Raw genomic sequence first — 56821 nt, forward strand, 5'->3', positions numbered from 1 at the left:
TTTCTCGCAGTGGAAAATGCTGGGAAGTATCAAGTATGGTGCAATTTCTATACATTTTGACTATCAACTTTCATTTAGTCATGCTCCACTATCCTCTTTCTTCAATTTTGTAGTTGTACATCCTTATCGTTTGTTGTGACTGGGGAAGAATTTTTTTTTACTCTTCTAAGTTAATGATTTATAATTTAAATTGATTTATGTCATTATAGAGCATTTGCGTGTTGCACAGAAAGTTTGGGGTTTCACTCCTACTGAGTGCAGGTATTAACTGGAGGTTCTCTGACTGCGCGCATCCTCTTTACTTCCTCCTTAAGAGAAACATGTATGGTTTGTTCGCATTTTTTAGGCAAAAAAACCCCACCTTAACCCTGCCTTGTGCGGGATAATGGGAGTATCCTTTACCTTTTACCTTTATACTTATAATAATCAGTACACAGATACTGAATATGTAAGATGTAATGTAGTGGAAGTCCAAGTTCTTTTTGGTGGTTAACTCGTTGTCAATAAGTAGCAAGGTTTACCGATTGAATGGTTGCAACTACTATGAGATGGAGATGTTGTTTTTGAATCCGTTAAATTTTAATCATGAAAAATGATGTTATATTTACCTATTTATATTATATTTTTCAAATTAAATTTCTTAATAAAAAAAGAGTTGCAATCTGCACATAATTATATAATTAATAAATTTTAAAATTTTATCAACTTAAGTTGTTGACCGAGTAGAAGCAGACAATATTGCAATATTGCATGCATGCATGCATGATTAACAGCCACTTGCTTGAGGGCGCAGCAAAATGTGTGAGGTCTAAAATGAAGATTACAATTGATCACAAGTACCCATGTCGGTAAACATAGTGAAGAATTCAGTTGAACTTCAACTAGAAATTTAATGAAAAAATAAAAATTAATATCTCTAAATAATTTGAAGGTTTTTGGAGATAAGACAGTTTTATTACTCCAAGAAAAACACTGAAATTTAGATATTTTTGGACATTATAACCAGAGTGATCAAAGAAGTGTCGTCTGTAGAGCTTACACTTAAAAATCGCCCACATTTTCAACCTTTAGGTAAAATAAATTCCTTAATCCTTAATTATTAAACGTATAACTCATTTTGTTAAAGTAGTTTTATTTAATTATATTACTTTTATAATAGAATATATATAATAAATTCGACAAGAATAAGAAGAACTTGGTACATACTAAATTAATTAGTATGCATCATTCTTAACATCATATGAGTTTGGGTTGATAGACTTGATACAATGAAGACCAAAAAATAAAAAGTGTAGCACAATAGATTATTGGGTACTAAATTTATATATTAGATTTTACCCAAATAATAATGGGCGTTTGACAATTAATCCTAGTCATTGATCTTAGCTAATTTACTTAGCCTCTTTAACCCATTTAGATTAGCTAATTTTGTTAGTTTTTAAGTCAACTAAGTCTATTAATATCAATGACGATATTTATTGCAATTAGTTCTTATTAACTGTTATATGTTTATTGGAGAGAAAGTAAGTAAAAAGTAAAATTTTTATTGTATAAGTCAACAATTAATAAAATATAATTCAATGTCATTAAATGACTTTCATTTAGGATAAAGTTTGAAAGATTCGGTGGTACGTATGCAATCTTACCTTTGTTAACGGTAAGACTAACAACAACATTGTTTAGGATTTACCCTTAGTAGACAAATTCACATAAATAAGAAGTACACATGATTTAATTCGAAGTACACATGATTTAATGAATTATTTTACTTTAGTTCAATTATAATTAAAAACCAAAAAAATTATAAATCTTTGACTCAATCGAAAGAAAAAACATTACTCTATTAATAAAATAATAAAAAGTAAATAACACTCCCAATCTCCTTAAATCCCACACAAGAGGTCACCTAAAATCATTCTCATATCATTCTCATAAAGAATGGTATGGGATCGACACAATATAATATTATTATAAAACATAAAACCCATTTTATATTTAAAATTTTAAACAATCCACCTTCTTACATTAGACAATAATACAAATTAGAATATAATTGTTCGAATCTAAGCATACAAAGGAAGATTTGCCTGTGTTGGCATATTAATTGTTCTGTCTTCCACGATCCAATACTTAATAATAAAATCATATGAATATTAAGAATATAAATTATTAAGTTTAAATAATACTATAAAAGATTAGCACATTTATAGATTAGGGATTAATCTATTAAGAAAGAAGAAATGGGTGTACATATTTTGGAAAACTTGTTGAAAATAGGCAAACTTAAACTATTATTAGTATAATAAATACAGTAAATTTAAATTTATTATTTAAAATTTATAGAATAAGAGATATTACAGAATATTATATTTAGCCTGAAGATAACTATAAAAATGTACTTTTATAATGCAATTTATAAGATAATCAGAAAAGAATAAAAAAATTTTAAATAAGTGATTGCACATTTTTATATAATTCTTTTAATATTCTTTCTCCTCTTACTTTGTGCATATCATGTTTCTTACACATAGGAACTAGCAAATTTCCTATTATTTTCTACATGGTACCAGAGCCAGAATTATAAAATAATATATCTAAATTTTAATAATGGCGTCGTCAAGTAACACATTTCAGGTGCCCTTTCCAAAATTATCAAATGCAGAATTTTACAACGACTGGATAGTTCATATGAGAGTATTCTTTCGTGCCCACGAATTATGTGATATTGTTGAACATGAATTTAAAGATGTCAAGGACTCTACAGCATTTGAGGCTTTGACAAAAGAGGAGAAAGATTCATTACTTGAAAAAAGAAAAAAAAGATCAAAAGGCATTGTGCTTTATATTTTCTCCTATTGTAACAAACAATATATTTCAAAAAATTTCTTTAGCGAAAACTGAACATACTGCGTGGGACATTCTGCAGAATTCCTACAAAGAAGATGAAAGAGTTACACAAATACGTTTGCAAATGTTACGTGGCCAATTTGAAAATTTAGATATGAATGAAGATGAAACGATTAGAACCTATTTTGATCGGGTCCAATACATTGTTAATCAGTTATGAGCTAATGGTGAAAATATTAATGACCAACGTGTAGTTGAAAAAATTACACGATCATCAAATTCTAAGTTTGATAATGTTGTTCCAGCTATTGAAGAATGGAATGACATGTCTCAAATGTCCTTAGAAAGATTAATGAGTTCGTTGTCATCACACGAACAACGAATGAAATATCGCAACAATAATATTAATTCTAATTCTGAGCATGCTCTACAAAGTAGAGCACATATTACTACTCGATGTGGATATAACAATGGTCGCGGTCGAGGAAGAGGAGGAACTTATTTTTCCTCTAATAAAGAGAAAAATGAAGAAGGTAGTTCTTCAGGAATTCGTTGAAAGGCATTTAATAATCGGGATAAGTCTAAAGTACAATGCTATAAATGCGAACGATTTGGACATTTGGCATCAAAATGTCGATCCAAGTCGCAACGTCATCTAGATGAGCAAGCTAATGTTGCTGAAGCAAAGCAACCATTAGTTCTTACATGCAAGCAAGGAGCGAATACTGAAGCAAACAATATTTGGTATCTTGACACTGCTTGTAGTAACCATATGACAGGTCAAAAATATATCTTTAGCTTCTTAGATGAATCTGTTCAAGGACAAGTTAATTTTGGGAATCAAACAAAGGTTCTTGTGAAAGGTAAAGGTGATATTAGTATTCATTCTATGGATGGTACTAATGTTACCATTGTTGATGTATTTTATGTACCTGATTTACATTGGAACTTATTAAGTTTGGGTCAGCTATCTGAGAAAGGACACAAGATTGTATTGGAAGATGGAGTTTGCGAGATCAAAGGCAAAAATGATAAGACTATTGTAAGGGTGAAAATGACAAAGAATCGCATGTTTCCTTTGTCTATTCATACTAAATATTTGATGAACTTGCAAGCTATGATTAAGGATAACAACTGGATATGGCATCTTTGTTTCGGTCATTTAAATTTTAAAGGTTTAAAATTATTAACCCAAAAACAAATTGTGACAGGGCTACCAGATATAGAAGCTCCTAGTAATTTTGTGAAGGTTGTATACTAGAAAAAACATCAGAGAGATTCATTCCTGATTAGAAATTCAAGGCGTACAAAACTGTCATTAAAATTAGTTCACACTGATATATGTGGACCGGTTGAGGTAGAATCTATTGGTCACAAAAGGTATTTTGTACTTTTTGTGAATGATTATACAAGAAAAATATGGATATATTTTCTTAGAGAAAAATCAGAAGCATTCAACAAGTTCAAAGAATTCAAAGCTCTTGTTGAAAAGCAACGTGGATATCATTTAAAAACATTAAGATCAGACAGAGGAGGAGAATTCACGTCTAATGAATTCAATGACTATTGCAAGCAAGAAGGAATTAGGCGTGAGTTAACTACAAGCTATACTCCACGGCAAAATGGTATAGCAGAATGGAAAAATCGAACAATATTTGAGATGGCGAGAAGCATGTTAAAGGCAAGCATTTACCAAAGCCATATTGGGTTGAGGCTGTTGCTTGTTTTGTTTATTTATTAGATAGGTGTCCAACAAAGAGCGTTCGTGGAAGGACACCAGAAGAAGCTTAGATAGGTAACAAACCAGGTGTCTCTCATTTTTGAGTATTTGGGTGCATTGCATATGGTCATATACCTGATAAGAAGAGGAAAAAATTAGACGATAAAAGTAAAAAATGTATCTTCATTGGATACAGTAATGTTACAAAAGGTTACAAGTTATATAATCCGGATAGAAAAGAAGTAGTACTAAGCAGGGATGTCCACTTCACTGAAGATGAAGAATGGCAATGGGACAAGGCGGCTGATACAAATACTAATGTCAGTGTGAATGAAACAAATTACAATGATACTCCTAAACGTGTTACCACAAAGCCATTTTCGTCGACATCATCATCACCATAAGTGAATTCTACTTCAAGAATGGTAGAAGAAAGATTAAATGGGCGACCTCAGAGAAATCGAGTATTACGAACTCATTTGCGCGATTTTGTGATTACTAGGGATGATGATGGAAGTAATAATGATGCAAATGATGATATAGCAAATTTTTGCTTATTTGCCGATTGTGATATCGTCTCATTTGATGATGCAATAATAAATAAAAAGTGGGTCCAAGAAATAAAGGAGGAGATTCATTCCATTGAGAAAAATAATACTTGAGAACTAACTAGTTTACCTCCTCGAAAAAAGGCAATTGGTGTGAAATGGGTTTATAAGACTAAGTATAAACCTGACGGTGAGCTAGATCGCTATAAAGCAAGGTTAGCGGTCAAAGGCTTCAAGAAAAAACCCGAGATTGATTACTTCGAAGTTTTTGCACCTGTTTCAAGAATGGAAACAATTAGAATGATTTTGTCTATCGCTGCACAAAACAAGTGGAATATTCATCAAATGGATGTTAAATCAGCATTTTTAAATGGTATACTTAAAGAGGAAGTATATATTGAACAACCACTTGGTTTTATTAAGAAAGGAAGCAAGAATAATGTTTATCGTCTTAAGAAAGCATTGTATGGGCTAAAACAAGCTCTCCCGTGCATGGTATTCTCGCATTGATACATATTTATTAGAAGACGGTTTTTATAAATGCCCATATGAGCACATATTGTATGTGAAGTTGAAAGACAATGGTAACATTTTGATCTTGTGTTTATATGTTGATGATTTAATATTCACTGAGAATAGTAAGAAAATGTTTATAGAATTCAAGGAAGCAATGGAACAAAACTTTGAGATGACAGATTTGGGTTTAATGTCATACTTTCTTGGTATTGATTTCTTGGTATTGAAGTACACCAAGACAAAGAAGGTATATTTGTGTCGCAACAAAAATATGCCATTGATATTTTGAAAAAAATTTAAAATGGATACAACAGCTCCAATAAGCACTCTAGTAGTAAAAAAGGTAGAAATGAAAAAGGAAGGTAGTGGAGAACTAGTGAATCCAACGTTTTTCAAAATTATTGTGGATAGTCTAAGATATTTGACTTCTACAAGACCTGATATTGTTTATGGAGTTGGATTGATTAGTCGCTACATGGAAAATCCTTATCAATCACATTTGCAAGCAGCAAAGAGGATTCTTCATTATGTGAATGGTACTCGAAATCATGGAATATTGTATTCTCCTGCAAAGAAATATGATTTGGTAGGATATACCGATAGTGATTGGGCAAGTGATGTCGAGACACGCAAAAGTAACTTTGGATATGTTTTCTATTTAGGAAATGGAATTATATCATGGTCATCTAAGAAACAACATGTCGTAGCCCTTTCAACTGCAGAAGCCGAATACATTGCAGCTGCACAAGCTTCTTGTCAAGTAGTATGGTTAAGAATAATGTTAGAAGATCTTAATCATCATCCAAACTTACCAACTATTATAATGTGCGATAAAAAGTCAGCTATAGCACTAGCAAAAAATCATGTTTTTCATAGTCGGAGTAAGCACATTGATATTCGTTACCACTACGTAAGAGAATTTGTAAAGAAGAACGAAATTGAACTTCAGTTTTATAAATCTGAAGAACAAGTAGCAGATATATTTTCAAAACCCCTAAAAGCCGAGTTATTCGAAAATTTCAAGTCTATGCTTGAAATCGCAAGTTATAGCAATCATAATTGAGAATGTTTCAAGTTTGAAGAGGAGTGTTGAAAATAGGCAAACTTGAACTATTATTAGTATAATACATATAGTAAATGTATATGTACCATTTAAAGTTTATAGAATAAGAGAAATTACAAGACATTATATTTAGCCTCAAGATAACTATAAAAGTGTATTTTTGTAATGCAATTATAAGATAATCAGAAAAGAATAAAAGTTTTTTTAAATAAGTGATTGCACATTTTTATATAATTTTCTCCTCTTACTTTGTACATATCATATTTCTTACGTATAGAAATTAAAAAATTTCCAATTATATTCTACAAAAGTGCCAAGATTCCACCATCAATCTTTTAATGGGAATAATGGGAATGGAGAAGCATTTTCTCCCATTCCTGTGATCTTGACCAAGACTCTCCTGCCATTCTTTGTTCCTCTTTTTTAATTATTTCTGTATTTTATTTATTTTATACTACAAATGTATTATATTAAATTACCAAACTTCTGCAATCCCAACAAAATTTCATGGCACATGGTATGTTTTTATTTTGATTATTTTTATTAATATCAAGAATTAATATAAAAATACCCATTATAATTAATAATTATATAATACTTAGAGTAGAATACACTAAGGCACCAATGCCATTCCTATTTCCACAACATTCCCAAAAGAAAAAAAGAAATTCAAAAGAAAATTTTTTTTTGCTTGAGGGGTTTTTTTTATTAGACAAGCTTACATAAATTGGAGACATTTTTGCAGGTGAGAATATAATAAGGGAGTGGCACCGAAAAATGTCATTCATATTTCCACTTTTGGTATATATATTACTAGTATTTTCACTTTATATATGCTAAATTTGTTGGGTCTATATTTAATTATTATAGAGTATATATAATATATATATACTTTATATATGCTAAATTTGTTGGGTCTATATTTAATTATTATAGAGTATATATAATATATATACTTTAATTTGATTGACTTTAATTTGATTCAATTAAAAATTAAATGAAATTGCATTTATAGCCTCTCTCTACTCTCTTTTCTCTCCCTTCAAATTAACCCTCATTTCTTTATGAATATTGAGGTTATCGTCAAGCTTTTATTATACTCCCCCTTTCATCTTAAATGTCTTATTTTTTTATTACTCCCTCCGTTCCTATGATAATACACCCAATTTATTTTAAGTAATATTTAGTGGAAAGTGAAATTTATTTGTAGAATAAGACAAAAAATCAAGCGGATGATAGAAATAAGTGGTTAAGATGAAAGCGAAAATAAGTTTATGCATGAATTTAAAGAAATAAAGTGGGATCATTGCCAAAAACAAAGGGTGCAAAATGAGTAGGATAAACTAAAATTGAAAAAGATACAAATTGAGAGGGACAGAGAGAGTATAACTCAAGTGACCTTAAATATCTTATTTCAATTTTAAATATGTTAATGCTACCAAATTATCCTAATTAAACTTAACTTTTTCACACTTTTACACTAATTAATCCTACTTTACCCCTATAATTAATTTTAAACATTACTATTTCTCTTTCACATGTGGTCCCACTTGAGCATCAAAAAATGGTGAAAAGATAAATATAACATTTTGAATGAATAGAAGATATTATAAAATGATACATATCCTAATTATCGAGTTTGGATCATTGTCATTCAACAACACTAATAATTCAAATCACAATGTCACAGAATAATTAACTTTTATTTATGAGTATTTGGGTGGTTTAAACATTTTTTTAAGGAATCAACTCAATAAAAAATTTAAGTTGGTGGTTAAGGTTTTATGATATGTTAAATACTTTAATACACCTCTTCACATGAGAGCCTTTAGGGCTAAAATTGTGAATGCAACACATATCTTCCTCATACTTAACACTGAATATTCCACTTCAAATAAGAGATATTGAAATTTGAACTAATGACCTCTTATTAGGATGCCTCTAATACCATATCAAGGAGCTAACTCATAAATCAAAAGTCTAAGATGATTGTTGAGACTCTAGAATAAATTATATTTTATCGGTCTTTCTTTATTAGTAATAACATTATTAAATATGCTTAATTACATATATATGACGTCAAACAACATCCTATCCCAATACTCAACAATTCCTGCATTCTAGGGGACCATACATACAGAAATAATGTAATATATCACAAAAAATGCAATAATAAAACAAAGGAATTCACCTATTTCTTTAATTTTTCCTGTTTCTCAAAATTTTCTCATTTGTTGTATTTCAACTGAGACTAAAAAAATTGCTGTCTAAGGGAAAACGCCAAAGGGGGAAATAATGACCAAGAAAGGTCTGTCATTTTCATGGAAATTTTAAAATTTGCAAATATATATATATATATATATATATATATATATATATATATATATATATATATATATATATATATATATATATATATATAAGTAATATTATTATGAGTTGGTCAAAGAGTGAGTTTAATGAGTAAAACTATACTGGTATATATACATGTTGATGTTGTCTGTCCAAAAACCTTATTCTGTGCTGCAATATATACAGTAACCAGGAAATGAATGCAATGAATCCCCTTTCTTCTTTGTAGTCATCATGCAACCCACAGTGCATGGACAGAGTAAGAGATAATGACTGTAAATTTATGGAACACGGCTTATTGTGGAGTAAAAATACACGATAATTTTTAAGGCAGTTATATTTATTTTATATTTTTTATTGATATATATTGTGGTTAAACTAGGTAAACTAACTAATATTTGAGGCTTATTAATTTGAATATGGGAATTTGTGTGATTAGGGAGTTTGTATATGCCCAAAATTGTTTCTAGATAGATACATAATCAACTCAACCAAGACCGTAAGAGTATGACTGAGGCTTCATGATATCTTATCTACTCTAAGATGAGAGTCCTTTGGATTTAAAGGGTGGATCGAAACAACACATACCTTTTATACCTACGCTAAATATTTCACTTTAAATAAGAAGTGATTGAAATTCGAACATGTAATCTCTTGTTAAGATGACTCTACTACGATGTCAAGAGATCAACTCAATCAAAACTTCAATAGCTGAAGCTGATGGTTGATATTCCAACTATCTTATATAATCTTAGAATTTTATATATATATATTTTTTTGAAATGATTGGAATTTTATATTTATGGACTATTTGTTTGAAAAGTCATTGTTTAAATTGTTGATGAGGTGTTGAAATTCAAGGTAATTTGTAGTAGTTAGCTTATTAAAAAAAGTATGCGCATTTGAATCATTTTTTAATTGATACAAATGAAAGAACATATGTTATTATTGTAAAATAATTTATGTACTTTGTTATTGTTAGTGTTAATATCTTATTAGACATTGGTCAAGTCATGTACTCTTGTATACTACTTCTATTAATATTTGATTTCAGTCCATGGTCAGAAGACCAAAAGTTCAAAAGATCTAACTATTAATAATATTAAATAAATTATTTTAGTGCTGATATATATTCTATCAACAAACCCTTACAAAACAGATCTTTACAAGTGATTATATAATCTCAAACCAGTTTGTGTACTTTTGATGATAATTATTTTTTTGGCCAATAGCGTATTCTAATTCCTCTGCTTCTTTTTCAGATTTTTTTGAATAGATAGTCTTGTTGATTGTAATTTTCATATTTGTTGTCTTTCATACCTTTGCAAATCCTAATGATAGTTTCTATGATTAGAATATGTTGGATATAATGACCTGATTCAAGTTTATAAAATTGGTTTCGTTCACTCATTCACTTATATTCTCTCTTTGTCTCTCTATTTGGGCGTGTATCTCGAGCTGAGGGACTCCTTGGCCACATCCTCTTTAATGGGTATAGGTTATTTTCTTCTTTTCCTCTTCAAAGTCTAATCATAATTTCGATGAGTAGGATATACTGGATACGGATGAATGATATGAGCTTGATCATGAGCAAAATGTACTATACAGTATGATGCTGAATATATACCATTTAAGATTAAACATTAATAAATGGACACAATCAATACAATAACACAAACAAAAGTATAATGATGTTAAATATTGTAAATAATTAAGTTTCCTGCTTTAAATTGTACTCAAAATCAAAATTAATTCTCTGTTGAATCTTGTTGACACTTTTCATCACATCATTGCTCCTTTAAGAGGCCCCCTTCCATTAATTCTCAAACTTAACGACTATTTTTGACAAAGAAAAATTATGATATATTAAAATATGCATTCAGGCTTTCGTTAGAAAGAATACTAAGTAATTTAGATTTACAAAATCAACTAAAACTCTTAACTATACTGATTATGTTAGCTAACTAGTTAAGTCATACTTCTAAATTTTTGTAGAACACATTGTCATACTTAATATTAAAATATTTTAACTTTATAATTATGATAAAACTGAACCATAGGAGAGAGGATTGAAACAAAATTTTTCATTAGCACCATGCATGTATTCCATCTTAGTATCATATCATCATCATCCTACCCAATGTATTTCGCTCATAGAAAAACTATTGACATGGTTTGAGAAGAAAAAGACGGCGATAACTCATACTCATAAAGGAGAGCGCGATCAAAGAAGTCCCCCGCTCATACAAAATTTTTCATTAGCACCATGTATTCCATCTTACTACCATATCATCATCATCATCTTACTACCATATTAACTATCATATTTCTACATCAATAATGCACATGATTGCAATAAGAATCAATAAAATAAAACTTGAAATACAAAATAAAATCAAAATAACAAAATAGGTGCTAACTAAAAATATTCAGAATGTATTATGAAGTATTCTGCTACAATAATTTTCATTTTATACTTACTCCCTAATAATCCCTAATTATCTAACAATCATAAGTAATACACAATTCTTTTTTTTTTTTTTTTTCCTCTTTTGAGGGAAGAAAAGTGGGAGGTGGGGATGGACCCAAGAGATGTATGGTATATGTTAATCCCAAACCAAATGGCCCATTTGTGTCAGGAGGGGGTTTCTTACTTGTTGTGAAGAAGGAATTAAAAGGAGCAATTGTCCTACAAGTATTGGGATTCTAGCTAATGCAATTGATTTTTATGATTATAGAGTTTACACCAACTTTATCTAATGCCCATATTTTCCTTATATATTTTCTATTTATAATTATCCTATTTTATGTTATTTATTAAAATTCGACAATTTCATCAAATTTTATCCACAAATTCAATCTTTCTTATCATCTTACCTACACACATTTTTCATCTAGTTTACTTTTATCTTTTCTTTTTTCATTTACTTCTATCTTTTCTTTTTTCATTTACTTCCTACAAAATTATATAGTGTTTAACAAATAACTGATTGCTGTTAGGTGATAGCTAATTATAGTTACTGATTTTATTAATTGGTTTGACCAATTAATTTTATTAACAACAGTTTATTCATAATAAAAAACTGTGACAGCAAGATAATGAGAAAAAAAAAAAGCATTTATGAATGTTAGAAAATGCAGAGAATTTTAACTACAAGATCCATAAAACAATAAGCGTAAGAAATTTTAAGGAAAAAAGCACAAACCATAAATAAAGCTATTCTGATTGGACAAAGGTATATCTATCTATCAATTCTTCTGCCAAAAAAGATGTATTGCAGTTGTAGAGCATAATATGATTATTATTATCTATTCTACTCTCTGTCCTATTAGAATTGCATTAAAAAAAATTAATAATAAAATAAGTAGAAAAATTAGATTGCATAGGTAATATAAAAGAATTAAGATATATGATCTATTTCTAAATAAAAAAACAATATAAAATAGATAAAATAATTTATAATAAAAATAATGTAAATCAAGTAGCACGAGGAGTATATGTCTATGGTATAAAGAGGTACATAAAATATATCAGTGTGTAATAAAATAGTGTTATCAAAGCTTTAATTTCTAACCCCATATGGTGGTGTCTCAACAGTTATGTTGACTCTGAAATTCTTCTTTGTTAAGCTCTTGTTGTTCAAGATAGGAAAAAAGGTTCCATTAGGAAATCTCAAAAAATGGAGGTGCCCAGACATAATAACTTAATATTTTTCTGACTTAGTAATCAAATTTAATTTGATTTGACTTTAAATAAATTTAAAATAATGTAAAAATAAATGTGAACATGTGTAACATTTAATTTTAAACTGACTCAAACCACGTGACTTGAAATCGACTCAATAATCTGAATGAACATCTCTACTTGAAGATAAGAGTGAGATTCACCAACTTGTCAGTAACAGTAGCTGATCTAAAAAAATAACTTTAGTGAAACCAAAATGTAATTATAAAAATTTAATGGAGTCAAAGAATAAAGTTTATAAGAAAATATACAATTAATATATATTTTTGTTCCAGTTAAAAATAGGTAACAATTAAATAAAGGGGTACTTTTGGATGGTTGTGGTAATAGAACGGTGGTTGGCCAGAAAATAATATAATATCTGCAAAATAACACCTAGAACCTCGGGTGGCCTCGAGGGCGGTTCCTCAAACGCCCATTTAGTATCCATATATAGCTTCTATGATGTACTAGTATTATTTTTCGAGAGATAAAAGTAGTATATGCCGCCTTAGGTGTAGGCAAAATTAAATTTCTTCTTTACAACTTACCCCATATATAGAAGTTTTCAATGGGTCTTTTTAGTAAGTGAATATAACCCATATAAGACATAGGCTCATATTTTATATACAAGCAATCTTAATTTACTATAGGTAATTTAACTTTGTTAAGTGGTGTGAAATGACTCAAAATGTGCCGCGTTGCCCTTTCTTATTTTTTAGCTCTAAGGAGTATGAAAGCGTCCTAGCAATGAGGGTCACCAAGTTTTTTATTTGTACCTTTGAGATACCTTGACTATGCTTAAATATTATATAGATTGCAATTTATTGTTAGAGTAAGCCTGAATCATTAGCTTAAGTTTTTAATTGAATTGGTTTCTTAATATGGTATCGGAGTCGATGATTCGATCAAAAATTCAAAAATAATAGTTGGTTTCTTAATATGGTATCGGAGTCGACGGTTCGATCAAAAATTCAAAAATAATAGGTTCGAAAGGAATGGCGCTACCCTAATTGATTACTAGCTCTCACATGCAAACTTGACGGAGGTTTGCAGGTGAGAGGTTTTAGGATGGTTTATCCCACATCGACAAATTAATGATGGTGCGCACAATTTATAAGTTATTTGAGTCATTCTTCCCATTGCCATATGGTTTTGGAATGATATATATATCCTTGACTTAAATAGTATGTGAGGAGATTTGTTAGAGTATATAACGTATTTTAAAGCCTCGACTATCAGATTAGATTTTTATTTGATTGGTTTCTTGATATTTATTTATTTATAAAAAAAATAAAAAGTATCATAAATTCAGTTTCTTTCTGTATCTCATTTACGCAATTCTTCTATTTACTAATTTTCTTATCTTTGTGTTCCATTACTTTATTTTCATAATTAGATAGGATTAGTCAAATTAGCCTATGACTCTGACTTACGCGAGATACTGGGTTGATTATTTTAATTATATTATACTTCTATAAAGACATAGGACTTAGGAGTACTCCTACACGGCTACACTATGGCTAGATGTTATAAACAACATATTGTGGTACTGGTGACATAACTGATGTTGATCACCATATGATGAAGCTGTCAGAGAAATCAAAATACAGAGTGCCATTTGCACGAGGTATGGAGAGAAATTAGAGAGAGATAACACGAAAAGAAAAAACGAGAGTTGAAAGATGCAAATTGGTGTTCATTTGAGTTATTGTTGTTTTTGAGTTAGGTGATTCAGATCGGTTTAAAATTAAGTCATTTTAAATTATTTTAAAGTCGGATTCGATTAGGTTAAATATTAGTTTGTACCATATATAACTTAAATATAAAAACTTGAGTTATATGTGGCAAACACAAAGAGACCATCTATATATAAATAGATATATGTTAAAATTCTTGGTGATCATGAAGATGTTGCGAAGAAATTTGAGGTTTGGTCTTTCAATAACACTGCTGAATTATTATACATATTTTAAAACCCATCATGATTGGGGTAAGGAAAATATAATACTTTCTATTTCCTCTGCAAATTTTTATGAATACTGAGTATTCATGAGTAATTCTTTGAACCATATACCACACTCTGCGACAGACCGTTGGAAACCGAGAACATGACATGAGAGGGGCTCTTATCATTGGCTCGTAGGTGCCCCACATCGGAGAAAGAGTATACAGTTTAGTGGGGTAAGAAATAATTTATATGTGAGGAAGATTCCATATCTAAAAATATTGGGTCGTAGAATTGGCTATAATTATTTAGTGAATATTCCTCCTAATACCATATGATTTGAAAAAGACTGAACTTCATCAAGTATGAGTGCAAGTCTACACTTATTAGGATTTACGAACCTGAGCTTACGGGTGCTCAGTGAATGTGTCCATACAAGTGGGCCCATGAGGTGATCATGCGACGATCGGTCATCATCATTACCAGTGTCAGGGGTGGTTTTAAGTCCATTCAACCTAAAGTGTCCGACCACCTAGGATAAACAAACTTTTTATAGTTAATAAATTAAGCATAACTCAATTGGTGATGGCCTTCTTATGATATTATTGATTTAGAATTCAAAATTTATATCAATATTAAATTTTTGGTGAAAATTAAACATCTACATTATCATTAATAGTTGAAGAAGAACCTCAATATTCAAAACATTAAAAAGTAATTAAATAAGACCCTATACTCATTGTTGCACGACTAGCGTTACTCTAACACATCATAATTAGTTATGCAAGAACTTTGCTCATTTGGATCAAATTAATTTCATTAAAGCTTATAATTTGATATAATATACCCATATTGTGAGGTCGTAAACATTTTTAATACTTTGTGCTTTCAGACACAATTTTAGATTTTTAGTGATTTACAGTGGTGTATATATATACATATATATATATATATATATATATATATATATATATATATATATATATATATATATATATATATATATATATATATATATATATATATATATTTGTGTGTGTGTGGCGGGGCAGTATCTATGGAAGACCACATTTTTTGTGAAAATTAAAACCAAGCAATATTATCATATTATATGGGGTACATATTCGATGTAAAGGAGTACGCGTCTATTTTCTTTTTTTTAATTTATTTTATCATTTTTTATTATTATCACTTTTTTAAAATTTTATTTTATTTATTTATTTTATTTTATTATTTATTATTTATTCATTATTTATTTTTATTTTTATTTATTTTTATTTATTATATTTTATTTAATTTTTATATTTTATTTATTGATTATTTATTATATTTTATTTAATTTTTATATTTTATTTATTGATTATTTATTTAATTTTTTATAATTTTTTATTTTTTATTTTAATAATTTTTAAAGTTTTTACTTTTATTATTATTATTATTATTATTATTATTATTATTATTATTATTATTATTATTATTATTATTATTATTATTATTATTATTATTATTATTATTATATGTTTTTCTATTTTTTATTTTTTTAATTTTAGTTTTTAATTTTTGATATTTATTTATTTTTATTTTTTATATATTTATTAATTTTATTTATTAATTTTTATTGATTTTATTTTTTTCTTTTTATAATTACTTTTTTTTTACTTTTTTGATTAATATTTTTAAATTCTAAATTTGATATTTTTTAAATATTTTTGTATTATTATTTTTGAAAAATTTTTTTAATTCTTTTTTTATTAAATATTTAATTTTTATTTTTATATTTATTTATGTATTTATTTTTTTCTTTTTATTTTTTATTTTTATTTTTATTATTATTATTATTATTATTATTATTATTATTATTATTATTATTATTATTATTATTATTATTATTATTATTATTATTATTTATTTCTTTTTATTTTTTATGTATTTTATATAATCTTTATTCATTTATTTATTATTTTTTATTTATTTATTTTTAAATTTTTATAATATTTTTTATAATTTTTTTAATTGTTCTTGACTATAAATTAGATCATCAAAATATATACTTCTTATAATTATATATGTACCCTACAAAAAATAATATTTTCAAAAATATCATACTTTTTCTTTTGGATCAATATATGGTACGCAATTGTTCTTGAATGGTACATATTCTTAAACAGTACATAATTATTCTTAATCGGTATATATGTATCCTTAAAATAATAATATGCACCCCTAAATAAATAATATGTGTTACTTACAAAATAATAATAATAATAATAATAATAATAATAATAATAATAATAATAATAATAATAAGATGTACCCCTGAAATAATTAATATATGTATCCTTAAAATAATAATAAATACCCCTAAAATGCAAATAGATGTGGTACATAATTGTTCTCAATTAGTACGTAAATATTCTTATGTTTTATATATATGTACTCTATATAGAAGAATATATGTGTCTTATTATGCGTGAGTTCTTGTCTAATCTCATACCTAATTAACGTAAGTATATAGTCAAGAATAAAGTAAAAAAAAATAACATTAATAATAATAATAATAATAATAATAAGTAAAAAATAAATAAAAATTTTAAAAAAATAATAAGAAAAAATTTAAAAAAAATTAAAAATAAAACAAATCAAAAAATAAAAAATTTATTAATAAAAAATTTAAATAAAAAATATAATAATAATAAAATAAAATAAAATAAATAAATCCAATAAAAAAATAATCTTAATAAAAAAAAATAAATCAAAAACTAAAATAAGAAAAAAATAAAAATATATATAAAAATAAAAAATTTTAAAAATAAAGAAAAAAATAATTTAAAATTAATAAAAAAAATAAAATAAAATAAATAAAAGAATTAAATAAATAAAATAAATAACAAAAGTAAATCAACAAAATAAAAATAAATAAAAATAAAAAATGAAAACCAATAAATAATAAATAAAATATAATTAAAAATAAAAAATAAAAATTAAATAAAAAATTAAAAAAATTTATAAAAGTAATAAAATGAAAATTAAAAAATGAAAACTAAAAAATTAAATAAATAAAATAAAAAATAATAATAAAAGTAATAAAATAAAAATAAATATAATAAATTAAAAATTAATAAATAAATAAAATAAAAAATTAAAAGAATTGTAAAAAGTATAAATAAAAATGATAAAAAAAATAAAAAAACAAAAAAAATAAAATAAAATAAAAAATTAATAGATAAATAAATAAAAATAAATAAAATTAAATGAAATAAAAAATTTAAAAAATTTAAACATTGAATACAAAAAGTAAAAAAATAAAATAAAATTATAAAAAATTTAAAATAATAAAAATGCTAAAAATAAAAAGTAAGGAATAATGCAGATGGTAGCCCTTTAACCATTAATGGTAGCCCTTTGGAGGTTTTTAAAGCCAAGAGAGGATTAAGACAAGGTGATCCAATGTTTCCCCTGCTCTTTGTTTTAGAGATGGAGTACCTTTCTAGGATTCTTATGAAAGCTAGTAATGCAGATGGCTTTAAGTTCCATCCACGATGTAAACGTTTACATCTTACGCATTTAGCTTTTGTAGATGATTTCACGATTTTTTGTAAAGGAAACTTGGATTCCATCAGAATCATAAAGTAAGGCTTAGATCTCTTTTCATGTTCCTCTGATCTCATTGCAAACTCCTCGAAATCTGCAATTTAAATTTTAGGCTGTAGTAAGAATATCAAGTGCATGCTTGGTGCTAATGCAAGTTTCCTTGTGGGCTCACTCCCTTTTAGGTATTTGGGAATTCCTCTTACTTCCAGGAAATTATTGGTGATTGAATGTGAAATGATTGTGGAGAAAATGACTTCTAAGATCAGGCATTGGCAATCTAGGAACCTTTCTTATGCTGCTCGGCTTCAGTTGGTGTGACTAGTTATTGGTGTCAAATTTTTAACTTTCCCAAAACACTTTTGCGTATGGTTAACAATGTTTGCAAATCCTTTCTTTGGCATGGCTCTCCAAATAACATTTCCCCTGGGAATGTTGCTTGGCTTGATGTTTGTAAGCCCAAAAAGGAGGGTGGGCTTGACATTCAGAATCTTGAAGTATGGAATATGGTGGCTATTGGCAAAATCGCTTGGCACATCAATAACTTAAAGGAGTCTTTGTGGGTTCGGTGGGTTCGTGGGGTCTACACCAAAGGGGCAAACTGGCTTCTCTTCAACCCCCAGCCACGGCTAGTAGGATAATCAGGAAACTTTGTGCTGTTACATCTAAACTGTCTCAATGGATGCATCTTCGTTCCTTTGTCATTAAGGATGTATACCAAGATACTTATTCATCTGGTCTGAGAGTCAGTTGGGATAATTGGGTTTGGAACAGAGCCTCAATTCCTAGATCTAGGTTTATTTTCTGATTGACAATATTAAACAAGTTGAAAACTCATGATAGGCTCTTGAAGAAAAAGATTATTCAACATAACTCTTGCCATTTATGCTACACAATGGAGGAATCCGTATTTCATCTTTTCTTTGTTTGTCCTTTCAGCTAGGGGTGTTCAAAAATATCCGATTTTGAAAACCCGATCCGAAAAACCCGGTTTCCGATTTTTAAAACCGGGTAAATTACCCGGTTTTCCAAATTCGGATAATTCGGGTCGGGTACCCGGTTTTAAAATCGGGTATTCGGGTCGGATACGGATCGCGAATTTTGAAAAACCGGGTACCCGGTATCCGGTTTGATTATTACTTTTTTTTTATTTCCAAATGACAAAAATGAAAAACCCTAAATGACTTGATCTACCTTGGGCCTATTCCAGTATCCCGTCTTCTTCCTCCTTCATTCTTGCTGGCTGTTGTTTGCCTTCTTCCTCCTTCAGTCTTCATTCTTCACTGAGACGTCATCTTGCTTCTTCAATCTTCAGTTCTTCACGCCGTCATCTTGCTTCTTCTTCACCATTCACGTTGAGACGTCATCTTCTTCTTCTTCAGCTCTTTAATTGGGTAAGTTTGTTTCAATTCATCACCATTCTTAGTTCATCACCATTCTTCTTCTTCTCCAAATCTTCTTAATTTTTTGCATTTTCTGATATTTGTCACAGATTTAATTTTTTTTGCATTTTCGATTTCGTCATCCTAGTTCATCACCATTTTTCGCATTTTCGATTTTGTCACAGATCTTCTTCAGTACTTATTTAATTTTTTTTTTTGCCATTTTCGATTTTGTCATAGATTTATTCAGCCATTTTCGGTAGTGAATTGAAGATCTACATGGATTCTTACCCACCGGTACCACCATCTAGATTTTCGGTAGCTCTTTATCATTTGTTCAAAATTCTGATATTTGTTCTGATATTCTGATTTTTGTTGTGATATTCTGATTTTCGGTAGCCATTTAATTTGATGAATTGGTGATTGTGAATTCGAATTGATTGTACAACTAATGATGAACTGATTGTGAATTGTTTACTTCTACAAATCCTTTGTTTTTTGCTTTATATTTGGAGAAAATAATTGATTGTGAATCACTGAATTGTGATGAATTGATGAATGAACTGATTGTTAATGATTCATGTAAGTTGTAAGTTGTGATTATCTTAGCTGAAAGGTCTTGGATAAACTGATTGTGAATTCATTGTACAACTAATGATGAACTGATTGTGAATTGTTTACTTCTACAAATCCTTTGTTTTTTGCTTTACATTTGGAGAAAATAATTGATTGTGAATCACTGAATTGTGATGAACTGATGAATGAACTGATTGTTAATGATTCATGTAAGTTGTGAGTTGTGATTATCTTAGCTGAAAGGTCTTGGATGAACTGATGATGAACTGATTGTGAATTGATTGTAGTATTGTACAACTAGCGATGAACTGATTATGAATTGGTAACTTGTATAGAACATGGGGTCGTCTTTTGATGATAATGGAAATTCACTACCGAATGAAGGAACTCAATTTGAAGAGTGTTGATCGCTTGTTCGATGAGGATGAAGATACAAGATCACCAATTAAAAAACAGAAAAAACAACCTTGTGCAACTACTGGTACGAGGAGTAATAGGTCAAAATGGTGGGATCATTACACAGTTGATGAATTGGATTCAACAATTGCTCATTGTAAGTATTGCAAAACTTCTATTAGTTGTCCCAGCAAAAATGGAACAACTCCTTTGGCTAATCATATTAAAAGATGTAAAAAATATCCTCCAAATTTGGATATGAAGCAAAAGAAAATTGAATTTGATATTGCTAGAAGAGTCAATGAGGATGGTAGTGCTGATAGTGTTGGTGTTCCGAAATTGTGGGAATTTGATTATGATTTGTGTAGGAAAAAACTTGCTACAATGCTTATTGTGGATGAATTGCCTTTTGCTTTTGTTGAACGTGAAGGATTTCGTGAGTATTGTAGGGCTTTGAATCCTACAATACTATGGAAACATTATGACAAATATTATGGAAACATCGATAATATCAATATTTTAGTGTTTGTAGCTGTTCTCCTTGACCCTAAGCATAAGTGGAATTATGTTGATTGGATTGTGCGTGCTTCATATGATGCCACAAAAGCTACTCTCTTGTCACTAAAGATTAAATGGTTTTCAAAACTTGTTTGATTCTTATTCTTATTCTATGCCTCCACCAAAGACAAGTGGAGCTACTTCCTCCACTTCCACCTCTTCAACCTCTACCATTTTTACTAAAAGTGGGACTCAAGGAGTGGGGAAGGTTGACCTTATTGAACTAATGAATTCAAGATATCAAATGGAGACAGGTTGTTCATTAACCAATCTAAACAAAAGTGAGTTGGATAGGTATTTAGAAGATGCATGTGAACCTCATGATTCTAACTTTGATATTTTACTATGGTGGAAAGATCAAACAAAAAGGTATCCCATTCTTCAAAAGATGGCTAAAGATGTGCTTGCTATTCCTATTTCTACCGTTGCTTCTGAATCGGCTTTCAGTACTGGTGGTCGTATTCTTGATGATTTTCGAACATCATTGACTCCAAAGATGGCCGAAGCCCTTATTTGCGCACAAGATTGGCTTCGTATTTCTAGAACTCCTTTAGCAATAGAGGAGAGTTTGCTTGCACTTGAAGAAATGGAGGAAGGTTAGTATAAATTTTTAATTATTTTTCAATTGATTATTTAATATTTAAGAGTAAAAATATTTATCCTTTAACCTTATATTTTTCCATCAGAGCATAAAGTTTTTTATTGGCTTATTTCGGGGGGTTAAAAAATTGCCAAAGATTCAACAACAAATCATCATGGGTTGCTTTTCCAACCTAATTTACATGATTTGGCGTACGAGAAATGAGGCAATTTGGGAGTTGCGAGTGTGGCGTATTGATTCCCTTATGAGTGAATCGAAACATGACGTAAAGATTAGAATTCTCTCTATTCCCTTTAAGAAGCCTTCTAAAAGTAGAGTTTGGTTGGAGCATATCTTTACTTGATTTATGAGTTTGTGGCTTTTTCAGTTTGTTTGTAAGTTCCTCTGTTGGCTGGTGATCTTTGTGAGTGGTAAAGCCCTTGTGAGCTGCAGATTGCCAATTTTGATGACTTTTTGATTTTGTGTCTGCTGCTCGCTTGTTACCATCTAGTCCGCTTTAGCGCTGGTGCTTCTAGCTGAACTTCTTGCTATTTTGGTGTATGCTTATTGGTTGTCTTCTGATGGTGTTTGTTGTTGGTTACGTGCTGGTGTTCATTGAGTACGGTCTATGGCCCCTTGCAGTTGCTACTGTTTTGATTCTTGGTATTTTAGACTTTGTATAGTCTACTTTCCTTGTATAGTTTTTCTCTTGTTTGGTGGTTTGTGTTTTTCACCTTCTTTGGTCTCTTCTTTCCTTCCGTGCACATGAAGAGTGGAGCGAGGAAATCCTTCCTGAAAGGTGGGCCTCACTTCCACACTGATGCAATATATGGTTTGGTGAGTTGGTGCCCAGTTTTGACTCTTGTATTGTTTTGGTTTTCGTGGTAAATATAAAATTTTTTATATGCCAAACAAAAGGAATAAAATAAAAAATAAATTAAATAATATAATATAAATTAAAAAAATAAATAAAAAAAGAAAGTAGAAGGATAAAAATGAACAATATTCTCTCCTTAACCCATCTAATTAAAATTAATCTCATCCATTCATTTTTATTTAAACAAATCAAACGGTCCACATGCTTGGTTTTCATTTTCACCAAAAAAAAAATGAGGTTTCACATGATCCTTTTTTGTATATATAGTAACAAAACAAAATCAAACAAAAATTTTTCTCATCGTCCTTCTTATTTTTAAAATCCTTCTTATTTGATCCTATATATATATATATATATATATATATATATATATATATATATATATATATATATATATATATATATATATATATATATATATATATAGGAAGGGGATTTGAAAATAAGAAGGATAGGAAGGAATTTCATCCGTTAGATCTTAGATCAATGGTCTATCTTGCACGAGGTTCAGAACAGAAAATAAATTGTGATGTTTTCTTAATTAATATGTGATAGTTTCTGTATAAACATGTGTCACTTGAAATTGTGATGTTTTCTAAATTAATATGTGATGCTTTCTTTATAAACATGTGTTATTAGATCTTTTGCTAATACAACTTTTTTTAAACCGTTAGATTCTTAATTAATCAACGGTAGCTATTCCTTCCTATTTTCACACTCCTTATTGAAATACTAGCATATATATATCTATATATATATATATATATATATATATATATATATATATTGAAATACTAGCATTTTTATAATTAATAAAGATAGCCAAAAATAAATGATTGAAAGTTATTCCTTATTACTATACTCAAATAAATAATTTTTAAATAAATGAAAATTTGGAAAATATCAAAAAGTTTATTAAATACCCTAAATAAAGTAAACATGTGAAATGGCTTAATTTTTTTTGTTTAGTAGGGCTAATCGGTAGAACCCTAATTGAAAGCACTTAATTATATATTTATTCGTAGAGTATATAATATGAAGTATAATTGAGCTTCAATCAATAAATTAAATTATTTTGTGGAGTAATCGGTTTCTTGAGATGGTATCAAAAGCACACATTACGAATTCCAATCTTACCCATCGTTTCTTGCATGAAGTGAAATTATTAATTAATTTACATATCAACTATGTGAGACTTGTGTTGCATACATAATTATAGGTTTATAGCCTAAAGAGCTCTCGTGTGAGAAGATTCATGTGAATATCTATATATATTTCATTTATTTCACAATTTTGGTTACATATTCCATTTTACATTTGAAATCGTTTCTTTCAAAAAAAAAAGCGTTTTAAATTGGTTGAAAAAATAAATGATATTATGTTTGAGAATGATTGATGATTTTATTTGAAAATCTAAAATTGATTCAAATTTAATATTTGGCAAAACAAATAAAATCATGAATGAATTTGAGTCAATTCACTATTATTTAAAAGTAGATAATATTGAAAATTTGAGAACGACTTCTGAAACTTTTTCATTCACAAATTTTGCCTTTATGATTTTCTAATTGAGATTTACAATTGTAATTGAGAGATTACAAGAATGTTAAAAGTAGATAATAATAAAAGTTACTTTATAATGCTTACCTAAATAAAATAATTAAAAATTAATAAACATCATATCAAACACTGCATAATAGCTTTTATATAATTATCGTGTAAGATACTAAACGTAACCAATTTTATGAAATAGATAGAGTAATATTTATTGAGGCGTTAATCATTAGTTTAGCATTTAGATTGAGTTGATTCTTGACATAGATTTATTTAACATTATTATTATTAAAACAATAATAGTAATTATTATTATTATTAGTATTATTATTATTATTATTATTATTATTAATAAAAGGTAGAATGATATGGGATAGAGATAGCAAGTATAAATGTGAGATTTTCTTGTTGGGTAGCTTTATATAAAGGGGTATATGATAAAGAAATCAAGTACCTCTCATCAAAACCTCAAAATCAAAGAGAAAGAAGAGAGAGATTTGTAAAACTTAGAGAGAGAAAGAAATATAGTAAAAATAAAAAATAAAAAATAAAAAATGGAAGAACACTTAAATCCATTAGCAGTAACACATCTTCTACAATACACTTTAAGAAGCTTATGTTGCCAAGACAACTCTCAATGGGTCTATGCTGTCTTCTGGAGGATCCTTCCCAGAAATTATCCTCCTCCTAAGTAAGATCATCTTTTCTCTCTCCACATTTATTTTCAACAAAAACAAAAATCCTAGAAAAAATATTATATATAGTGTAATCTAAACTTATACACCTTATGCATATGTTAGAGATTTAGATTATAAAACAGATAATTTTGATTAAATTTAATTGGAGTATTTTCTAATTAAAAATTTATTATATTTACCAAATTTAAATAATATTACAAATTAGATTTCATCAAATTTAAATATTATGTAATCTAAATTTTTGTATGCAACACCAGTTGCATAGGTTAGAAATACAGTATTACAAATTATAAATAACAACTTTATTATTTACTTATATTGATTAAGTTATCTATAAATAATTTTTTTTCATCATTTTTTGTAAATAAATATAGAGAAAATGAAGTTCACATACACATATACTGCAAATATATGTTTCAATTTGATTTAAATTATAGAATTTTATGTGTAAAATGGTGAATATATTAATTTTAGTTAAAAACATTTATTTTCTCATGATTTTTTGTAAAAAAAAATACAGAAAAAATGAAGTTCGCATATACTTCTATATAATGAATAATGCACAACTTTATTAAATTTATGTATAATAAAAATATAAATCTTTTTTTATTTTTTATTTTTTGGGTGTATTCTAACAATATATACAATATCATTTTCAGATGGGACACCCATGGAGGTGTTTATGATAGGTCTAGGGGCAACAGGAGAAATTGGTACGTTTCTTATACTTTGATTACTTTCCCTCTCTAAATAATTTATTGTATGGTCGGCCCGAAAATAAAAATCTCATGTAATATTATACACAAATTTTTATACTTAATTAATTATAACATGATATATTTATTTATGCTACATATGATCAGGATATTAGTATGGGAAGATGGATTTTGCAATTTCTCAGCCTCATCAACGGCTGATATTAACTTGGGCAACGGTGGTGATGGCGGCAGCGATTATCCAACATCATCAACTAATTATAGTGATCAACAATTTCAGCCATTACATGGTCTACAACCTGAACTTTTTTTCAAGATGTCCCATGAAATCTACAACTATGGTGAAGGGTATTTATTCTAATTTAATATAAATTATAATTTATACTACACACTTAACATTAATTATTGATGTCATTAATAGTAAGTATATAATAGATTTTGAAGCCTTAATTTCTCAATTATTAATTTTTAGTTCACTCGATTTCTTAATATGATATAAAATGGAGTAACATTATCACGAAATGTCACATATTTGAATTTATTCATTTCTCATTTCAAATGAAATATTTTCCGTCAGATTTAAATAAAAATTGTGTTATCTACGCTTCTAACCAAAAAGATAAATATTTACAAGAAGTCCTAATAGAAAAGTATGACGTATTCATGAACTTCAATCATCGATATTGTTATCGTTCAAGATAAATTTTTTTAATTTTATATTGTTTACTCTAATTTTTACTTTAAAAATAATTAATTTTAAATTGTGATTATTTATATTTGTTTTGGGTGTTAGATTGATTGGGAAAGTAGCAGCAGATCATAGTCACAAATGGGTATATAAAGAACCAAATGAGAACCAAGAAATCAACTTCTTATCTGCATGGCATAATTCAGCTGATGCGGTATTTATCAATCACTTGTTAATTTATCGTTGTAAAATAATTGAAATTATTGTTATAATTATATTATATTGATAATTATATGTTTTTTAAGTACATATGATTTTAATTTTCAGCAACCAAGGACTTGGGAAGCTCAATTCCAGTCAGGTATAAAGGTATAATTATAGTTTAATTACTCTATTTAATTAGAATTTGAAATAATATCACTTTAGTTTTTTAAATTTAAATTTTGCATTTTAGTTCAGCCATTTACACCAATAATTAACTTGTAAAGGGAATAACTGTTCATATATATATATATATATATATATATATATATATATATATATATATATATATATATATATATATATATATATATATATATATATATATAAATATAAACTTTAATAAACGAAGACAGAAATAGAAAACCTTCTTTTTTAATTTATATGTTGATATCATATTTCATAAGACTTTACATTAACTTACGTTTGAAAATATCATGCATGTTTTTCAATTCCTATACGATCGTATATTTTGAATTAAATATTATTGGTTGATTATTACATGAATGGTATGTATTTTTTGTAGACTATAGCTTTGATAGCAGTACGAGAAGGTGTGGTACAATTAGGATCATTGAATAAAGTAGCGGAGGATCTAAGCTACGTCGTTTTGCTCCGCAAGAAATTCACCTACATTGAAAGCATCCCTGGAGTGCTCTTACCCCACCCTTCGTCCGCCGCATTCCCACCCACTTTAAGGCCCGTCGAGGGCTACGGTGTTCCACCCGAAATGTGGGCCTACCAAACAGGTGGTGGGCTCATGTCAATGGGCCCAACGTCCCAAATCATGGATCAATATGAATACTACAACCCGGCCCACCACCAGCAACAACCACCCATGGTGAGGATGATCACCCCATCAATGAGTAGCCTTGAGGCCCTTCTTTCAAAGCTCCCTTCTGTTGGGCCTGGCCCAACTACTCAAGGGCCCATTGGGCATTGTGGGCCTGAGGCCCATCAATTTTTGGGATCATCATCAGCCCAAAAAGTGGCAAAGGAAGAATTAGAAGAGGAGGATAATCATCATCAAAATGTGATTAGGAATAATAATGTTAATCATGAAAGAGAAATGGTTGGAGAATGTAGTGGAGCTTCATTATCATCATATCAACAACATTTTTCATATCATCATCATCAAGATCTTAATTTAGCTACTAGCAGGCCTAGTACTGGATTCTAGGAAAAAAAATCGAATTTAATTTATCGTAAGTACGTAAGTTGTAACACTTGTGTAGTAGCTAGCTAGAGAATCAACAATTGATTTTCACACCAACATCTTGCACTTTATGATAAAGCGCATAAATATTTTAACCGTTGGTGTAGAGTTCAACATCAAGAGTGCGAAAATAAACTGTCTAAAGATATTATCTTAGGTGTAAATTAGATTAATTTTTTCGTACTTGAGTTCTAGCTAGGGTTCAAGATTTTGGACAAGTATTGTATTTTTTGGTTTATATATATATATATATATATATATATATATATATTTTAAATTTTGTGATAAAGCAATTTTTCTGATTTTATAGCTATAACTGATTTTATCTATAAAGTAAATAATTTAAAATAATATAATTGATGAATATATGTGTAAAAAAAAACTAATTCTCAGTTGAAAATCAATGTTTCTTACAACTTTAGTAAGAAGGCAAGAATGAATGAGGTTTTGTAAGTATAAAATCCAAAGGCTAATTTAACTCCCAAAATTAAAGAAATATTATGAAAAATTTTATCCATAATAATAAAAATCATCAACTTAATTCATTAATTGGAACAAAATGGTTACATCATTTTGTTATTAACATCCCCTATGATCTAAAAATTTGTCCATCATATAGTGTAAATCCATCAAAATAGATCATCAAATCAAATCTTATTCTAGTTAAAGTAATAAGTACTTTTTTTTCAGACAAGATTCTGAGTTTGATTCTCTTAGTTAAACCTATAACTCCAAAAAAAAGTTTTATACTAATAAAACTATTAAAATAAACCTATTCACTAAAATCAAACGCTTAATCTATCCTTCTATTCATCTCAATTCCGGTTGAAGTGACACAAGACCATAATTTGATATGTTGTTGCAACACTTTCCTAAAATGAATGGGATTATCAATAACAATGACATATTTATGAAAAGATGAACTTAATTTTATCTGTTTTTGATATGATTATATACAATTTATGAAGATACCAATTAAAAAGTTTTGAGTTGATGGTGAAGGTTCAATGAACATATTATGCACTAATATTTTGTTCCTTTTCTCATATACCATTATTCATGGACGGGGGTCTATAGTAACGTAATTTGATAATGACCATTAATTTTGGCTACCAATAATAATTGTACTTTGTCCTCTAACATAATTTAAATACGTGGTTTAGGACTATACTTAGCATATTGACCACCTTATTTAATTCGTTTACATTCTTTTTTAGGGTTTGTACTCTATATAATTTATTTCAAAATATAAAAAACTAGGTATTTACCCATGCTATGCACGTAATTAAAGAACTATTTTATAAAAAAATTTAATATTAATTTAGACATTATTGTTAAATTAATACAAATGTATTTTGAACAATTATATTTAATCAAAAATATCTTCAATTTATGTTAAGTTTATCAAATAACCTAATATTAATATATTTAATCAAAAATATTTACTAACCCTTGAAAAGAAGTGAAAACTTAAAACAAAATCTACTCATGTGCATACTAAACTTGATCATCATATATTATAACATATATTTAATTATTATGACATCCATAACTACATATCATGTCAACATGAAAACAAATTAAACATTATTTTTATCAATATCTTATTTCTCTTTGCTTCCATTTCATCTCCACTCAACTCTTTAAAATTTGATCTCAATCTATAAACCTTATTTTATTCCACATCTACACCCATAAAAGTTATGAGATAAAATTGCATATCCACATAGCAACGAAACAAAAACCTATATATTTCTCTAGTTTTATCTCAATTTTCATACTAATTGAAATAATCAATAAATGCAACTCTTGAAATACCATCTACTCTTTCTTAAGTATGTGGGATGCACTAAATAAAAACTTTGAATCTCAATCATATAAATAAGGCAAGCTATGTATGTGGCACTGACAACAAATATTAAAATTTTGTCTTTTCATCTTCAGTTTAATTAAATTTAGAAGACAAAGAGTTTTATTTTCTAGCATATGTATGTTTATACAAAGATAGATGAACTAAATTGATGAAGACTTAGAGTTTTAATATAATTAAATTTAATTTATATTTAAGAGTTTCAATGCAAAAAAGACATATAAAAATGAAAATTGTATTAATTTGAGCGGCAAATTGTGTCGTATATGAATGTCAGGTGGCACAAAATTTCCTGGATTGTAATGTGTATGACTAGATAGCTAGGTCAAATAAAGGTCAATTAATTAAGATAACAAAAAAAGTTCAGTTAATAGGGTTGATAAGTTTAGACAAAGCTTAATCAAGCACATGTCTCTAATATACTTTACTAATTTTAAGATAAATAAATAACTTATGATTAGAACTAATAAGTTCTGATAAAGTAATGTTAATATGAAGTATATAAAAGAGGAATATTACTTGTTAAATATATATATTTTTTTGGCAAATAATATGTAGATAGACATTTATTTACAATTTTGAAGTCTAGTCTTATCTAGTTATGTCCTCTCTTTTTCTAATCATATAGTAAGCCTGGAGAAAGATAGAGTTAGATAAAAAATAAAATTAAGATTTTTTCTAAAAAGCAATACTTTGTCTAAAAATTAAATTTTTTTTTAAAAAGTAATACTTTGTCTAACTGAGATAATAGATATAATTAATCGTAATAATTAAAATTATTCAACAACTTGAGAATGTACGTGTATATGTATGTATAGGAGTATCTATTTAGAGCTAATAATAATTTACAAATTGGAAGTGTGCCAGTGTTAACTGTTAACTGTAATTCTTCTTTTATGTACGAGGAAATTACTACCCACAGGCCACATTCGTAGTTATTAATGAGCTTTTTCTTCAACTATCAATTCATAATTAATTCCATGACTTTATAAACAAAAAAAATCATAAATTTTGATTGCACCCAAATTTTAAATTGTTCTGATATTGTTATAATCTTAAATTTGTAGATTTGCATTTTTTTTAAATGAAATAATACTGATTTTACAAAAATTAGATCTTGCCGACCTAACATCTCCAAGATGTTTGCTTATAAGGAAGATATAAATCAATAAAAATAGTAAATATTAATATTTGTCCAGCATAGTATTAAGTTTTTCTATGTATGTACTAAAAAATGAAAATACCATGTTATTAGCACATATTTGACACTAGTTTAAAACGTATTAACAAATCACTCGTTAACATATGATAATATATTATTTTTATTATTTATTTTTTTCATAATACACTATTGAAAAATATTGTTATTTTCATTAATAAACGTTTGTTAGCTTTTTTCATGAAAATTTAAGATGAAAAAAAATAGGATCACTAAGGTCTTTCTATATAAGATAATTGTAGGTGTGATTGTTAGCTGTGTGTATGTATAGGTTATACTTGTATAATTATAGTTGTTAGATATTTAATTGTCTAATATTTTAGTTTATTGTAAGTAAAAAACTATACGGTGAAGTAGAGATTAATTTATTAGATATTTAATTGTATAAATACTCTAATATACTATTTGAAGTAACATAAATAAACAATATATATATCCCCTTAATATAGCAGATAAACTCATGCATAACAATATTACAAAAATCAAAATTGTATTTCATATATCCACATCACTTATACAACAAGTTATTGGTGATGCATCCACCTTCATTAATTTAAGTGAAACATATGTAACGTCATTGATAAGTAGAAGATATATTGTATTTATATTTCTAACCTAAAAACTAATGTATAAAATGCATAATAAAATATATAAAATTTTATAGTTATGAGGTTAAACTTTTGAATGGTTTATTTAATTGATTCCTTCACAAGTGACAATTAATATAGGCACTAGATAGATGCCCGTACCAAATACGGTTTATGAATTATTTAAATATAAATTTAGTAATCTTATATGTGTAATTAAGTTATTATATGACTCTTAACTTCTTAAGTATATTGAAATTATAAATTGATTTATTTTAAAAACTATAAAAGTATTACTATTAATTTGAGATTCATATTATTAATATATTACTATATAAAACATAATCATAAAATTATGCACTAAATAAGGAGTATAGTTTATAAGTAATTACGTAAGATAATAGAAAATTTCTACACATAAAAAGTAATATAAAAATAAGTTAAATGTTCAATGTCTTTGTAAAATCTTAAAATATATTTTAAGCCTAAAAAACATATTTTATACTATAATAATTAGCATATAACTTAATTTAAGTATTTATGTATCATAAACTTGTCAAACATAGGTGATAAAATTATCATTTGAAATTTATTTCACCAATATCTTATCCTAATTATTTTATTATTTGCTTAAATAATTAATGTGTAATCTATTTAATTTGTGTAGTTTTTAATATAACCATGTAAGTAATATACAGGATTATCTATGAAAAACGTTAAAAAATATTTTCTTATCTTAATTTATTACAAATTTATTTTAATGAAAATTAATAATTTGCATAAATAATTAATATGTTATTCGATAATTAGCCAATGTAATTAAAAGATATTACACATTTTACATGATTGTATATGCCAAAAAATTAGTACTAAATGAGGTAAAGTTTTAAAATCTTTTGTAATTAATCAATTAAATAAATCTAATCAAAAAGATATTACATGATATGTTAAAAAATATTTTCCTAATAAGAAAACGAAAAGAGCGAGAAAATTTTTATTATAAAGTCGACATGTGTCCTAATCATCTCTTTATTAGTATATTGTATCATTTTTAACATACTTACCAAATTAATGATATTGACTAACATTTTAATCACATTATTCTACAGATTTCACAATATTATTCAAAAATTTACACTGGTCTATAAATTTAGGAACAATATTATTCTACAGCTATTAAACAAATTTGAAAAATAATTTTGCTATATTAAAATATTATTTTCTTTTATTTTGGAAATGATATAGGAATCATATTGAAAAATAATAAAGCTGTCCAAATCTTATTCTGCACCTTAAATAAATTCTAGTATTTTAAGAAATGATTTTCAATAAATAATCAACTGCCACGTCAGCATAATTAAGCGGAAAATTATTAAATAAGAGTCTGACATATGTCGGTTTCTAGTCTTTATAAATTCTCATTTAAAGACTAGACTAGATAAGGCTAAAGAGTAACAATCACCTTCCTAAAGAAACCCCATATGAAAGTACATTGAGAATGAGGAGTTGCATGAAAATGACACCACTAATTAACCTTTAACATTTTGTTTATGGGCACTTATGTAAACAAGTTCACGATTCATCAACAAAGACAAAGGTTAATGCATGCAATTGTTACCATTATTGGATAATAGCTATTAGTCCACTTAATTCTAATAGTGTATAAACTATTTGAACATGTGTGCTTTCTCTATCAATATGCTATATATGTTTTCAAGAATAATGTCAATAAACATCTCTAAAACCATAATCAAGGTTTTGATATATATTCTTTATAATTAATTTATTTGATTAATTGGAACCCCTAATAAATTGAAAGGTCTTCAATAATATATTGTATTTTATACAAGGCCAGCCCTAAGCAAGTGCAACCCGAGGCCACTCAAAAAATTTAGTTTTCAACTAGTGTTAAGGATTGAACTTTTCTATATATATATATAATAATTTAGAGGCTCATAAATAATCTTTTGTCCCGAGCCCCTAAAAACCTAGGCGTTTTATATAATCAAAATTCAAAGAATTTGTAGCAATTCCTCATAATAATTGATATACTTAATATACATATTGAAATTAGAGAGGATAAAATCAATATTAAGGATTTAATAAATCTTATGAATATGAATCATTGGTTTATAATTCCTTTCTAAAAGTAAGATGGCCATAGGTCCCACCTGATTTAAGTCAAGTATTGGTTGGTGAATAATTAAAGTGACTTGAGGTATGTTGACTATTATTTTATCTTTGTTAAGTTATAAAAAATGAACTTCACTTGTAATTTATTTATTTAAACTTACTTTTTGTTAAACACCACTTATTTTTACCGATCAAAAAATATTTTCGTTGAGCTTAGCTTAGTTTTATTTTAAACACAAATTATAAATTAAATAAAAACCCATAATTTTTATAGTGATATTTAATAAAACTAATCACTTATATTCATGATTTAATAAAATAAGTTTTAATTTAAACTAACTCTTATTTGTCCTCTACATTTTTACTAAAATAACTATTAACATCATTATGAAACAAAGGTATAATATTTATGTTAATTTTTACTCTAAAACAATTACTTAATTTGTTATTCCCATTTTTAGATTACAAAAAAAATTCTCAAATTTCTTTACCCAATAACTAAAATTTGGGACCATAGTGGGTCATTTTAGGATTGCAAATGACCCAAGCAACAAAGCATGTAAAGAAGGTGGTAGCCATTAACCAAAACCAAAAACACATCTAAATACCTTGAACCAAAAACATGCATGGTCGCTAGATATTGAACAAAATTTCTAAAATAAAAATCTTAATTCATTCACTACAAACCATAAATTTACCAATAAAAATAACGTAAATGATATATCAACTTCATCTTGTCAATTAAAATCATAAAATTGAAAGAGTATTAAGTTGATTTGGATCTCTCTTATGATTGTAATCTTGTACTTAAAATTATCACCTAGTTAGTCTTTCACTTTTAAAAGTTTTGCTCAAGTCGAGTTAAGTTTGACATATATATATATATATATATATATATATATATATATATATATATATATATATATATATATATATATATATATATATATATATAGTTATTTTATTATTAACATTCGCAAGATCGTATGTGATACCATATCAAGTGAATGTAAAATACTAAATATAGCAAATTGATCAAGACAATCAAAACCGTAGAAACAATACACAACAAAAAGATCAAGACATACAGATCATGAAAGTGTAACTTAAGTAATACATTCGTAACTGATCAATCATTTTTGTCTCGTCAAAACCAGAAAATTAAAAGAATTTATTTAGGATCATCCCCCTTGTACGTAGAACTATGATGAAGCTGGTCATTTCACTTTCAAGACTTTAAACAAAGCTAGGTAATAGTTGCACTTGCATTTGCATATTTCTCGGTTTGGACCGTTCCATTTATACGGTTGTTCAAAGATATAACACTAAAGAAAATGATGCATCAAAGCAAACACTTTACTAACTTTTGTAAACAAAAAGGACCACGCTCTTTATGATTAATTTCTCACTATCTTACTTCAATAGACCATAATTTAATCTTGGTCTCTATATTATAGACCACCCATTATTATTATGACTTTTCATATAATATTTGCACCATATTATATATTTTTACATTATTTTAGGGAGACTTGTGAATTATGGTCCACTATAATAAATTTGATTTTTTTGCGATATTGGATTTAGTAGCATTAAAAAAATATTATTGATTTATATTTTTAGTGTAAAAATTATTGGTTATTATTTTAAGTTCTACTCTATAGTGATTTAGTGGCACTTTATTTGGCCTTTAATGGCATATGTAATTATTACTATAGTCTATAGTGACATTTTTATGAGAAATGTCACTAGATTCTATGTTGCGAAAAGCTTTAGTATGATTTTTTATTATGCTGCTAAATGGTCCATATTAATCACTAAGTCCACTCTATATACCATTAGAAAATTTTAAAGTAGTGACATTTAAATTAAATATCACTAAATATATTCCACTAAAAGCAAATTTCGTTGTAGTGGTCAAATACAGTTTAGTTGCTCCCATTTAAATATTTACAATGGGTAAGGGTAAATTGACTATTGTCCCAAAACAAAGAAGTCATTTATTCTTGTGAGATACCATCTTTTGGTAAGACGACCCCAAATAATTCTATATTCTCATATTATGTATTAGAAAAACTATTAAATCTATGTATAAGGCGCATCTCTCAATAAGATCGTCTCATACAATAATATCAATATGTTTGTGAATTAGTTTTGAGAAACATGGGCTGATTATATTGCAGTATGTATTAGGCCCAATGTAATTATGCTGATTTTAAGATGTGAATAACGAACTGAAGGCTATTTTTCTCTTCAAACGCAGGTTTAAGTTTGTTTCAGGGCATTATTCCTACGGGCCGATTTCAAATGATAGCGGAAGAATAGCAAAAAATGGCCCAACCCAATTCATATGCAGCAGAACTCAGTGTTATGATGCCAAAAAGAGCCCAACCCAATTTATTTCCTGAAGCTTATTTTGAGAATTTTATTTTAAAAAAAGTTTATCTTATGTAATCTTTCTTTTATTCAGCAAATCTTCTGTGACAGGTTGTATATATGCGACTACTCATATGTCTAGTGTATAATTTTCAATTTGACATTTTAGACTTTGAAATAGGAATGTAAAGTCTTGAATTTGACAAATTTTAAAACGTTAGAATAGATATTTTACAATTAAAGTATATAAGTAAAATATAAAATTAAGGGTTGGAGTAGGGGTTTTAAGAGTTAGAATTGGCACTTTAAGTGGTGGAATGGTTGTTTTAAGGGTTGAAGTCGATACCTAAAAAATTAAATTAAGCCTCTAGAAAAAGAAGATTGAGGCTTAAAGTAGGAATTTTAAGTGTTATATTTGGCTTTTAAATCTTAAAATAAGTATTTTAAGACTTAAATTCAACAAGTTTAAAAATTTTTTAGCCGCACGTGTGAGGGAGTGCCCACAAGTTTTTGTGTCTTTTATATTAAGTACAGGTTTAAGTTTGTTTCTGCCATTATTTCTACGGGCTGATTTTTCAAATAACAAAAGAATACCAAAAAATGAGCCCAACGCAATTTATTTGCAGCAGAGCCCAACACAACCCAATTTGAATATGTTAAAACATCAATTTTAATAGGTTAAAATAACACTATTAATAGATTAAAAAATGTTAAAAAGCGTAAATTTATTTTTAAGTTTAATTTTTTTTCCTCTAAAATTTTGAGCCAGCCCTAATAGAAGTGTCTCTAAAAAAGACCGTAAATTTGTGATTTCATTAATAATGAGCTAATACCAGATATTTAAAATTTGTTGCTATGTCAACATGCTCGGGTGGAGCTGAACACTTATTTCTTTAAAATATATATTAAAATCTATTAGGTAATTAAACAATAAATAAAAGAAAACAACAATTTTACATTGATTCATTTAACATTACAAACACACAATAACGTACAAATATTTCATTAGTTCATACATTTTTTTTATTTTTAATCATCAATAATTTATGCATTTCATCCATTCATCTAGCTCACACACATTTTTTGGTATTCAAATACCTTATTTTGTAGTAACATAGAAACAAAACCCATGATACACGATATTCCTTTATTTTTTATTCATTCTAATTTAACAAAACTACGTAAGAGTATTTTCATTAAACTCGAACTAACAAACTAAAATGAAGAAATAGGCGATTTTTTAGAAAGTCTAATTTTTGTTTTGGCGATGGTGATGTTCATCAATTCTTCTAGCTGAATCAATAAGTTGATCCATAAAACTAGATGGCTCAGGAATGCCAGAATGCTTCTTCTCATACTCAAGTGTCCATTTGACTAGACAAAGTTCATCACCTTCAGATATCACTTGAGAAACAAATACAAAGGAATTATAGTCATCCAATAAATGCCCTTCTATCACTTTGAATCTTATCTTCTTGTTCTTCTCATCCACCATTTCTATTATTTCCTTTGCAACTTGAGCCTTTCCATCTATATATCACATAATAATTTGATAGAGTCAGAGTCAGAGTTTGGAGGGAGAAGACTAACGGACAGATCATATCTGTGCCCATATACCAAATTAATTTAATGATTTTTCAATATTTTTATTAGTACTTATGATTACTATTTGTCAAGGCTCCTTAAGGTTAACATTTGTCATTTTCCAGCATTTTTATTAGTATCTATGATTTATGATTTGTCAAGATTCCTTAAGAATAATATTTGTCATTTTTCAGCATTTTTATTAGTATTTATGATTATAATTTATGATTTATGGTTACTATTTGGTTGTGGGGACGATAAGAATAATGAGGAATCGATCTTCTTTTACTATGTTTTTTTAAAAGGAGAATTGTAATGTTTCCTGATAGGATAAATTTGATCTCAACCTAAATTATTGGTTTACCATATCATTAATAATTATTGTTGTGAATTTATTAGTGTACTTCTATGTGATAGCACTTGCCTATACCGAATTGATGATCAATATTAATGATTGAAGTAGACTAATTTGAAATAGACAGAATCAAAATTAAGCCACGCACCTTGTTAATGATCGTGCTTATAATTTATGAAATTAAAGAGAAAAAAATATGTTGTGATAGAGCATATAATGGTCATCGAAAATTATAATTAATTAAATTAAATGATTAATTTAAATAAATTAATTTGAGAATATCCCAAGCTTGCAAAGTTTATGTTTTTAGCAAAAAGTAGTGTTCACGGATTGTGAAACAACTCGGGGCTCGCAAGAAATCAAGAAAAAGCTACTATTTTGTGGGAGCAGCAGGTCGCGGCGCGCGAGTTTCCTACTGTTTTGCGGATTTTTCTTTGCAAAGTTAATTTATCCGTTTTGTTAGTTTTAATACAACTACCAACGGTTAAATATGTTTATAGTAACCAGATATATTAGGATGGATTGATTGAAAGACGACATTAGTTCGTGAATCAATCTTGTGTTTCATAAAGTGACATATTACTTCATGAATGGTTGTATGTTCTTCTATAAATATAGCAGACATGTGTAAGCTATTTCTGACATGAGATGTACATGGAATATAGATGTAATTTCTGATTTTTCTTTTCTTCTCTAGTACTTTAAATAGAGAACTTCCAATTCTCGATTGTAAATTTCCGTTTCTTCTTCCACTTAAGTTTTCTCATGTCGTTCTAAATTTCTTGTGCTAGGAATTTAGTGTAATTCCTTGTATCTCAGAATATATTTCCGATTTATATTCCCAAGCACCATAATAGGGAGGAAATGATGTTTTAGGAAAGTTCATCTCGCCTAGAACTAATATTAGGTCACATACAAAATCTTCTTGTTACTATGTTCGATATATGGTGTTCCCGATGATGAAGTTCACATTTGGTGTATATAAAGCAAAGGTTTGAACTTATCATATGTTTTTGTAACCTACTAGTTTATGTAACTTTATTTTATATGTTTGATTAATAAAATTAAAGTCACATTTACAACAATATATCAATCATAATTCAATTTATCGCTAATCCATAGATAATAAACGAATTTTTTGATTATTTTTTAATAGTATCACTTACGATTCAATTGATTGTTGATATAAAATAATGGTAATGAGAATGGCTTGCAGTGTAAATTTTCATAAAATGTAACATGTTATTTCCTTGATAATGAAACTTTGATAAAAAAAAATTGTTCATAATTTTTCATTGCCATCTAATTAATATTTCCTCCTATTCAACCTACTTGTCCCATTTAGTTTTTGTTTACTATTCACTTATCACTCTTCATTTGTATTTTATTCTTAATTTACAAATTAAAATATAGTCAAGTGGAATCTTGTTTAATTCGTTTCAATTCAAAGATTATTAATACCAACTTTTTATAATTTTTAATTAAGCACAATTAAAGATATTAAAGGTTAAAATATTATTTCGGCAAGTGTGAAAAACTAAATAGAACTACTACGTTGAATAGAAGGGAGTATCACATTTTTATATGATAATGCATTGAAATAAATTGAAGCGAAAAATGTGAAGAAATGAGATAATAGAGACAATATAAGTATGATATATTATTTAACTCGTCAAGAATTTTCCTACATAATTTACTCATTTTCCATTGCAATTCTCACCTTTTATACTTAAAATTATACAAGCCGTTAGTGTATGTGACCACAGAAAATATAATACAACCTAAATAATTTCACATGTACTATATCTCTTATTGCTACTGATATTTTCTCCCACAATATATCACTATTAGTTAGGGTCGGCTCAATCACAAGAGCGGCATGAGCGACGACTCATGATCCCGTTAATTTGAGCACATAAATTATTTTTAATATATTTGAATTTTTAATTAAAAATAGTGATATTTTCACCTCGAAAAGTAACACATGCATATCTTCTTATAATCTATGTTAATTTTTTTAATATTTAGTAACAATTTATTACCTTGATGATGAGTACTCGAGTAATTACTAGTTAGTGCTTATTGTTTGATATTTTTTTATTTTTTCAATAAAATTAATAGAAATTAGGTAACTAAGCAGCATTATTCTTAATTCGTTGTTTTTTGTTCGTTAATTTGATTAATTGAGCAAATTAAAACATACTTTAATTAATTGAAATGAATTAGTTGTTTATCGTTATTACTTTACAAAATAAACATACTCGTTCGTACTTAAAAAAATTCATATCATCACTTTGCTCAGGGCCCAAAAAAGTTCAGAAATAGCTTTATCATCAATAGCAATTTCAAAAAAACAGAAAAATTAAGCTTCAATTTATCTCATTAATATTTTATAATTTATCTCACAATACGGACATGCCCTAACAATAAAAACACAACGTTGTCAAAATTTTAAGTTGAATAATGATAAATAATAATAATAATAATAATAATAATAATAAATGAAAAAACAAATCATCATAAAATATGGTCGATAATAGAAATAGAGAGCAATATTACCAAGAGTATATCTCCAATAGATGATGGATCCAGGAGTACCATAAGCACCATCGTGCAAATCACAACCTTGGACAAATTCAGGGTAGATGTTGCTAATTTCATGTGGTTTGTCTCGATAAAGTTCATGAAATACATCAGCTGCACCAACTCTTAGTTCTATTTCACCTTCTAGCTTACGTTTTAGACCAGTTGAAGCCATTCTTAATATATACTCTTCACTTTTTGGTCATTAGAATGTGATTATAAACAACCTTGAGAAATGATATCTAAGAACCGAGGTGGATGCTTCTCTATTTATAGAAACTTCCCACTTAGTTAATTTTTTACATACAATTATAGAGTGTTTTTTCTAAATGACTTTTTAGTTAGCTTTATTTATTTTATTTAGCTTTCGATTGTTGGTTGGTAAAAAAATAATATTTTGAGGGCTCTCATTAAATTAAAATTATAGGGCTCTCATTAAAGAAAAATCAATACTAATTGCTATCTGAAAAATAATATTAATTATCAACTACCAACAGTCATTTTAAAATTATAGGGCTCTCATTAAATTAAAACATATTTTGAGGGCCAGTGTGCCCTGATTGACGTGAATGAAAACTTCCCACTTTTAGTAGGACTTTTGTTATAATTTTGTGAATTGCTAATTTGTCAAGAGTCAAGTTTTGTTAATTAATTTGCTTATAATTGAGATAAATTATCATTATCATCATTCTATCTAATGTACCTCGCTCATAGAAAATTATGGACAAGATCTAGAGAGGGAAAAATGACGACAACTCATATTCATATTTGAAATTAAATATAATATAGATAATATAAACTTAAATACTAAAATGAAATAGAGATAAAATTAATGAAGTATTGTGGATGGTAAAAATATTATAACTAGCCCTAAAGAAAGAAAACTAAAAAAATCGAGTTAGAAACATTGATTAGTCTTGTAGAGTTGCAGTTGAGAATTTATTTTTCCTTTTGTCTCGTGACGTATTATAACTATCAATAGAAAGGATTAAATACGTCTTACTCTTGCATTTAAAAAGAGACCGTCTTTTGAGAGACCCTCTCTTTGAGAGATATATCACAAGCTCAGTCCATTAAAAATTAATGCCTACTTATCGTATTCTTAATGCGTACTTACATTATCCTTAATGCTTACTTACTGTACCCTTAATGCCTACTTTCAATATCTTAATGTCTATTTACATTATTTTTAATGCCAAATTACAATATTTTAATATATATAATGGGCTGATCCAATTAGAGATGGCTCCTCAAAGAGACTGTCTCTCATAAGAATTTGTGATGTAAAAATTCCCTAGTCTATCTCGAATGAAAAAATTTAACTTACGTCCACATATTTAGTGGATGATATACCTTAGTTAGTTCTAAACCATCATGAGAATCACAAATTGCGGTGAGAGACGGTCTTTTCAAGAGACGGATTAGATATATGGGCTAAATAACTCAGTTAATATAAATTAAAGAGAAAATAAAAATGTAGGTTTCTTATTTTGTGGTCGCCTTTTTAAGAGACGATCTCTCATAAGAGTAGCTGTACATGAGAATATGTGTTAAAACAGATACAAATGGAAACTAACACGGGTTAAGCGTTAACCCATTAAGAAGTCAGCTAGTCTTTTGAGAGACTGTCTCTTTGAGAGACGTATTTCAAGTCCAGCCCATTAAAGATTAATATCTACTTACCATATCCTTAATGTCTACTTACATTATCCTTAATGCTTACTTACCGTATCTTTAATGCCTACTTTTAATATCCTAAATGTCTACTTACACTATTTTTAATGCCTACTTACAATATTTTAAGAAATATATAACGAGCTAGCCTAATTAGAGATGGTCTTTCAAAGAGACCGTCTCACATCTCATACTAATACTAATCCTATCCTACATCCCATTGAACGTGGTTTTAATTTTAAGCGAGGTATTTTGTATGTAATTATTTTTGAATTGGAAAAATAGATACTAATTATAATTTTAATCATACATTATACTAAAAAAACTTGAAAAATTTTAAGTGTTACAATCAAAGAGAGTTTTGCCAAATAAAACTCATTTATTTGCTAAAAAAAATAATACTCCCTCCTATCCACCTTAAGAGTCTCATTTGACTTTTTCACAGATTTTAAGGAGAGTCAAAAGTGAGACCCTAAGGATAGGAAAGAGAGTGGTATTATGGGTTTTTAATGTAGGGAGGAAACTTAGTATGGGTAATGAAGGGTATAATTGAAAATAGGATAAAGCTACTAAGGGTATAAAAGACAAAAACCCAAAATGGAACAATTAAGGTGACTTGACCATAAAAGGAAATGGGACACATAAGCTGAATAGGAGGGAGTATAAGATTTGATTTTGACTAATATGTCTACCATTAAAGTATATTTGACTAGTATTTATTTATAGTTAAATTGATAAAAATTAAAGAATATAATACTGTATAATATATTGCTGATAATTTCTAAAATTACATAGTTAATTTATATATATAACTGTCAATATGAATATTTCTACTACATGATATCTCTAACTTTATTTTTTTTAATATCATACGTTTATATATGTGGATGCTAAAAAAATGTGTATTCCATGGGTTTCTACATTAGTTATTAATGATTTGTTTAAAATTTTCACTATTAATAATTTAATAATAATATCAAGTATGGAGTGTATTTAATCAAAATAATTTTAAATACTATTTTTCTCATGTAATGCATCCTATTTGGGTTTATTATAAGTATAAATCAATAGTTGAGATTATTTTGAAAATGTATGCCGCATACATGGAATTATTTTTGCATAACTTATAATTGGAATTATTTTGAGCAAATAGATAATCATTGCGATTATTATTGTCTATTTTTCCCTTTGAAAATTTCTAGTGTTATAAAATATTTATTAAAAGGTAGGCTGTGGGAATAGGAGGGCTTCATGAGATTCGATTCTGAGACCTTATCTGAAAAGACGGTACTCACTCTAATTGATATAAAATACAATTCCCTTTTATGTTCATTTTAATTACTCTTCTTTTCAAAATATGTATGTCAACACACTTTTAAAATGAAAAATATCTTCAGCTATAAATTAAATCAATAAAAATTATGAAATTTATATCACTAGTTTATTAAATCTGCGTATCGACACGAATAAAACATATTGCACGTCTATAATTTACTCAACATATTAATTAATCTCATTATGAAATTTCCATCCATATTCCTTTCAATTACAATTATTTTCAAAATATATATGTCAATGCAACTCTTAATTAAATCATTATTATCTTTAGTTATAAATATTAAAAATAAAAAAAAATAAAAAAATCTTACAAAAAGTTCATTGTACTAAATACTAGTATTGAAACGAATATAACATATTACACGATTATTATTTTTTGTTATAAATTTTCCATTATTAAAGTCAATGCAACACTGACAATCGGACATTTTTCATATGATTGGACAAGTCCTATACAATTATACTTTTTCTATTTCAAATTTATCCAATTTTTCCTTTTAATCATTTTTATTGAATTTACTTTACTTTTATTATAATCATAACTCACATTATTTTTTTAATTTTCATTCGTATATTTTATTTATATTACGTTTCCACCAAATTCCTGGGGCAAATATGGTTGGTAAAAGAGATTACATTTATATAGCATGGGTTATAGTACAGTTCTGCCATCAAACTCATTAAATTTCAGTCTTAAATAATTTTCTTATCATCTTGGGATCAGGCCTGACTCATTTCTATCGAGTATCGACTCTTTAAGCCCCATCAGCAATAATATGAAGCCCTAATTTCATTAGGGCCCATAATTATTGATTTGAAGTTATTGTATGGATGTTTGTCTTAATTAGCCGCATAGTAAAAAGGACATTACAAATTATTACAAATTGCTATTATTATAAATGTTTCACTTACATAATTTTTACTAATAAAACATAAAAAACAATGAAATTTGAGTTGTATAAGGCAACATTTTCTTTAGAGTTTGCACTGCTCTAATTGAGATCGTCTCATAGTAAGACGGTCTCAATAAAGAATTAGTAATAAATGTATATTACCTTTTAAACTAATAAAAACCAAAAGATTAGAGGGGAATTCTTATTTTAAGAAACAACTCGTTTTGTATGAGACCGTTTCACCATAACACGGGTCCATATGATTAGCTTAGTTTTCCAGTTGATCACTTTAAAATTGTAAGTTATCACTGTAATAAGCTAAATATACATGGATTAGTCTAATAGAGACGGTTACCATGAGATCATCTCATTTAAAAATTGTGTTTAAGAAATAAATTGAAGTATTGTCATTACTCTATTAACCAATCAATAATGAAAAAGAATAACCCAAATATAATTTCCTTTCTTACAAATCAAAAAAAAAAAAAAAAAAGATTAACCAATCAATAAAGAACCATACCAATTACGAAACACTTCTTCATTTATTAATTTGACGCAACGCAAGGGCTTACGCATTGCACGACAAAAACTGTTGAACACGTTTATTATTTCAATTTTCAAGCAACCCACACCGACAATAATTATTTTAATTTAATAATTGTCTTTTTTATTTAATTTGAAGCATATCATTTATATTATAAGGTTGGCAAATATAGTTATCAAATATTTCAATTGCTATTTTATACGAGTAGTTGCTAACGGTGAATTAATACTTAGGATTTACCCGCAGTCAAAATTGTTTTTAAACTTTAACAAATGTTATTTAAAATAATTATTTCTTTTATAATATTTACAAAATTCAATTTTAGATGCTAAAAATTACCACAATATGTTATAATTTAGAGAATGTTTTGACTTTTAAATTATGTTAGATCACTAATTTCACACAATTTTTTAAAAAATTGGAAAGGTTCCTATTAAGTTGGTTACCTGTGATTAAGAATGCATCATTAGACTCTAACTAATTTTAAAGAAAAAAAATTATTTTTAAGTTGCAAAATGATCGAGACATGATTCTTTCTTGCTTGCTTATGTTTTTTTTAGTTCATCAATAAAGCGATAAAATAAAATCATTATATAAAGCAAAAAATATTTACAATTAGTGATGAATATGGCTCGTAAGTTTTGTGGTTGTCGTACAATAAGGAAAAAAACATTCAATGGCTTAAAGGCAAACGTAATATAATAATTATATAAACATTCAACAACAAGCAATAAATAAAACATTAGATTATTAGAACCTTGTTGAATCAAGAGTCAATTTCCATGACCTAAGTGATGGGTTCGATTAGTTCACTTAATTGTCATACTCTATCTTGCACAATTAAGGATGAGGTTTGTGCAAAGGAGTATGAAAGTATATATTTTGGATCATTTGATGAAGTGATCAAGGTGGATGCTTTGGGGTGTCTTAATGAAGGCAAGGCACGAAGGCTGGAAGGTTTGGAAGGTGGCTCGAGTGGTCGAGCATGTAGGGCTCAGTCAAGCCACAAGACAGCAACATTCCAGTAACTTCTGTTCTTCTGCTCGAGTGGTCGAACAGCTGGTGCTCGGGTCGAGCAACCTCCAACTCTTCATCAGACGCGGGTTTCTGTTTTATCCACGTTTTGTATGGGCTTTTAAGCCTTTTGTCCTAGGTTTATCTAATGTGTTTTATGACTATATAAGGAGTCTTAGAGCATTATTAGGGTATTGGGGAGACTAATACAAGTGAGGCAATTAGGGTTTACACCATTAGAGTTCCTTCATCTTTATATTAGGTTCTTTGTGAGAGACCACCATTAAAGGTGAGGTTTTTTACTTTGTGAGTGTGTTCTCAAAGCTTGTGTGACAGTGTGAGGCTTCTCATTGATGTATATTAAAATATTAATGATAGTAAGCATTGTTTGAGGGAGAGGTATCCTTAGATACCTCATATTTCTTGTATATTTGCCATCGTTATTGCTTTTTCTGTTTTAGGTTGTTTTTTTTGCACTTGTTTTGTGTCTGTTTCTTCACTATTGCTATAGCCTATTCACAATAAATCTTAATGGCATCAAAATTACTGCTTTTATTATTATTACACAGAAAATATTATATTTTAAGTGAATTTACTTTTTATAAAAAGTACTGAAGAATTTCATCAAATTGTATAAATTTAGACTAAAACGAAAAGTAAAAAAAATTTCAATAATGGGTTAATATACAAGAAACTGACTTTATCAAAAACAATGTTAGAAACCATTTGAATGAACACCTTAAAATGTTTCAGTAATATGATTAATACACAAGAAACTGATGATTTATGTAGACGGGTTTGGGCTCTTAAATTTCAGTGTTTTTTCAATGATATTCCCAATTTTTTTTAAAAAAAAAAGTTATGATATTAAATGATAACTAGATTATAGCTTTATTATGAATAAACATGTAAGCATATAAGGTGCTTTTATTAATCACAATCAATTTTGGCTTTAATGGCAATCAAATGTAGTCGTTAATGGAGCATGGGGAAAGAGATTATTATAAATTTATGTCAATGTTATGGAAGAATGTTTGTTATAATTATTTCCTCAAGAAGATATACTTAATAAGGGAAATTTCAAGTTCAAGGGTTTTTGCTTAATAATTGATACTATGGTTATAATTTATATTTTAATTAGACGTGATCCGAAGGAAATAATTTTTTTCATTTGTTATAAGAAAAAACAAAATAACTGAAAAATAATAACAAAATTTACTTTTGAAATTAAATAAAGTTTTAATAAAGAATCATTAATCGTGTTAGATAGTCAAATTTTAGACATATAATGTTTAAAATCTTCTATATATGAAGATTGATATCCTCTAGTTTCACATATATGTATCTGCATACTAATAATTTTGTGTATGACACAAGTTTCTATACAAGTTTATAAGAATATTAAAAAAACTTAATTTAAGGTAATTAAACAATAATTAAAAGGAAACAACAAAAATTTTCTTAATTTAATTCATTTAATATTACAAACACACATTAACAAACAAATATCGTCGGTTCATTCATTTTTGATTTATAATCATGCAATAATTTACGCATTTAATCCATTCATGTCATGCATATTTTTTGGTATATAATTACCTTATTTTGTAGTAACACAGAAACGAAAGCTATGATATACTATATTCCTCCATCTTTTTATTCGTTCTAGTTTAACAAACTACATAGGAGTATTTTCGTTAAACTAGAACAAACAAACTGAAACGAAGTAATATGTTAAATTATGAAAATCTAATTTTTGTCTTGGCGATGGTGATGTTCATCAATTCGTTTGGCTGCATCTAGTAATGCATCCATAAGAGTAGATGGCTCAGGAATGCCAGAATGCTTCTTCTCATACTCAAGTGTCCATTTGACTAGGCAAAGTTCATCACCTTCAGATATCACTTGAGAAACAAATACAAAGGAATTATAGTCATCCAATAAATGCCCTTCTATCACTTTGAATCTTATCTTCTTGTTCTTTTCATCCACCATTTCTATTATTTCCTTTGCAACTTGAGGCTTTCCATCTATTTATCACATAATAATTTGATAGAGTCAGAGTCAAAGTCAGAGTCATCAATATATCACACTAATCAAGGTTTGGAGGGCAGAGGCTAGCGGACAGATCATACCCGTATCCCCTTTAAGGAGGGAGCAAGGAGATATACGTGTACTCAATTTATCTTCCTAAAATAGATTCCTGTAAATATAAGACGACTCTTACAGCTTACAACACACATAATAAATCGATAAATTTACAAATCAACAATCATGTAATATAACAATCCCTGGAGATGTTATCCCGGTTGGGTTGGATTAGGTCAAATTGAAATTTAAATGAGGCGGGTCAAAGCCCGTTTAGAATTGACCTGCCCCGACCCATCGAAGAAATTCATTCATTGAACTTTTAGTCCGATTTTGTATCTTGTTGGATAGACCCGCCTATATATTTTCATATCATATAAAACAAATTAAAAAGTGAGAATATTTTTATGTAAATAAGCCCAATAATGATCTAGTTTAACTCGACCCGATCCTTTATATCAAAGCTCAATAATAATCTAACTCATTTATCAACCGACCCATTAATAACCCATTTAAATGTAATCAATCTTTGACTTGTTGGGTCCATTTTCCCCCAAAGAAACCCCTCTAATAACAACCGACACTATAATATAATTTGCTTTTAGTGGGATATATTTAGCGACATTTAATTTAAATGTCGCTACTTCAAATTTCTAATAGTATATATAGATGATTTAGTGACATTTATTACACCTTTTAGTAGCATAACAATAAATCACACTAAAACATTTTGCGACATAGGATCTAGTGACATTTCTTATAAATGTCACTATAAACTATAGTAAAAATTATATGTCACTAAAGACCAAATAAAGTGTCGGTAAATCACTTTATAATGAAATTTAAAATAAAAACCAATAATTATTACACTAAAAATATAAATCAGTGACATTTTTTAATGCGACTAAATTTAATGTCGCAAAAAGTTAAATTTGTTACGATGTGACAACAACTGTTATAGCAAACTAAAGCGGTTTTGGTATCTGTATATGGGTTTAATGGGGTTCAGATGAATCATAAAGGGTAATTTTATATTGTTTAACTTTTAAAAAAACCACTACAACCTTTTAATTTTAAGGGATAATTATTCTAATATGAGATCTAAGTCATTTTAGTGTATTCTTTCACTAATGAAAAAAATGATTAAATTAAAAATAAAATATTTAAAAATAGAAAATACTCCAACTTAATATTTTTGACACGAATTAATAAATATTTTTAACTAAATATTTTTTACATGAATTAATAAATATTTTTAAGTATCAATAATTTCCAACTTAATATAAATATTATATAAACGTTTATTTCATTTATATTTCTCCAATTTTTACGGATTACAGGGTTGGTTGAGTGGAGAAAAAAATAAGCGACAATTGAACGTAGAAGTAGAACCTAAACTTTTTCTCTAGAAAAGTTATAATTACTCTGATTGAGATAAAATATGTGAAATACAAAGCACACTAGGGTTTAAAGTTTCAATCTTTATCTCTATGAATCACCCAAGACCAATGGTAAGGGTGTTCAATGCAATGAAACAAATACTTCAATAATTAGCAATGAGAAACAATAAGAAACAAAGCAAAAACAAAGACACAAAATTTACGAGGTTCACCCCAATGTGGGTTACGTCCTTGGTGGTGGTTAGCTTGCTTGTATTATGTGAAGAAACAATGGAGTTCTCAAGAACTCTTACAAAGAAGTATTACACTTGGAGAAGAGAAAAGAAAGGGTTTGTGTTTGGCTAGGGTTGAGAATAATTTTTCAAGTGAGTGTTGGTACTTTTATTTATACTTGTATGCATATGGGAGTAAAGGAGGAAAGGGCTCAGCCATAAAGATTGGTCGCAGCCTTTTATCGCGAAACAAAACAGTCTCATGCTGCTCTTCGCTCGACTGGTCGAGCCATATGAAGGCTGGTTGAGCGGCAGATCAGGAGGCCACTGGAATGGTCGAGCTGGTTCACTCGATCGAGCAACAGTGTATTCCAGTCGAGCAGCCCTTTAAACACCTCTCTATCATCATCATACGTACATGTACTCTTCCACACATCATTAAGCTCATCATACACCATTGGTGCACTCAAAGTCACACCAAAAAATCCAATAATACACTTCTTGTTTAAGAAATCGTTTATCTTTTACAATATGTTTTAAAAATGAAAATTATAATGTCATACACTCATACTTGATATGATCATTTTTATATCAACCTAAATTATTAGTTTACCATATCATTAAGCATTTATTGTTGTTATATATTCAATTATTAGAGTAATACTTCTATTATTCTTTATGATAGGAATTGGCTATACCAAATTGTTGATCAATATTAATGATAGAAGTAGATCAGACTAATTTGAAATAGACAAAATCAGATTAGGCCATGCAACTAATTGATCATGCTTATAATTTATATATATAAAAATATTAACAATAATAATTCAATCTATCTCTCCTCCATTCATAATAAAAATCAATCTTTTAATATTTTTATGTAATAAAAATAACACTTAGTGTATCGTATGTGTCCGCTGAAAATATAATACCCAAGCTAAAAATTTCTTGTTTTATTCAACGCTATTATAGTTAATAAAACAAGTTAATCTTCATTTTTTTTCAAAAATCTTCATCCTCCGTATATAAACATAAAAAAATAAATAATAAAAGTTCCATCTAGTATTTTTTTGTAATATCACTTAGTGTATTAGTCCACTGGAAATATAATACCCTAACTAAAAAATTCTTGTTTTATTTAACGCTATTTTAGTTAGTAAAACAAGTTAAGCTTCATCTTTTTTCAAAAATTTTCATCCTTTGTATATACAAGAATTTCTAGCCGCTAAAGCGCATAAATTTCATCTAGGTCAGGCTACTCTGTCCCTTATTGTTACAGATATTAATATTTTTCTTCATAACATATTACTATTAGTAACAATCAATTTCAAAATAACGGAGCGAGTTAAGCAACATTGATTTTGGAACATTCCACTAGTTAAATTAGGTACAATTATATTTGCGTGCAGTAGAACAAACAAAAATAAAAGATAAACGAATCCTTTTTAGTATTGGCTACTCATATTGTGGATTACTCCATTTTTCATTAAAGGCAAGTTTATATTGTTTATAGTTATTTATATGAGAAATAAAAGTCAAATTAATAATATAAGGTTATTAAAATTTAAAATTCGGAGAATATTATGATTGTAAAGGGTAAGAAATAATTGTAAAGTAATAAAAATAAGGAAATTATAAAAATTAGTCCCTTCATTTCAGGATATATAAATATATTTACCCTAATATGAAATACTCCCTTCAGTTCCAAAATAAGGTTGATCATTTTTCATTTCATTCACTTTCTTTAGATTATTATATTCTTTATTATTTATACATCCTCCCTTTCAAATTAATTATCTCTACTTAATACTATATGTTTACTTGTATAATTTGACTCTTATTTTACCTTTTAATATTTACTCTTAGTACAAGGCTACTAGCAAGTTTTATCAATAAAATAAGATTTACTCTAGTGGAATGGCGGCAAATATTTCCCTACTTTTCTTTCAAAATAAGATTGATCATCTGCATCATACCATTTTATTCTATTTATTTATCTTTCTTCTCAAATTAATTCACCTCTATCTGTCTTTTTTTAAATAATTTAACTTTTATTCTCTCTTTAAATATTTACTTTCAATAAAAGCATTTCGTATTTCGTAATATTGAAAATAAAAGGTTATCAAAATTTTAAGTTGATACATAATAATAAACAAATCATCTTCATAATAAATGATGGTGGAAAACATAAAAAGAGAGCATTAAATTACCAAGAGTATACTTCCAATAAATGATGGATCCAGGAGTACCATAAGCACCATCGTGCAAATCACAAGCTTGGACAAACTCAGGATGAATGTTGCTAATTTCATGTGGTTTTTCTTGGTAAAGTTCATGAAATGCTTCAGCTGCACCAACTCTTAATTCTATTTCACCTTCTAGCTTACGTTTTAGACCAGTTGAAGCCATTCTTATATACTCTAACTTTACGAGTTTAGAATGTGATTGTGTAAAAAAGCTTGAGAAATGATATCTAAGCAACTAGGCGGATGTTTCTATTTATAGAACACAAATTCTTGTAAGAGACAATTTTTTTAAGAGACCATCTCTAACTGGGCTGGCCCAAAAAAAAATATAGAGTAAGTTTCTCGGTAGGCATTATGAATATTGTAAGTAGTCATTTTGAATATTTTAAGTACTTAAGTATTTACTCGGTAGGCATTAAGTATATTATAAGTAGGTATTAAAAATATTGTAAGTAGACATTAAGGATATGGTAAGTAGGCTAGTAGACTAAGCTTCTCGGTAGGCATTAAAAATATTATAAGTAGGCATTTTAAGTACTTTTTCAGTGGACATTAAGTATATTGTAAGTAGGATTAAGGATAATGTCAGTAGACATTAAGGATACAATAAGTAGACATTAAGTTTTTTAATGGACTAGGTGGAATACCTCCCAAAAAAAGACGATCTCTCAAAAGAATGACTGTATATAGAAAGTCACGACCTAGTTTTTCTTTTTTATGAAATTATATCTCCAGTGTCTTTAATGACTTTTTAGGGCATTGGGGTGAAAAAAATTCATAACAAATTTCTATCTACACTTTCCCTTTCACCCAAATATTATCTTTTCATGTGAAAAATTTTAACACAAAAAGTTTATCTCATTAATGAGAAAACAAAAAAGTTTCTCACCACTTTCTAAATACTCTATTAATTTATGTAGAATTAGAAAAAAAATAAAAAAACTTAAAACATGTATAAAACAATAGCAAAATGGGCGTCTAATCATAGAGTATATAATTTTATGACTATTAGTATATTTATATAGAATTTTTAATACATGTATAAATACAAAAAGACTATTTAATATATGTGTATATTTTTGCGACACTTGTCAAAATGTGATTGAATTTTACATCCTTCAAAAACACAAAAGTTTCCTCAGGTTTAGTGGAAAAAAAAAAATTTTCCGTCCATGAAAGTTTTTAAAACCTTATTCACGTGAGTTATTTTTTTTTTCCCAAAAAACATCCGCTTGGGAAAAATTTTCTCACTAGTGGAAGTAGTTGTAGTTAGCTTTATTTGTTGAATTTTGCTTTTCGGCACTGTTTGATTAAAAAAACAAACTAGAAGAAACATCAATGATATCTACAATCTGAAAAATGATATCAATAATCAACTGCCGATAATCAATTTAAAATTGCTATCTAATGGATTAACTGCCCGTTTGGTACATGGTATTAGAGGGCGGTAATGGTAATAAAATTAAGTAATGAAAATTTTGGTTGTTTGGATACTTTCAATGGTAATGGATGGTAATAAAATAAGGTAATGAAATTACCAAAAAGAGCCATTTTCATTACCATCAAACAACATGGTATTAGGCGGTAATGGTAATGAAGTATTACTGTGGTAATAAAATAAGGTAATGTTGTTTCGAGCTGAAGAAAAAAAATAATGAAGAAAAAAAAGGTAATGTATGTAATTATCCAAAAAAATATTATTATTAAAAAAAGAATCATTAGATAGAATAATTTAGATACAATAATGCTTTTAGATACAAATATACAATAATGAAACTAGGAGTCATTACCATTTTTTATTACTAACAACCAAATGCAATCAATGGAATATTATCTTCCATTACCATTCTTTAGTCATGCATACCAAACAAAACAATCTTCATTACCAATTCTCATATCCATTCCTTCATTACTATTGACATTACAACATTTCATTCCCATTACTTCATTACTATCAACCAAACGGGCCGTAAGAGTTACAAATAACAGTGGCGGATATTCAACGTGTTTTTGGAATGTGTAAACTTGATTAGTACTTAAACTAAATATTTAAAGCAAAACATATTTTGAGGCCGAATGTGCCATGATCGATGTGAATAAAAACCTACCAGTATAGATCAGAATTCAATTAAAATTTTGTGATTCGTCAATTTGTTATGTATCGAGTTTGTTCATTAATTTTCTTAAAATACAAAAGAGATTTAATATAATATAGATAAGTCAAATTAAAATATTGAAATATAATAGAGATAAAATTAATTGAAAAATTGTTGTGTATGCTAAAAATGTATAATTAGCCCTAAAGAAAGAAAGTTAAAAAAGGCGTGTTTTTAGAAATATTTGTTAGTTGATCATGAAAGTTGAAATTTTTTTCTTTCATCCTCGTAATATAAATTTGATTATTACTACTTATAGAATAGATTAATTTTCTTTTACTTTTGTCCGTAGATATTCTCCAGACTAATCTAAATAAAAAAAAAATCACAGTTATATCTAGAGAAATAGTCAATAATGAACCCAAATTCTAACCCATTATAACAAATACCAAATGAAAAATAACTAAATACTAACACGGGTTAATGGTTGACACATTAAGAAACAGGTCATACGAATATACTAAGTACTAACCCTATCTATTGAACATGGTTTAATTTCAAGCGTGGTATTTTGTGTGTAATTATTTTTGAAATCAAAAAATAAACATGTATAATCTCAAATTACTATTCATTCATTTAAATTATAGAAATTATTGATTATTTTATAGTAATTTCAAATATAAGTATACTTTCTCAAGTAATTTCAACTATTGTTTTTCTCTAATGCATTCAATTAGGTTTGTTATGAGCATGAATCAATACTTAGATTAGTTATAAAAAATACACTCTATATTTGAAATTTTGTTTTATATACAACTGTTATAACTTTCTCATAGCGATTTATCATATGCAATATAATTATTGGTCGAATTAAATTATATGGCGTATAATATTCTTGAGTAGTATATCACTGCAAGATAAATTCTTCTAAATAATCAAAATTAATATTAATTTATTCCTTAATATATAAGTTGTATATAACAATAAGATAGTATGTTCTTCTAAATTTTCTTGAAATCTATTATCTTTTAATTTAAAAAAAACTATTGTAGCATTCATAATCGTCCTTATACGGTCATAAATATCTTTTTAATTTATTTCTTTTTATGATTTTTTTTATGCTAATTATACTTTAATTTACACTTTGACAAATTTGGACCATTTAAATCTTGATATTTGGTTGGGCATTTGAAAGAGTGTCATGTTGAATTTAAAAACTAATTTAATTCGTTGTTTTTTTTTTCAATTCTAATTGTACTTTAATTTACACTTGGATAGATTTGGACCATTTAAACCTTGACACTTAGTTGGGCATCGAAAAGAGTGTCATGTGAAATTTAACAATTCTTTTTAATTAGTTGTATGATAATTATATAATACTTCTACTACCTTTAAAACTAATAAAAATAAAAAAAATAAAGTGAAATTCTTATTTTATGAAATGGACATGAACTGAATTATTGTTTTTACTTGTAACCAATCAATAATGATAAAAATTAACCCAAATATTTCCTTTCTAAAAAATCAAATAATAAACTTTTTTCGATTTTGAAATCAAATTTTAAAGAATCATACCAATTACAAAATAATCCTTCATTTATTAAATTGACGCAAGGGCTTACGCATTGCATCACGGAAAATCATACTAACTACGATTTTGGTGGTTGAACAAATTACACTGACACTAATTATTTTTATTTAATAGTTGTTATTTTATTTAATTTAAAGCATGTCATTTTTAAGTACTGTTTGGCAAATATAGCTATATGCCTATATCAATTATATGAATAATTGTCATTTAATTTGTATGGGTAGTTGCTAATTAATGGTGAACTAATACTTAGCATTTGCCAGCAGTCAAAATTGTTATTTGAACTACAACAAATAATATTAGGGCTATACATAATAAAGAATCTTTTATTTAATTTATATATAATTTTATTTTATTTATGCTTTGTAAACATAAGTTTTTTAATTATATTTTATTATTTTATTATCTATTCTTTCTTGAAAAGTTAAAATTATTATAAAAATATTAATTATTTTCCAAGTTTTCGATTAGATTCTCTTGAAAAATTAAAATTATTGATGGTAAAGAGAATTTGTTAAATTTATAAATGTTATTTGATTGCAATAAATTCATAAATTATTATGCTTCTAAAATTAATTGTAATAAATTTTATATCACCCTATAAAAAATAGTAGTGAAAATCAAAATATGCTTCTAATATTAATTGTAATAAATTAATAAATGTTATTTAACATAACAATTTCTTTTTTAGTTTAAACCAAAATTCAACTTAATATGCTAAAAATTACTTTAAAGTGTTTTGACTTTTGAGTCAAGTTAAATCACTAATTCCACACAATTTTTTACTTATTGGTTGCTTTTGAGTTAGTTAGCAAGGATTAAGAAAGCATGAAAAAAACTATGTTTAAAGTTGCTAAATAATCGAGATAAAGTTATTTTCTTCCTTTACTTGCGTTTTGTTTAGCTCCAAAATAAAGTGATAAAATAAAACCATATATTATATAAAGCGGAAGATATATACAATTAGTGATGAATGGCTCATAAATTTTGTAATTGTCGAACGATTTAAATAAAGAAAAAACACACTCTAAACCATGTTCAATTGTAAAAAGAGAATTCAAACTATTTTCGAAAAATAAATAAATAATATAATTTCAATAATCAGGTTTGTACGCTTTATCTAGCAAAATGGTACGATAATTTTTTTAAATCTATCAACGCATAAGTCTCAATCAAATCAAGATCAATAATTGAGTGAGAATCATTTTCA

General features: G+C 27.4%; 3 protein-coding genes across 3 annotated transcripts; 1 reads left to right on the forward strand and 2 right to left on the reverse strand.

Annotated features, from left to right (window-relative positions):
• The first annotated feature begins 24668 nt into the window (after positions 1 to 24668).
• On the forward strand, positions 24669 to 27991 carry LOC130820397 (protein RICE SALT SENSITIVE 3). Its single transcript, XM_057685748.1, has 6 exons — positions 24669 to 24920; positions 25587 to 25640; positions 25791 to 25991; positions 26437 to 26545; positions 26659 to 26700; positions 27119 to 27991. The coding sequence occupies exons 1-6, from the start codon at positions 24784 to 24786 to the stop codon at positions 27770 to 27772; spliced, it is 1197 nt and encodes a 398-aa protein (XP_057541731.1). The 5' UTR covers positions 24669 to 24783; the 3' UTR covers positions 27773 to 27991.
• An 8939-nt stretch (positions 27992 to 36930) lies between these two features.
• On the reverse strand, positions 36931 to 40932 carry LOC130820399 (MLP-like protein 28). The gene is made up of 2 exons (XM_057685749.1): positions 40492 to 40932; positions 36931 to 37523 (listed from the first exon to the last, which is right to left on the reverse strand). Exons 1-2 carry the CDS (start codon positions 40688 to 40690, stop codon positions 37243 to 37245), a joined length of 480 nt encoding a protein of 159 aa, XP_057541732.1. The 5' UTR covers positions 40691 to 40932; the 3' UTR covers positions 36931 to 37242.
• Positions 40933 to 47422: 6490 nt separating this feature from the next.
• LOC130820400 (MLP-like protein 34) lies at positions 47423 to 52162 on the reverse strand. Its single transcript, XM_057685750.1, has 2 exons — positions 51889 to 52162; positions 47423 to 48008 (listed from the first exon to the last, which is right to left on the reverse strand). The coding sequence occupies exons 1-2, from the start codon at positions 52085 to 52087 to the stop codon at positions 47728 to 47730; spliced, it is 480 nt and encodes a 159-aa protein (XP_057541733.1). The 5' UTR covers positions 52088 to 52162; the 3' UTR covers positions 47423 to 47727.
• Positions 52163 to 56821: the final 4659 nt, after the last annotated feature.

Source organism: Amaranthus tricolor, chromosome 8 (genome assembly GCF_026212465.1).
Source record: "Amaranthus tricolor cultivar Red isolate AtriRed21 chromosome 8, ASM2621246v1, whole genome shotgun sequence".
In the NCBI taxonomy this organism is placed as follows: Eukaryota; Viridiplantae; Streptophyta; class Magnoliopsida; order Caryophyllales; family Amaranthaceae; genus Amaranthus; species Amaranthus tricolor.

Bases quoted from the DNA above. Each gene is read 5' to 3' on its own strand.
- LOC130820399 (XM_057685749.1), bottom strand. From the start codon at position 40,690: ATGGCTTCAACTGGTCTAAAACGTAAGCTAGAAGGTGAAATAGAACTA. The intron at 37,524-40,491 runs GTAATATTGCTC...TGTGATATATAG, and splicing joins CTATTGGAGATATACTCTTG to ATGGAAAGGCTCAAGTTGCA.
- LOC130820397 (XM_057685748.1), top strand. From the start codon at position 24,784: ATGGAAGAACACTTAAATCCATTAGCAGTAACACATCTTCTACAATAC. The intron at 24,921-25,586 runs GTAAGATCATCT...TATCATTTTCAG, and splicing joins AGAAATTATCCTCCTCCTAA to ATGGGACACCCATGGAGGTG. The intron at 26,546-26,658 runs GTATTTATCAAT...TTTAATTTTCAG, and splicing joins GGCATAATTCAGCTGATGCG to CAACCAAGGACTTGGGAAGC.
- LOC130820400 (XM_057685750.1), bottom strand. From the start codon at position 52,087: ATGGCTTCAACTGGTCTAAAACGTAAGCTAGAAGGTGAAATAGAATTA. The intron at 48,009-51,888 runs GTAATTTAATGC...TGTGATAAATAG, and splicing joins TTATTGGAAGTATACTCTTG to ATGGAAAGCCTCAAGTTGCA.